Source organism: Eublepharis macularius, chromosome 1 (genome assembly GCF_028583425.1).
Source record: "Eublepharis macularius isolate TG4126 chromosome 1, MPM_Emac_v1.0, whole genome shotgun sequence".
Taxonomy (NCBI): domain Eukaryota; kingdom Metazoa; phylum Chordata; class Lepidosauria; order Squamata; family Eublepharidae; genus Eublepharis; species Eublepharis macularius.
Window position 1 is genome coordinate 182,029,332 of NC_072790.1, and position 71,848 is coordinate 182,101,179.

The 71,848-nt window shown below is 46.2% G+C and overlaps 2 protein-coding genes across 2 annotated transcripts; both read right to left on the reverse strand.

Annotated features, from left to right (window-relative positions):
- Positions 1 to 7,474: 7,474 nt before the first annotated feature.
- Positions 7,475 to 47,249, reverse strand: EPHX1 (epoxide hydrolase 1). The gene is given in 10 exon segments (XM_054972384.1): positions 7,475 to 7,687; positions 10,184 to 10,214; positions 18,425 to 18,526; positions 31,863 to 31,873; positions 39,309 to 39,341; positions 39,343 to 39,427; positions 39,429 to 39,521; positions 42,595 to 42,696; positions 42,698 to 42,941; positions 47,231 to 47,249. Coding segments are annotated over 10 exon segments (933 nt in total).
- Positions 47,250 to 49,456: 2,207 nt separating this feature from the next.
- SRP9 (signal recognition particle 9) lies at positions 49,457 to 57,558 on the reverse strand. Its single transcript, XM_054979658.1, has 3 exons — positions 57,398 to 57,558; positions 52,917 to 52,985; positions 49,457 to 50,692 (listed from the first exon to the last, which is right to left on the reverse strand). Exons 1-3 carry the CDS (start codon positions 57,467 to 57,469, stop codon positions 50,573 to 50,575), a joined length of 261 nt encoding a protein of 86 aa, XP_054835633.1. The 5' UTR covers positions 57,470 to 57,558; the 3' UTR covers positions 49,457 to 50,572.
- Between the last annotated feature and the right edge of the window lie 14,290 nt (positions 57,559 to 71,848).

Below are 71,848 nucleotides of genomic sequence, written 5' to 3' on the forward strand. Positions count from 1 at the left end.
TTGATGATTTTACGAACAGGAAAAGGTCCCAAGTATTTTAGTGCTAATTTACGGCTGGTTTGAGCGATTTTCAATTTTTTTGTAGATAAATAAACAAGGTCTCCTGGTTGTAATTCCCAGTCGGCCGCACGATGGCGATCAGCGTATTTCTTATAGTCCTGTTTAGCTTTGTTAAGATGTTGTTGAATGAGAGTCCATTGTTGAGCTGCCTCCCCCCACCATTCTGAAACGTCATTGGAGGCTGTTGCGGGGGGAAGAGCTTCAAAAGGAAACGGTTTAAAGTGATAGCCATAAACGACGTTGAATGGCGTTTCTCCGGTAGAGGCATGTACACTGTTGTTGTAAGAAAACTCTGCTAGAGGCAATAAATCAATCCAATTGTCCTGCTGAAAATTGATGTAGCAACGGAGAAACTGTTCTAATAATTGATTAGTTTTTTCCGACTGTCCGTCGGTTTGCGGATGGTGGGCGGAGCTTAAACCTTGTTCAATTCCCATGAGTTGCATAAGCTCCCGCCAGAAGTTGGCAACGAATTGTCCGCCTCGGTCGGATATCACCTTTGATGGAAAAGATTGAAGCTTTACAATATATTTCAGAAAAATATCTGCCAACTTTTTTGCCAAAGGCATAGTAGTGCAGGGGACGAAGTGGGCTTGTTTTGAAAATAGATCCACTACGACCAAAATACAGGTGTGATTTTTTGAAGGGGGAAGATCTGTGATGAAATCCATCGAAATAATTTCCTGCGGTCTACTTGGAGTCTCATGGGGCTGTAAAAGTCCCGGAGGCTTGCCTTTTCGCGTTTTGGCGCTGAGGCAAATGGGACATGAAGCTACATATTGCGAAATGTCTTTGCGCATGCCTGGCCACCAAAATTGTCTTTGGATTAAATGAAGGGTTTTTAAATATCCGTAATGGCCAGCTGTTGGGGCGTCATGACAGCGTTGTAGTACTTCTTTTCTTAAACTATTTGGTACATAAAATCGATCACTGCAAAGCCATTCCCCTTGTGCAGATTGGATTAGTTTCTCTTTGGGTACATTCTCCCCCTCCTTTTCGACTTCGCTTTTCAGTTTTTGTCTCCACCCCTGATCTGAGTGAGGAGGTTGTCTTGTGCGGCTGCGCGTAGTAACCACACACCCCAGTTGGGTAGGCGAAAATACTGTGTCTATTGTCTCCTCCCTCTTGCTTTTGAGTTGGGGCATGCGCGAAAGGGCATCCGCTAGGAAATTAGTTTTGCCGGGCAAGAATTTGAGGGTGAAGTTGAATTTTGAAAAGTATTCTGCCCATCTCAATTGTTTGGCGTTGAGTCTCTGAGGACTGCGTAACGCTTCTAAATTTTTGTGATCTGTCCAAACCTCAAAAGGATAGCGGGCACCTTGCAGCCAATGTCTCCAAGTGGAGAGCGCCGCTTTTACAGCAAAAGCTTCCTTTTCCCAAACATTCCAATTTCTTTCTGCTTCAGAAAATTTTCGGGAGAGGTATGCACAGGGTTTGAGAATATTGTCCGTCCCCCGCTGCAGGAGGACGCCCCCAATCGTGGTATCGCTGGCGTCCACCTGTACTATGAATGGGCAATTTTCATCTGGGTGTTGCAGCACTGGTTCAGATATGAATTGCTGCTTTGGTCAAAGGCTAATTGGCATTGTGGTGTCCATAATAATTTTGCCTTTGGTTTTTTTGCTTGCTCCCCTTTGTCTTTAGTTTTTAAGAGTTCTGTGAGGGGGAGAGTTATTTGGGCAAAGTTTTGTATAAATTCTCTATAGAAATTGGCAAACCCCAAAAAAGATTGCAGTTCTTTACGATTTGTGGGGGTTTGCCAGTTTTGAACTGCTTTCACTTTGCCTGGATCCATTTTTAACCCATCTTTTGAGATGCAATATCCCAAGTAATTAAGTTCAGTTTTGTGAAATTCACATTTAGACAATTTGATGGGTAATTTATTACACATGAGAGTGGTTAATACTTTTTGCACTAAGTTTACATGTTCTTCTTCCGTTTCTGAGTAAATTAACACATTGTCCAGGTAAACAACTACTCCTTTATATAAAAATTCGTGCAATACTTCATTGATCATGGACATGAAAACCGAAGGGGCCCCGGACAAGCCAAAAGGCATAACTAAGTATTCGTACTGCCCTAGGGGCGTATTGAGCGCGGTTTTCCACTCATCCCCCTCTCTTATACGAACGTGGAAATAAGCATCTTTTAAGTCCAATTTTGTGAAGATCTTACCTTGGGCCACGACGTTGAGTAGATCTCTGATGAGAGGTATGGGATAAGCGTTTGTGGAAGAGACTGCATTAAGTCCTCTGAAGTCAGTGCACAGTCTTAGCCCTCCATCCTTCTTTTTAACAAACAGTACTGGTGCAGCATGAGGGCTGTTTGCAGGTCGAATAAATCCCCTTTGGAGATTGGTGTCAATGAATTTTCTGAGTTCCTCTCTTTCATTTGGGCTCATTGGATAAAGTCTACCTTTGGGGAATGTGGCTCCAGGGATGATTTCTACTGCACAATCTGTCCTCCTATGGGGAGGTAAGGTGTTGGCCTCTTCTTCGGTAAAGGCTTGCAAATAGGCTCTATACTGTTTAGGTATTTGGTTAATTTCCTCCTGCGTCAGGAGTGCTTGTTCTATGAGGGTAGGGTTGTTGCCCCAATTTTGGTCCCAACGATGAGTTTTGCAGCTGTCTGTCTTGAAGGTGACGCTCCCAGCTGCCCAATTAATGTCTGGGTTGTAGTCCCACAACCATCTGCTTCCCAAAATTAACGGGTATTTTACAAAGGATCTTGTCTCCCAATGTTGACCCATGCCTGTAATGACAGGTACAGTTTCGGTAGTGACTGGATTCATATTAGTGCCATCCATCTGTTCAAAAATGACCGGATTTTCAAGTTCTTTTATTGGGAGCACTAATCCGTTCACTAGAGCTGGTGCAATTATATCTCTGGAGCACCCAGAGTCAATAAGCGCTTGCACCCGAATATGAGTCTTTCGTTCAGGATTAACTAATGTAACAGGTATGAATAGTATGGACCCTTGAGGTCTATCCACTATGGGAACTGACTGAGTTTTGATCTGCCGTTTGGGTCCGTTTACGACAGATCCATTTCGTTTCCCGAATTTGGACTTTTGGGTGCTTTTTCACTGATTAGAGCGGTTGGGTCAAAGTCCATAACTTCCTCTAGCTCTAATCCTCTTCTGGGAGGATTTCTTCTGAACGTACCTCTCCCTCGCGAAGTTCGCGGAGCGGGCGTTGGGTGGGATGGCTGAGGAAGGGTGGCAGGGGTTGGACGCCTTGGTGGGAACGGAGTTCTCTGCACAGGCCGGAGTGGGCATTGCGCTGCGAAGTGACCACTTTGGCCACAATGTAGACACAGTCCTTGTTGCCATCTAGCATCTCTCGCTCCTCTAGCTGCGTATCCTGCCCCTCTGCCCCCTCTGACAATTATGGCGGTTCGCCGGTGCCCGGCCGATTGCTGCTGCTCAACTAGACGCACTTCTTGCATCCGGTTCTCTACTTCACAAGCTAATTGAATCCAACCCAAGAGTGTGGGGGGATTATCTTGCATAAGGGCTAGATCCAACAGTCCGGGATTCATGCCTTGTTTGAACATAATTATTTTGGTGGTTTCCTCACACCTTGGGCATTTGGCAGGAAGCTGTCGGAATTTTGTAACATAGTCTCTAGCCGACATGCTACCTTGCCTGATCGATTGTAATTCCATTCGGGCTCTGTTTTCTTCTAGTGGGCCTTCGTATTGCGCTCGGAGCACATTTACCAAAGCCTGTAGGGAATCTAATTCTGGAGCCCCCAAATCGTACAAGGCTACATACCATTCTGCTGCTTTTCCTTGCAGACGTGATGCCAAATGCTCGATTTGACTAGCTTTGTCTCCGAACAAGTGTCCCCAACGATTGAAAAATTGTAGTGCTTGTACTAGAAAAAATCCCAACTTCGAGGGATCTCCATCGAAAGTAGCTTCCAATTTTACCCATCCCATTGGTAACTCTTGTGGTCTGGCAACCGGTGCTGGGAGTGGGTAATATTGTACAGGTACCAGTTCTTGCCTTGGCTGCCAGTCGGGTTGGCACGGGAGCGGTTGCATCGGAGGATACTGGGGCCTTGGTCGCAGGATCCCTTGGGGTCTCGGTATTGGAGGACCTTGCAGCCTCGGCTGTGGTCTCTGCGGTCACGGAGCTGGAGGGCCTTGTGGAGGTGGACCTCTCGGTCTTAGCAGTGGAGGAAGCCTAGGTGCTGGAAGCCGTGGGAGAATCGGCTGTCCCCGCAGTGGCGGTGGGAGTACCGGAGCCTCATCTTGCGGCTGTAACTGTAATCCTCCTGGGAGGATCGGAAGTTCCTACGGCTGCTCTTGTGGCTGCCCCGGCGGCTGCTCTTGGGGCTGCTCTTGCGGCTGATCCTGCAGCTGTTCTTGAGGCTGCTCTAACGGTGCCTCTTCCTCCCCTTCCAGAGGTCCTCCCGGTTCATCAGGGGGAAGTTCCTCCAGTCTCTCATCTGCTGGCCCCTGCGGTTGTTCCGGTGGTTGTACCGGTTGTTGCTGATCGCAGTTGCTCCCTCGGGATCATGGCCTGCAGGGCGGCTAGACTTTGCTCGACAACTCGACTGGAGGCACCCTCTCCTTGAGAAGGGCCTTCCTCTGATCCGCCTACAACCAGTATGGAGAGCAGGTGAACAGCATGTGCAAAGCTCTCCTCCATAGTACAAAGTCTCTCTTCTAATATTTGTACATGTTCTGGGGCCGCCGTGGCCCCCACTGATTCCGCATACTCTTGAGGAGTTTCTTTGGGAAGTTGTGTAGTTTCCATATATTCTGTATAGAACGCCGTCACCCGAGGCCAAGGCCGAATTTCTCCCATGCCCTGAGCCCCGTTACCTTGTTCTGTTTCCATTCTGCCCGCCAATATTCCTTTGGCCAATCCAGTCACTGCCGAAATCCCAGCATCGACCACCAAAGTTTGGCTCTGTAGTTGTATCCAACTCTGTTCGGTCGGCTCGCGTTGCCCCATCCATGGGGTACTTTCCACGTAGTCCCAACTCATCACGTCGCGATGGGAGGTTTCCCACATCTGGGTACTTTCCGAAGCTCTTCAGTTCCACTCAATTTGATCGGCCTCTCGATTCCAGTGGTACCATGGCTGGCTATTTGGATGCTCTGATATCGAGCCAATACTCCGTTTACCGTCCATTTGCGACTGAGTAAACATCGCACTCGCTCTCCTGTCCCTCGTCTCTTGCGGCCTCGAGCCCCACTGCCTCAGTGTAGGCAGGGATATCAAAGGTTCTGCCACCGCCCTGGGCCTAGTTTCGGCTCTATCAGGTGCGAGGGTAATCAGCGCAGTACGTCTAGACTCCATTCCTCCCTGAATGGGTCTTGGAGGTTCCAGTCCTTCCGAACCAGGGGAGGTGTAAGGATCAAACAAAGGGTCCCTGTTGGGAGCGGCCTTGGTATCCGTCTGCCCCGGTTTAGGCATTGGAACAGATGTGATTCGTAACAAAATGTCAGACTGTGGCTTATTAAAAGTTGCAATCCAGGCTATCTCTTGCAATTAGACATGAGTCCATTGATTTCAAAAGATTTTACTGAATATAAACAACCATTATAGTCCACTGACCAAGATGCAATATCTTGGCTGGTACACGGGTATTGTTACGAATGACAGGCAAAAGTTAAGGTACAGAATAGCAAAGCCCAGCGATTCCCATCCTCCCCCCATAGTTCTCAAAACAAGCGGCTTGAAGCTGAGAGAGTGAAACTTTCTCATGGCTGGAAAGGCTGTAGTCATAACATTCCTCTTCTTTGAGATAACTGTTACTGGGTTGCTTGTCACCTGCAAAAGAAGAGCTTATAACACTGACAGGATTAAAATGGAGTCTGTTTGGTTAGATTATATAAGGAACACAGTCAGACCTGACACATTTAACAAGAAAGAAAAAACAGACTGAAATGTTAAAATCCAAGTTGATAGCAAACTAAAATATCCTGTAAAATGTTATGACTGTAAAATGCATATATGTAATACCAGATTAGAGGCATGGTGGGGAGGGAATGGAGCTCACAGACTGGGCTCCCAGTTATTTACAGTTCTCCAAGTTGGTGGTAGTAGGCCAAATAGTCTATAGGGGGGTTACTCTCGGGATATAGAGAACTGTTACTAAGCAACTTAATTTATCCAATTTAAATAGCACTATTTAGTAAAGTAATAGGGGACAGAGGGACAGGGGAGGGGAAAGGGGGTTAATTTAGCAAGGTTTATAAGGGTTACAGTAATGAGTATATATTATCATTGTTGGTTCTTCTATTAATATCTGTAAACGATGGGTAAAAGGTTTGACTTCATAGTAATACTTATTTAATCATTATTATATATATTGAAAATATCTTCCTTAAACAGTATTTTATTAATAATCTAATCATTATCAAAGTAGTTCAATCGTCTATGTTTATGATATAAATCCTCTATAATAAGGTTAAGATTTGTTATCATTTAGTATATCAACCTTTAATGGAAATCCGAGTTGAATACTCATTTGTAAGAAAATTCATGGTTACAAGGGCATGTAAATTATTATTAATGTGTAACAGAAGATTTCTTAGTTATCAGTGTTTAATGACTTTCTCTCAATATTGTAACTATTAATGTGCATAATTAAATAAAAACTTTTTTTAAAAAAAAGCCTCCCGGCGCTGCTGGCAAGTGGTGCCAGGAGCACTTTAACCAGGGGTCATTTCGTAGAACTCATTAGCATAACTCATTAGCATAACTCATTAGCATATGCCACACCTCTTGCCATCCCTGGAAGTGTGTCATTAGTATAACTGATTTGCATATGCCACACCTCCTGACATCACCTATCCTGGCTGTTTTGGACCCAATCCTGGCCATTCAGGGCCAAAATTGGGCCCAAAATGGCAAAAAGGGGCCCAAAATGGTCAGGGTCAGGCCACTGATGAGCAGGAGAGTGATCCACCACCCGTCAGAGGCCCGATCCAGGCCATTTTGGACCCAATCTAGGATGAAACGGGCACAAAATGGCCACGAGTCAGGTGGGCGGGGCCACCTGACATGTGACCTCTTTGGGGAACTGCCGGAACTGCTTTCCTGTGCGTTCCCCCTCGAAATGAGCCCTGACTTTAACATTTAAATCCCCCCTTGCTCCAGCTGACCAGCAGCCCACCAATCAGCTGGAGCAAGGGGGGGAGGTTAGAGCGCTCCCTACAACATAACACCTACTCAAAGTGGTTTACAAAGTATGTTGTTATTATCCCCACAACAATCACCCTGTGAGGTGGGTGGGGCTGAGAGAGCTCTAGAAGAGCTGTGATTGACCCAAAATCACTGAGCTGGCTTCAAGTGGAGGAGTGGGGAATCAAACCCAGTTCTCCAGATTAGAGTCCTGCCACTCTTAACCACTACACAAAACTGGCTCTCCAAGCAAAACCAATTACTACTACTTCATTTGGTAACGCTACCTTTTTCTATTTTCTTCACAAACTGTCGAATGTCTGCTGCCAGAAGTTCTGGTTCTTCAAAAACAGCAAAATGGCTACTTTGCAGCATGTAGTTGTATGAGATAATATTGACATACTTGGCTTGTAGCCACGATCAAGGAAAACACATGCAATCATTGGGAAAAGAAGTCATTCCTCTGGGAATGTGTACAGGAGCCTTTCAGGAGAAAGTCAGTTATTAGGTTACCCTGATGGGGATGGGAGATTCCCCACTCCCAGCCTCTGCCCCCCACCCCTGCTTACCTGGCCAGCAGGGGGCAGAAAGGTGCAGGGAATGGGTCTGGGAGCTCTAAGCACTCCTGTGCAGTCCAGAGGACTTCCTTGTTATTTTCTCTCACACACACATCCAACATCATTCCCGGTGCAACAAGGAAGTGAAGGCCCCCATGCGGGGCAGATTTGATAAAAAATCAGCCAACACTAGGAAGATAAGTTCCCCCTGCATGCACCCCCCATGACCCTCCTATCCTCTGGTTTGGGCCCTGGGGGACCTGGCAACCGTAGTTGTTATAAGGCCATAACAGAACTGAGAACCACTGACAAAATAAGAAAAGAATGAGATACTAGCATAGCAATCCTAAGCAGGTCTACTCACAATCCAATAGTTTATTCAGTGGGGCTTACTCCCAAGATCGCAGCGTAAGAATGGATGCAAATGAACTATAGCTTCTATACGCTTCTAGAGGAAGCAGTAAGAATGTGTGTATACAGAAGAAGAAAAAACTGTTACTGCCTCAGATATTAGCTATTACAAATTAGTCATCCCCACCCAATAAATGAAATGGGTTACTGGGCTGTCCTGTATTAAGACTTGCTTATTGCAACATTTCCAGAAAGATGTGTACCATTTGCTGAAATTCCAGGGACTTTAGAATATTTGACCCTTTCACCAATCATTGGGCTGCTGCAGCTATCATGCGCTCCCCCCCCCCAACTGCCCCATACTAGATTCTAATCTTCACTTCTCTCGGTAAGTGAAGATTGTTTATATACAAATTTTTTAAGGCTGCTTTTAATTTTTTTTTATCTTCACAACAACACGGTGACTGAGACTGTGTGACCAGCCCAAAGTCACCCAGTGTTTCCTTGGCAGAGTGGGGATTTGAACTGGGCCTCCCAGATCCTATTCTGAAACTCTAACCACTATTAGCATACTTGGGCTATTAACAAAGGTGTTTTTAAAATCACCACAGTGATTGCCAGGGCTATTTAGATGAACTTGGACAGAGAGTATTATTCAAATAAATATCTGTCATAGAATGGGGCAAGTTATCACACACCCCTTCCACATCCCCCGTTTCTAAGCTGCTGCGTGAGCATGGCAAGAGGTGTCTCAATGCAGTTAACCAATTCCATTGTTACATAAAACGTTTACAAACATCATTTAATTCTCAGAAGATTGTATGTTCCCCTTCTTCAGCACTGAAGTACCAAATGTGAGGTTTTCCCCATGCAGTTTAAAAGGAAAATATTACTATAGCTACCCTCCCAGCAGGGTCCAATAAGGCTATCTCCTCCCTCCCGTTACGTGCAAATTAGTTGCTATGGAATTATTTTTGAAGGACTTGCCAAAAACCTTAATGCCCAAGCTAAGCTGTATCAGAGGCTCCCATTCCCCAAAAGTGAATAATCCCTGAAAAGGTTATGCCAAACTAGCCAGCAAGTGCAGGGACAGGTATACATTAACATCAAGATCACACAGCCCTACCATTCTGGCCAATAGATCATCACTGGTCAAGTAAAAAGTGCTAAGCAAACTTAGGTACCAACAAAGCATACTAGATGCTATGATAGGACTGAACTCTGTTCTGTGACATGTTGGCAAGCCCCAGCTGTATGTGCTCAACCATTCTGTGTACTGCAGCTGCCTGTCCTATTAATGTCAAAACAGTTTTATGACACCTCTCTCAACAGCCTCTGCATAAGAACCTAGTGTGGAGGGAATAAATGGAATTAATTTCTAGCTAAGATCTTCTTTTGAATATTATTATTCTTTAAGGTGGACTACAACAGACTTACACAGCTACCCTTCTGCAACTGTATTCTGCATTCCATCTTAGGGAATTTATTGTTGTGTTATTCAGATTTCTTGCTTGCCCTAGAAATCTTCAGTTGTCCACATTCTACAACAGAAAGTCAACAAGAATACCTTCATGTGTCCTTTCTGTATGACTGGTATTCATGCAATGTACAAGAGTGTTTCTCTTAAGTCCTGAAAAAGTGTGCTTGGACATGGAGGTCTGCCAGGTTATAAGGTATGAAATAGAACTGTAAAATAAGCAAAAGGAAATCTCTAACTTTTCATGCTTTTCTGTGCGAAAACTATTCTTTCTTTGTAAAACAAGCTGAAGAAACTATGCAGGCTGATATCCAGTAGGAGGGCCAGTTTGATGTAGTGGATAAGAGCGCGGGACTCTAATCTGGAGAACTGAGTTTGATTCCCCTCCACTTGAAGCCAGCTGGGTGACCTTGGGTCAGTCACAACTACTAGAAGCTCTCTCAGCCCCACCCACCTCACAGGGTGATTATTGTTGTGGGAATAATAATGATATACTTTGTAAACTGCTCTGAGTGAGTGTTAATTTGTCCTGAAGGGTGGTATATAAATCAAGTTGTTGTTGTTGTTGTTGTTGTTGTTATAGGAGATCGTGACATTTGTAAGCAAGTCATCCAGAGGGAACTTCCTGTAAAACACAGCTCACAAACAGCTTCATTAGAGCTCAGTGCAAATTTTATATATAACTGTTAAAGGACTCTTTTTTTCAGCAGTTGCCAATAGTGAGGGCAGCTTCCTCCACCAACCTTCATGTTCATAATCTTTTTCAGGTCCAGACCAACTTACACGGAGGAGGCCTGATATTGTTTGTCATATACAGCTCACTCCCATGGGGCAGCAAAGTTGCTGCTTTCCTCCACAAAGCCCACTTCCAAGAAAGCCTTGGCTTCTGTCAGTGCTAAATGAGTAGATGTTGTCTTTCTGTGACTGCCATTGACCCAAGTTGTTTGTTCAGCTTCAGCTGTGATTGGAAGAGGTAGGATATGCAGTGTATCTGGTGAAGATCTTGGCCCACAGTTGTCTACCTACAAGTACCAATGTTGGTCTAACTGCATATTCCAAGGTCAGAGATGCATGGTCTGATACAAGCACACTTCCACACCCTTGGGACTACCTACATCTGCCACATTTTTTTCATTCTGCACAGATTGTTGTAGAATGGGGGGAAATCCCCCTGCCTCAGTCAGACTTCAGGGAATCAGTGTGAAAAGTACACAGTTACTGTATTGTTTGCAAGGATCATAGCCCTAAGAAAGGAACCTGCATAGCTGCAGGTATATATCTTTTTGTTGAAAGAATTCAATATTCCCCCAAAAAGATTCCCATCCCCATTTCCTGCTCAATAGTGCTGCTAACTAACTCTTAAGCAAATACACAGCCTTCCTTTAAGGGATACTTCACAAGTCATGCAAAAAGAATCAAGCAGGAAAGTACAATAGGAAGAGGTTACTCTCACACATCTTAGTTTCAGTTTAGTTTTTCAACTGAAATGTTAAGTGCTTTACACAAAGAGAAAGGGGAAGAATGAGGGAAGGCCGTGGGCCATCCATAATGCCGCGGACCAGATAATCAGAGGATTCTATTTGACCTGACCTGCAACATTGTTTTCTAGAGTTGGTTTTTGTCTGTTTGCTGAAAGGGTCAAAGCAAAACAAGCAGTTTGTGACATTTATTATTCATAGTCAAATCCTGCCATGTGTTATCAATAATATATTATCTAGGAAGATGACAGAAATGTGACCAACTGCTGCCCATTAATATTGCATACATCATCCAGTCAGGACAATGCCATAGAGTCCAAAATTCCTCCCATCATCTATTGTTTATAAGAGCACTAGGAGACTATTCTGTTCCTAGCTAGAAATTAGTGGACATCTAGTTCTAGAGACTTTGCAGCAGCCATGTAGACAGCTCCATGATCTAGAATTAAAGTTCTTCCTTTCCCAAGGGTTCTGGTCAGACTAGTTCACTACCACATATGATTTCATCCCTCAGATGGCTCACTACCATCAAAATAGGATGCAGCATTAGCACAAAGTTGTTCAGAATTTATCATCTGGTATGTAAGTTTAGCTTGAGTCTTTCAGATATTGTTGAAATATATTGTTTTTTCTACTTATCATGATATTGGCTGTTCAAGTTTTTGAATAAATAGTAATAACTGACAGCCTAACTAACTATGGTAACAAAAACACAGCGCAGACAGCAAGACTTCCAAGTGGTCTACATTTTGCAGAATCACTATCTCATAAATTGGGTAGTAAGCATGGCTCAATTCTTTGGCTCAAGCCCTGCTTTAAAAGAGTGGGTGTCTACAAATTCCACTCTATTTCAGGGTGAGGCATAACCCCCACCCCCACCCCAGTATTTTCTGGTCATGGCTTAGCATTCCATCTTTGATTTGTATACTTCTGACTTGGCTTAAGGAGATCTATGGGCAAAGGAAGAACTTTAATCTGGACATGATGCCCTTATTGCATTTTGTAGGAAGGTTTGAATGAATTTACTCCATGTGGTTTTATATAACAACTTGTCTATTTTGTGCTGAGTCAGGTATTTTTTATTTATTAGCTATATTGATTGAGTGCTTTGTGTGAATATAAACCACTGAGAAAAGTTCTTGAGACGAAATGAGTCTGGTTCTGGACATATGGAAATAAAATATACTAATATATCTGTATATGTCTGAGTTTACTGTGTTTGTATCCAAGCGTACGGTATTTATATGTTGAACTACACTGTTAATTAGTTGTTATAGATTTTCCAGGCGGTATGGCCATGGTCTTGGCATTGTAGTTCCTGACGTTTCGCTAGCAGCAGTGACTGGCATCTTCAGAGGTGTAGCACCGAAAGACAGAGATCTCTCAGTGTCAATGTGTGGAGAAGATGTTAGCAGGTAATTTATATCTACTCAGAAAGGTGGGTTTGGGCTGAGTCATCCTGTAAGAGTTTCCCAGGTTGTGGCATGCTAATGGGGGGAAGCTTCACTGTATCCTGAGGAGGTTCTTTTGTATATGGATTGGTGGTTAATATGCTAATCTTATTTGCAGGGCTATTGTAAAATGTATTTTGTTAGTCTGGTGTTTTTCAGGACTGGAAACCATGCCCTATTCATTCTTACTCTTCTTTCCTGTCGAAATTGTGCTTATGCTTATGAATTTCAATGGCTTCCCTGTGCAATCTGACAAAGTAGTTGGATTACCTGCTAACATCTTCTCCACACATTGACACTGAGAGAACTCTGTCTTTCGGTGCTATACCTCTGAAGATGCCAGTCACAGCTGCTGGCGAAACGTCAGGAACTACAATGCCAAGACCACAGCCATACAGCCCAGAAAATCTACAACAGCTAATGTTCTCCGGCCGTGAAAGCCTTCAACAATATGATGTTTTATCTGTTTTTAAACTGTTATTTATGTAAATTGAAATGTTGTACTCCTCCCTGAGCGCGCCTGGTGGGGAGGGCGGACTAAAAATCTCTTTCACCTACTCCTCAGTAAGAGGTAGTAGTGTGATCGATTATTGCTTATGCTCTTTAGATCTTCAGCTGCTAGTTAGCTGCTTCTCTATCGGGATTCGTACCGAAAGTGATCACTCCCCTCTTCAGTTAACTCTTCATGGCAGTTCTATTTCAACCCCAATGTCAACTCCTTTAGACGATGACATTGTATCTGAAAGTTCTATGAAAAAAATTAAATGGACTGCCCAAACAGATAGGGAGTTACTCTGTCTACTTCGATCTGATAGGATGTTAGAACTCAGAACAACAATTGCCAAAACACGTTCTGCGAAAGAGGCTAATGTAACTTATGCACAGATAATAGCCTCTTGTAATTCAATAGCCAAACCATTTCGTAAAGTTAATCATACCCATACGCAATGGTTCGATTCAGAATGTAGAAATATGAAAAAGTCTCTTAGGGCTTTATTTAGAATCTATAAACAGGATAACAGTACTTATAATTTAAAATCCTATTCTGCATACAGAGAAGTTTATTACCCACTTGTCTCTATGAAAAAAAAGCAGTTCTACAAACATAAATGGGACTGCTAAGTTTAGTTAAAACCAAAGACTGTAAGCTCTTCTGGCAAATGGTTTCCAGCTATATGAAGAATAATTCAGCTCCTGCCATAACCACACCTACCCCTCAAAAATGGGTCGACTACTATTTCAGAACATTTAATGACCCAGGTAGCCCACTAGAGCAAGAAGAAGAACTCACCCTCTTAACCATTCCTGACTGGACTCCTGTAAACCCTGATGAGATAACTGATTTAATCTCTGAACTGAAGTCTGGTAAGGCACCCAGCTTAGATGGGATTCCAGCTGAACTTTTAAAAAAGCATAAGGACTGGTGGGCTGTTCCATTGGCCAATTTGTTTACCTTAATTGACCATAAGGGGGTTATCCCTGAGTCGTGGTTAAAATCATTGATATGTCCAATATATAAAAAAGGTAACCCAATTCTTCCAGAGAACTACCGTCCTATCAGCTTGCTCTATGTAAGCTGTACTCTAACCACCTGGAGCGTTCCCTTCTAAATTGGATAGCCGAAGGGAAAATAATTGGACCAGAACAAATTGGTTTCCTTAAAGGGAGATCCACAATCGATCATTGTACCACCCTTGCCTTTTTGGCAGATAAATATTTGAAGCCTAAAGGAAGGAAACTGTATGTAGCTTTTATTGATTTAAAGGGTGCATTTGATTCAATCCCTAGGGACCTGCTGTGGAAGAAACTCAGAACACTGGGGATGGAACCCCACTTACTTTATTTAATTAAGAAATTACACGAAGCTACTTCGGGTGTCGTTAAGATATCCCCCGATGGCCAACTTTCATCTAACTTCCCAATTATGAAGGGAGTTAAACAAGGCTGTGCCCTTGCCCCACACCTTTTTAATTTATTTTTGAACAATCTGAAGCAACATATGTCTGTTGTAAATGGCCATCCGCCCTTCCTGGAGCAATTAGCAATACCTATATTGCCGTAAGCTGATGACACAGTTATTATTTTCCGCACTAGAATTGGCCTTATAAGATATCTAGAAGCCTTCTATAAATATTGTAAATTGAATCGGCTGATAATCAACTATGAAAAATCCAAAATTCTAATTTTTTCTAAGAGCTGGCACCTATTCAGGTGGTGCATCGGTGCTAAGGAAATTGAACTAATGTTCTCCAGCCGTGAAAGTCTTCAACAATATACACTGTTAATATTTTTAATCGTACTTACGCACTTTTATTTATTGAGTTAAATTATATACCAGTATTTTAATTATTTGTATCATGTTTTTAGTTAAACTTAATTCATTTTTTTTGTTCCAACCTCTTTGGTTACCCTCTACAGGGTTGTTGTCGTCCCCCCCACCCTTTTTGTTGTTCTGAAAAGATTAAGACAAATGAGGTAATACTTGCAGCCTATTGCAAGGGTTCAAGGAGTGCAGCGGCGCGGCAAGAACCACCCCAGACACCGTACATATGGGGAAACCCGGCTCGGTCCGAAACGGGCCAGGGAGCCGCGCTGCGGAGGACGCAAGGGAGAGGCTCAGCTAAACCTCTCCCTCTTCGCGTTCCTCTGGTCTTCTGCGCCACGTGCTCCGCTCCTCCGACTTGCCGGCCGTCGATCCTCTCCTTGTCGCCGCCGAGCCCAAATGCGGGGGTGAGGGGGTGGCGCCGGTATTTATGCCCCACTGCCGGACCTGAGGGAAGCCTACCTCCCCCAGGTCCGGCAGAGGCCCCGCCCCCCCAGGCGGCCCCTGATTGGCCGCCTGGGTTTAAAACTATTGGCTGCCAGCCGGCCCATTGCATGCTGGGCAGGCCGGCCTCGCAGGCAGCCAGCCACGCCGGCCCTCCTTTCCCCCTCGGCAGCAAACTTCCCCGCCCGGTAAGTCGGGCGTTCGCGCTTCCTAGTGGTGGGGATAATTCAGAAATACAGTCTTGTCCTGGATCACCTTAGTATAGCCTCAAGAATACTTTGCTAAGCAACAGTGGTAGCAATACAGCATACACAACATCAGAAAGGACAAAGCAGAATCTGTTGTGAATATACTGCCATTGTGACTTGCTTGCATAATTAATACTACATATATATTAATTACAATTAAGAAACAGCCTTGTAATCTGATTAAAAACAAGTATCAGTAAATAAAAATCCAATGGGTTGCCGCTACCGAATAGCTATGGAAGTAATGAAATTTAGTACAATGACTGAAATCTAAATCCAAACCCTAACTGTCAGCATCATGAAACTCAAAAGAAAGCACAAAGCTGGCTACTGGCAGGCAAGGTGTCTTAAAAGGGGCTCACTTTCCTCCGTTCTCTTCAAATAAAAGGTTTATGGCATACGATTTTCTTCCTCCTCCCCTCTACATGGCAAGTAGATGAAGCAGCCTCACAATGCCCTCACATCTCCAAAGCTATTCTGGGCATGGAGCCACCGAGAATGCCCTTTCCTTCTCCATCCATTGTGTCCTGACTTCTCTCCTGGGAAGACTCCGATGACCCAACCATTCAAGCCAAGCACAGGGCAGGACAGCAGAAAGCTGCAGAGGGAGTCTCAGCTGGGACACCACCACCCCAACCAAGCTGCCTCCCCACCATTCACTCCTGCTGTCTGAATTAGAGATGGACATGAACCTAAATACGAACCAAAACCCCCCACGAACCAGCCCAGTTTGGGGTTCACGAACCAGGGTTCGTGTAAGTTCATTTTCATGAACTTCCACAAACTGGACTACTGGTTTGTTTGGCTTGTATTAAAGGGCCAGTTTAAATGGCCATTTCCCCGGGGGAAATGGCCATTTAAACTTTTCCTGCCACTTAAAAGCAGCAGGTCCCTTTAAACTATCAGGTGGCAGGGGGGGGATCCCCCCTTGCCAACTACCAGCTGATAGTTTAAAGGGACCTGCTGTTTGCAAGCAGTAGGTCCCTTTAAATGGCCCAATGGCAGGGCCCTTTAAACTATCAGCTAGCAGTCAGCGAGGGAGGGAATCCCCCCGCCGCCTGCCAGTTGATAGTTTAAAGGGTCCTGCCCCTTGCAAGCAGCAGGAAAGGGCCCTTTAAATGATGAAATGCCCCTTTCCCTGCCAGAAAGGGGCATTTAAACCCCACAAATCATGAACCACAAACTGGTTCATAACTGGGCCAGTTCCATGCCAGTTCATGGTTCGTGGAAACCCCACGAACCCCATGGTTCATTTTTTTCTGGTTCGTGCCCATGTCTAGTCCTAATCACTCATTGCTCCACATTCCCCCACCTCCCCTGTCCCTCCACCGGTTCCGAGGGCTTCCACCAGTGGTGCCATTCTCTCATGATACCGAGCGGTACCAGAGAGTAAGAGGGAAACTACACGAGATGCGGGGGAACATGTCGGGTCCTGCAATGTTCCCTAGATAGTGTAATCTTACAAAGAACAGCCGATCCATGTGATTCTCCACTGGAGGAAGAATGATGGGAGGGATGTTGCAAAAAGCCAACCTGGCCTGTTATGTCCACCCACCCCACCCCTGGGCTCCCGGAGGAAAACCTGAGCGAAGGCTTTTTGCAAGAGACAGAAAGAATCCCCCCTACCGCTCTTCTCCCAGCATAGAATCACATGAAGAACACGTTTCGGGCATCTCATGTAGTTTGGACCAGTGTGAGGTGTCTCTGTCTCCCAGAGTGGAGACACATCAACTACATTCCCTGCCAGCTCCCTCTCCTGTGAGCCAGTGCGCTGCCGCTTGCCTCTGTGCCCCATTCCTAATGCAGCTCCTCAGACACACACACACACACAGAGAGACTCTTCTCCATTTGGAGAATATGGAATGAAGGTTTGTGAAAAGCCTCTAGCCTCCTGCCCTTTTCCCCAGTTGCTGGCATGTTGGAAAAGACCCTCGGATGGGCTGGATGCAGCCCATGGGCCGTATGTTTGATGTCCTTGCCTTAGGGGATGACTTGAAAGCTAAGCCTCTAAAGTTGCAAGAGACAGAGAAAGAATCCCCCCTACCGCTCTTCTCCCAGCATAGAATCACATGAAGAACACGTTTCGGGCATCTCATGTAGTTTGGACCCTAGACTGGTCTAGGGACTAGACCTTATTTCCTTTCAAAATGTGATAAAATGAGAAGAGGAGCCTACACTTTTACAACCTACAGGAGTGCACACGAACTAAGTACCATATGAAAAGGAAGTTTTTTCTCTGTGCATTTTTTTAACAGTTTGTTCAGGAACACACTGATTATACTTTGCATTCGTCTAGGGACATGGGGGATAATAAAAAGAATTAGAAATACAGTCCTGTTCAGTCTCTCGGCACTTTTTTTTTTTTTGAAGGATAGGCAGGTTTTATGCCATGACTGCTACAACCTGAAGGAAAAGCAATAGCTAGAACTTTAGTAGCAGGGAGACTTGGGGACTCAGACAGCTTTATTTTGTGTTGCTATTGTATACTATTATTGTATTGGATTTTTAAAGAGTCTTGAAAATCAAATATAAGAATAAGTACAGTGAATATATTTCAAAATTAAAATAAATTGGTCCTTCAGAGCCAAGCCTTCCACTTCAGCCAATCAGTCTTCACTGTAGTCACAGCATTTCCATTTGTGGAAAAGGGGAAGATAATTTCTGCTGCTTTCCCCCTCTCACTGCAGAGCATCACCCTGCCCCCTTTGCTGATTCTGAGGGGACACTGACAGAAACAAAATTTCAGCAAACGCACTGGGCTGCAGCAGGATGAAAACATGGAAAAGTCCTGCTTTTTGAAATTCATGGATGGTTGAGATACACCTTACTGAACCCTGCCAGAAAAAGGTAAATTAGCTTCTGAATATCTGAGAAGGGAAGATGGCAGCCACTTTTCTAATCCTCCATCTTCTAAGTATTTGTGGTTAAAACTGGTCCATAAAGCAAACTTCTCCAATATGTATGCAGCCAGTCCCACAGGAGAGTCATTCAAGCTGCAGCCCAAAAGAAAGAAAACCATAAGTGAATTTTCATCCAGCTCACCCACACATACAATAAATATAGGCTTCTGCTGTTTGGTAACCGCCATTTTCATCTTCGTTCTTCTGTGCCTCCACACATGGGGACTGCGCAGGCGCAGGCCAGCCGCCGGAGAATTTTCTAGAGCTTCCATGGCTCCGAAGGGGCCGTTTGTCGCGCGCCTCAGCGACCGTTTTCCCGCCCAAACGGTCACGTGATCCTCCAGCGACCAACGGCCCCTTCCCTCAGTTCTCTTCTTGCCGCCGCTTGGAGAGAACGTGAGCTTCGTTGCTCTGTGCTTTTGTGCTTCGTACTTTACTCTAACTGATTGCTTGGCTTTTGACTTCGGACTTCGTGACCTCGACTATTCTTTGGGTCTCGCTTTGGACTTTGACGTGGACTCGGTAATTTGACTCGGACTGTTTTTGACCCTTCTTTCGCGTGCCCCTGAAGATGGCCTCTACGGCTCTCTTCAAGCATTGCCTAAAATGCCACACTAAAATGGCCAAATCCGATGGCCATGATTTGTGCCTTTTTTGCTTGGGGGAGACCCACAATGTCTCGGCCTGTAGGATCTGCCAGGGTTTCACCAGCAAGGCCCGGCAGGATCGCAAGGCCCGGCTTAATTCCTCGCTGTGGCAGAAGGTCATGTCGGAGGGAACCCCGTTACGTCCGTCCAAGGCCGGCCCTAGCCCCTCTGCCGAACGGCATTCCAGAGCTGGCTCAGTGGCCTCCGCGAGGTCGGGGTCGAAACCGCGTCCCCCGAGTACCTCGGCGTCGAGAGCGGCCTCTCCAGCGCAGGGACCGGTGCGGCCGCCCCGTAGCGCGTCTTCTACCAGGTCGGATCCGAGACCAGCTTCGGAACCGAGGGTCCTGGTACCGAGTCCCCGGTCGGAACCGACGACCGGTTCGATCCCGATCAAGGCGAAGAGGTCGAAGCCGAGGTCCCCTTCGAAGGTGAGGAGCGCGTCGGTTCCGAGGTCTTCTTCGGAACCAGCGAAGAAGAAGAAGAAGACCAAGCATCACCGGTCGCCGCGTCCCGCTCCTCAGGAGGAGGTCATCGTGCTTCCTCACACGCCTTCCCCTCATCTGGGCTCCCCGGAGCCAGAAGACATCTCCGTGCCAGTGCCGGATCCGATGGCCTTCGAGACGGTGCCCGCGGAATTCTCGTCGGGGCCGGAGCCGAGCCCGCGCCGTCGGAGCCGACCATCGCTTCCCCTTCGGTCGCCGAGGCTGGAACCGAGCCCGTCTCCTCGTCGGAGCCGTCCGTCGCCTGTCCGTCCGTCTCCACCTCCGGTCGGTCGTGAGCGGCATGGTTCCGGGGACAGTGTCCGATCAGTCCGGTCCACTGCGTCCCGGCATCGACAGGCTTCCTACCTCCCCTCGCCATACCGTTGCCAATGGGAGGGGGCACCTGCGGGCTTCTCCGTGTCGGAACCGAGGCCTTCGACATCGAGGTCGGCGTGGGCTCCCCCTCCGCTCCAGGTTCCGGAATCCCAGCTCGGTTCCGATGAGGAGGATGTGGAGAGCTTTGGCGGCTACCAGTCGGAGTCCTGGTCCGAACCATCGCCAGCTGAGGAGCTAGTGCCATCTGCGGACTCCCCATTCGAGGACCTCCGCATCTACGCCGACCAGATGGCAAGGATGGCCAAGGCTCTCGAGATGGACATCTCTTCAGCAGCCCCGAAGACCAAGGACAAGCTCCTCAAACGTATTTACGGGGATAATCCGGCTTACGTTGGGTTTCCAATGCTCGAGGGTATTGAGGAAATCGTGGAGAAGGTATGGCAGGTGCCCTGTGATCAGCCTCCAACATCCAAGAGGATTGAGCAGCTCTACAAGATCAAGCAGGGTACCTGGCCGGCACTGGTGAAACACCCTCCACCTTCCTCCTTGGTCACGGAGGAATTCAACCCCCGACGGTCGGGTCACTCCTCGGTGCCTGCCGATAAAGAGGGCAAGAAGCTGGATGCCATGGGCAGGCGCCAGTACATCGTCGCTTCGCTGGGTCTGAGGATCGCCAACTACCAGACCATCATGGCAGGGTACCAATTGTACCTCTGGGAGAAGTTGGCATCCTACACTCGAGACCTTCCACCTGAGCAGAAGGCTGTCGTCTCCCTGTTGCAGACAGAGGCTGTCCGGCTGTCTAAACAGCAAATGAATGCCGGGAGCCACGCTGCCGACACTGCTGCTCGGGGAATGGCTTCGGCGGTGGTCCTCAGGCGCCACTCCTGGTTGCGGTCTACGGCCCTGTCCCAGGAAGTGCGTTCCAGGGTGGAGAGCATGCCCTTTGAAGGGGACTCGCTGTTCTCCAAATCGACCGACGAGACCCTGAAAAAGAAAAAAGAGGACAGGCAGACGGCGCGGTCCTTGGGTCTGGCTCCAGCGGACAAGCCCTCCTCCAGGCCACGGTACGCTCCCCGGTCCGGCCCTTACCACTACCAGGGCAGATACCAACATCAGCGGCCGGGCTACCAACAGTATCCTGCCTACCAGCAGCGGCCTTACCCTCCCGCACAACAGCAGAGGAGGCGTCGGCCCTTCAAGCCTCGTCCGGCGCAGCTACCGGCCCAGCAGAAAGATCAGCAGGGCGCCGGGAGGCAGTACTGACGGGTCACGCCAGCCGTATCCACGGACTTTTCGGACAGACTGAGTCCACTCCTCTCTGAGTGGGAGTCAATAACATCTGACTCATGGGTCTTAACTATTGTTGAACTGGGATACGGGCTGGAATTCGTTGAGCTGCCTAGATGCAGTTCACCCCTGACAGCTGTCAATAACACTATGGCCGAGCTGGATGCGGAGATCGTGTCGCTCTTGGCCAACGGTGCTGTGGAAGAATTGCCCTATGAGGACTCTGTAAAGGGTTTCTTCTCTAGGTTCTTCCTGGTCCCTAAGAAGGATGGGGGCTTACGTCCCATTTTAGATCTGAGGGGCCTTAATGCCTTCCTCAAGGTGACCAAATTCAAAATGGTTACGTTGGCGGCTGTGATCGCCTTGCTGAAACAGGGAGATTGGTTTGCGGTTCTTGACTTAAAGGACGCATACTTTCACGTGGGCATACGGAAGGAGCACAGGAAATACCTGAGCTTTGTTTACCGGCAAAGGGTTTTCCGGTATAAGGTGCTCCCCTTTGGCCTGTCCACTGCCCCACGAGTGTTCACTAAATGTGTGGCCCCTGTGGTTTCCTTCCTACGGGAAGAAGGCTGTACCATCTTTCCGTACCTCGATGACTGGCTCATCGTGGCTGAATCGGAGTCTAGGCTGGTGCAGGACATTGCCTTGGTACTTAGCACTTGCCAACGCCTGGGGCTCCTGGTGAACTTGGAGAAATCCAAGCTGGTGCCCAACTGCAAGGTGTCCTACATTGGTGCACTGTTAGACTCTGTGGAGGGTAAGGCCCTGCTCCCCTTGGAGAGGGCTCGGTCCCTGAGGGGTCTAGTGTCCATGTTTAAAAGGAACCGATTCCAGTCTGTGCGCACTATCCAGTGCTTACTAGGGCATATGGCAGCGGCCACCTCTGTGGTGCCTTTCGCTAGGCTGCGTATGCGCCCTCTCCAGAACTGGTTTGTGCGGAGGTACGATGCTCTGCTGCACCCTCCGTCCCTCAAATTCTCTATCCCGAGGGTCATCCTCTCCTCCTTGGACTGGTGGCTGTCTGATGACAACTTGTTTAGAGGGACCCCTTTTGGGTATCAACACCATGACATCACGGTTACCACTGATGCCTCTCTGTTGGGATGGGGGGCTTACTGTGGTGATGTGTCTGTGCAAGATGTCTGGTCTGACAGGGAAAAGACCCTCCATATCAATGTGCTTGAACTAAGGGCCATTCGTTTCGCACTTGTGTCTCTTACAGCACTGCTGAGAAATCGTCAGGTCTTGGTGCAGACGGACAACACGACTGCCATGTACTACGTGAATCAGCAGGGGGGCACGGTGTCCATGGCCCTGTGCCGGGAAGCCACGCTCACTTGGCAGTGGGCTATCAGGAACGGCGTGTCACTCCGTGCTATACACGTGGCTGGGTCAGACAATGCCCGGGCAGATGCCCTCAGCAGGGTCCCTTTGCTGGACCACGAGTGGGAACTGAACGGAGAGTGCGTTGGGCCGATCTTCCAGATATGGGGTCATCCGGTGATAGACGTGTTCGCCACTGCGGCGACCACCAAGGCCCACACGTTCTGTTCCAGGGCAGGGAGCGACCCCCTCTCTATTGGGGATGCCTTCCAGTTTACGTGGACGCAGGGCTTGCACTACATGTTTCCTCCGTTCCCCTTGATTCCCAGGGTCCTGTGCAAGATAGAGGAGGACGGGACGGACTGCATCCTGGTGGCCCCCTTCTGGCCATGGCAGGTTTGGTTCCCGAAGCTCCTGCGGATGTCCCAACGGACATATGTGAGTCTGCCCCCTCGGCAAGACCTTCTCCTAAACGGGAGCCTAGTCCACCACGATCCCAGGAAGCTGCACATAACGGCTTGGCGGATCGTTCCTCCCCTGTAGGCTTTACTGACAAGGTACAGAGGGTCCTCCTGAATGCCCGTCGGCCATCCACTAGGCGCGCTTATGCGGCCAAGTGGCGCAGGTTTGAGCTCTGGGCACTTGCCAGAGGAGTGGTGCCCGAAAGCAGTCCCTTGGGGGTTGTGTTCGAGTATTTGTGCCACTTGCGTGGCCTGGGCTTGAAGGTGTCCTCCCTCAAGGTACACTTGGCAGCGATATCAGCTGCTCACGCCCGAGTAGAGGGTGCTACGGTGTTTTCTCACCCACAATCCCGCCAGTTCCTTAAGGGCATGTACAATCTTTACCCACCTGTGTCAGCGCCAGTGCCTCAGTGGTCGCTGTCCTTGGTGCTCTCACGTCTCATGTTGCCTCCATTTGAACCTATGGCTACCTGCCCCTTGGATATGCTATCCTACAAGGTAGCATTCTTGGTGGCTGTGACATCGGCCAGAAGGGTCAGTGAGCTGTCTGCACTGCGGTCTGACCCTCCCTTTCTTGTGTTTCATCCCAACAAGGTGGTCCTGCGTCCCTGCCTCGGGTTCCTGCCCAAGGTGGTGTCCGCCTTCCACCTCTCGCAGGATATCTCACTGCCTGCATTCTTTCCTCAACCCTCCTCTAAGGGGGAAAAGGCCCTCCATTCCCTAGACTTGAAGAGGGCCCTAGCCTATTACCTGGATAGGACGAAGGGATTCCGCTCCAGTCCTCACCTGTTTGTATGTTTTGGGGCCAAGGACAAGGGTAACAGGGCGTCCTCACAGACCCTGTCTAGGTGGATTGTGACGGCCATTAGCAAGGCCTATTCCCTGGCAGGGGTGGCTTGCCCGCTTCATGTCAGAGCCCACTCCACGCGGTCCCAAGCATCCTCTTCGGCACTCCTCAGGGGGGTGCCCCTGGTTAACATTTGTAAAGCAGCCACATGGTCCTCTGCAGACACCTTTGTCAGGCATTACGCCGTTGATGTCAATGCGGAGCAGGATGTATCTGTGGCCAAGGCTGTCTTACACTCCCTTTTTTCCTGAGGGAGTTTTGGAATGACTTTCTTGGCATACCTGTTGGGTACCCTTGAGTGAAAGTGTATATATGTACCTGGGGGTGTGTATATATGTAAATATTGAGTATTTATGTGTCCTTACACAGTATTTTTACATAGATGTGTATATGCATATCTATTTATTGTTGTTCTTGTTTGCTTAATAAAATTGTGTTGGACTTCACCCCCGCCTTCCTTATTGTGTGAAGCTTGGTACACTCCCATGTGTGGAGGCACAGAAGAACGAAGATGAAAACAGGGTTAACATACCTGTAACTTATGTTCATCGAGTTCTTCTGTGCTGACACACAACCCTCCCTCCTACCCCGCTGTGAACTCCAATGCACGATAATGTGATGCCTGTAACGGAAATTGGTGTTTTTAAGGTGTTATGGCTGAGGTGTGTTGGTCAAGCGGCGGCAAGGGAGAACTGAGGGAAGGGGCCGTTGGTCGCTGGAGGATCACGTGACCGTTTGGGCGGGAAAACGGTCGCTGAGGCGCGCGACAAACGGCCCCTTCGGAGCCATGGAAGCTCTAGAAAATTCTCCGGCGGCTGGCCTGCGCCTGCGCAGTCCCCATGTGTGTCAGCACAGAAGAACTCGATGAACATAAGTTACAGGTATGTTAACCCTGTTTAATAAGCCACTAAATAAGAAGAGGCTTGCCTTGCCTTGGAAAGTTACTTTGTGGAGGGAGGGGGGGAATACAAAGATCAAATGTTTCAACAGTGTTGAAATAGCAACTTCTGAATCATAAACAGATGCAGCTGGAGTGATTTTGAAAATTTTGTTTTGTTATGAAAATGTTTGAGATTGCCAGTGTAGGCTAAAGCCTTGAGGTTGACTGGGCCTAGCTAGTAGAGCTGCTGTAGCACAGTGGTTAAGTGGTTTGGTTGTGAATCAGCACTCTGCTGGTTCGAATCCCACTCCTGCCATGAGCTCAGTAGGTGGCCTTAGGTAAGCCAATCCTCTCAGCCCCAGCTCCCCAGCTGTATTGTGGGGATAATAATAATGCTAACTTGTTCACCGCTCTGGGTGTAGTTGTTGTTATCATCATCTCTATTCACCTTTCCAGCTTCCCTTAGCAGCTTGCCTTTATGCTGGGTAAACTGCAAAAAATGTTACTGATTTTAGGCTAATGCATATACAAACAAAAGATCATATTTATTTATTTCATTTATACCCTGCTTTTTTCCCAGTGGGGACCCAAAGCTGCTTGCACATTATTCTCCCCACCCTAGGGTTGCCAGGCCCCCTCGATCTCCCAGCAGGAGACTGGGGCCTGGCTCTTACCTTGGAGGAACTTGTGTGTGTGCACGCGCAGCATGCGCGCATGCTCCTGCAAGTGTGATGACGTCACTTCTGGGAGTGACGCCATCACGCAGCCCCCATTTGGGCGCTGATCGGGCCCGTTGTGGGCCCCTGCAGAGCGCAGGAATGCTCCCATGCCCCACAGGGCGTTTTGGCCTGGATCGGGTCCGTTTTGACGCGGATTTGGCCCATTTTGGACCCCTGTGGAGCGTGGGAGCCGTGCCAAAACGGGTGGGGATTGGGCCCATTTTGGCGCTGATTGGGCCCATTGTGGGCCCCTGCGAAGTGCAGGAACACTCCTGTGCTCCACAGGGGCCCCGATCCAGGCCAAAACAGGCCTGATCCCTGGGGCTGCTGTGCACGGGGGTGCGCAGCACCGCAGGGGGGCGCGCATGGAAGGTGCACGCGCCCCTGCTGGCCAGGTAAGTGGGGGCGGGGGTGGAAGGGTGGGGTGGGGCGGGGGCAGGGGCAGGGGCGGGGGATCCCCGCCCCCACCGGGGGTCCGGCAGCCCTACCCCACCCCCCTCCATTTTATCCTCACAACAACCCTGTGATTAAGGTTGGGCTGAGAATAGGCTTGCCATTCCCCTGCCCGAGGTGGGGGATCCCCTGCTCCCACTCCCCCCCGACCCCACTTATCAGGCCAGTGGGGGTTGCTCCCCCCTGTGGTGCAGTGCGGCGCACTCCCGGGTGGCGCAGCATACTCCCAGGCCCACAATAGTGCACTCCCATGCCCTGCAGCGGGCCTATTTCGGGTCGAATCAGGCCCCATGGTGGAGCAATTCAGCCCTTTGGTGAGCCTGGGAGCGCTCCCAGCTTCCTTTGACCCATGTAATGACATCACTTCCCAGAAGTGATGTCATCACACCAGCTGGGAGCGTGCGCACATTGCTATCTTTTTGCATGTGCACGAAAAGAACAGGAGGGGAGGTAAGAGCCAGCATCCCAATCTCCTGCTGGGAGAGTGAAGGGACCTGGCAACCCTAGCTGAGAATGTGAGAGTAGCCCAGGGTTACCCAGCAAGCTTCCATGGCATTCCGGGGATTCAAACCTAAAGTTTCTCATCTCCTAGTCTGACATTCTAACCACTACACCACAGCGGCTCTCAGGTGTTACCGCTGGCTGCTGAAGTGATATTAGCAACCTTATTAGAGAACATTTGCAAGAAATGCTTCCTGCATGATGGTGCCAGCATGACACATGTCTTTGGCTTGATGTACTTTCACTAACTTTCTTCCCTGCCCTCATCTGTTACTTTGCTGACATTACATATTTATTTATTTTAAACTATGCTGCCTTATTACATAATTTTCTTATTGACTATTTTTATTGTTTTCTTGTACTTTATTACTTAAGAACTGCTTCAAGACTCTCTCAGTCAAATTAATGATAGAAAGGAATGGCAGCCACAGCACAAGTTACCTATATTCAAAGAACTGAGAAAAATGTCGTGCACACCTGGCACTTATAGCTTAGGAGAGCAGGCAGCAGGCAAAGAGATGTAAGAAGTGCCACAGACAAGACAAGACACCATAAAAAGCCCTTATCTCCAAAAGCCACCCACCTCCCCTCAAAGAGTAGGGGAAGGGCACACAGAGATGAGCCTCCTGTCAAAGATATTAACAGTAGTCATGGTTAGACATGGGCACAAACAGGAAAAAATAACAAGCAGGCTGTTCGTTGTTCATTCCCAACAACGAACATGAACAGATGAATGGAACCGAACATGTCCCATTAATGAATGTGTTCGGTGTCTGGTGTTCATTGACGCCAGAGCAGCCCCCTTAGCACTTAGAGAGCCTATATTCACAGGGAATGTGCAGCAGGCTCTTCTCTAGCCATCACCCAAGTTTGGTCAAGATTGCAATATGGATCTCGAAGTTATACATTCCCAAATTTGACGCCCCCAGGAAACTCCCATTCAACACAAATGGAGCCACCCTCCCCAGTTCACTTTGGCCCCATGTGACCCTCTCAGGGGCAGGGAGTCTGGCTGCTCACTGGCAGCACTCCCCATGTGCCTGCCTGCCAGGCCTCCAGGTCGGAGGTGGACAGATTATCTTCTTAAGCAGCAAGGTGGGTGAGGACTGCAGCCACCGGGTCTGGGGGCGGGGGGTCTGGCCGCTCCCCGGTGGCACCTCCCATGTGCCCACCCGCCAGGCCTCTGGGTAGGAGGTGTACAGATTATCCGCTTTCGCAGGTTACAGTTTGTAACCGATTTTGCAGCTCCACGCTTGGAAGGAAGACCTGCCCATCAATCTAAGTTGGGCTTTGATTGGGGTGTCTGGGGCAACAGAGGGAGTGCAGACAGAATTCAGGCAGTCCCTCCCTCCGTTGCCGAGGCAATTGATTGAAGGCGCCTGAGTGTCTAGCTTCCCGAACGGCGGCCAAGTGTAATGAACAAGGCTTGCAACGGCCACCTGTTCGGCTGGAATGGCGCCTCATGAATGGCCCATTCACGAGCAGCCCAGCGGCCTATTCGTTGGTTTTTTCCGTTCGTAATGCTGTTCATGCCCATGTCTAGTCATGGTCCTATAGGAACAAGCAGTTCTTCATTATACTCACAGCTCACTTCCTAGATCACTCATGACAAAGAAAATGCTGGTATAATTCTACACATTTTTTCCTGCATAAAAGTTCCCTCTATGTAGGAAAAATGCAGTTTATGCAGTATCTCACTGTCTGCAGAACTTTAGACTGTCAGGGCTTGCCGCGACTGCCGCTGGGCGTGGCACTGGGCGGTCTGCACCTGACGTCACAGGGGGGCCAGGGATTCTGCAGGACCCTGCTCTGTGGAAGGAGGGGCGGTATACCTCACCCAGACTCCCTCTCAGTCCACTCGCTGGCCTGCTCAACCTGGCCTGCTTACCCCCTGCATCCTCCTTCATCTCCTCCTTCCAGCACTCTCCTCCAAGCCTCCACCCTTGCATCCTACTGCTCTCACTCCACATCATCACTCCTCACTCACACCCACCACCTCAGAGCTCTTCCTAGCCACCTTATATAGGGCTTCCTTTCCCCGCCCTGCCCTCCTTCTAGGCTCGTGCCATCTCCTGACTTGGCCCAGCTGGGCCTTCCCTCAGGTGTTTCCCTCCTACCACTAATCCCTTCTTGGCTTCCTTGCCTTGCTGGCAGGGTGGGATTGAATGCGAGCCATCCCCAGCTGAGGTCTCCTTGGCCTTGCTCATGAGGAGCTGCCCCAGCCGGCTTCGGTGCTGCTGAGCCTGCCTGGCCTTGCTCACGAGGAGCTGCCCCAGCCGGCTTCTGTGCTGCTGAGCCTGCCTGGCCTTGCTCACGAGGAGCTGCCCCAGCCGGCTTATGTGCTGCTGAGCCTGGCTGGCCTTGCTCGCGAGGAGCTGCCCTGGCCAGCTTCTGTGCTGCCTGTTCACTGATGCCGGGCGGGGCTACCCATCTCCTCCCCCAGAATGCCTGTGGCAGCTCCACCTGGAGGGGCTTGGCTCCTAGCACCTCCTGAGCCAGGCTGCTGTCCTCTAGCCAGGGGGTGGCTCTGGGCTGTAGTGGCTGCTTCTCCTCCTTGGAAGGTAAGGGCTCTGTTTGGGTTGTTGCTGTGTCCCTATTCCCCCTGCCTTGGCCCTTTTCCTCTAGCCTGCTTAGCCCCCTCTCTTCCCCCTGGGGGGTGGGACTAGCTGGCTTCTCCCTGCTCCCTCCAGCCTTCTGAGGCTTTGGCCTTTCGCCCCTTCCCCCTGGAGTAGGCAGGTTCTGGCTCTGTTTGCCAGACAGAGCGGTTGTACTGCTGTCTCCTGGCTGCCCCCTGCCGCTGCCTGTCAGCAAGTCCGGGGGCTGGGCTGCTGACCCCGGACACACACCCCCTCTTAGCCTGGACGTCGGCTCGGGGGGGTCTGGCTCGAAGAGCCGTGACATGAAGTCTGCGTCCATGTGGTTGGCCCCCCGACGGTAGGTGATGGCGAATCGGTACGGCAGCAGGGACAGGTACCACCTCAGGACGCGGGGGTTGTGCTCCTTCATGCGGTGCATCCACTGGAGCGGTGCATGATCCGTCACCAGCGTAAAGGGGTTATTGGCCAGATAATATCTCAAAGCCCCCACGGCCCACTTGATGGCAAGGGCTTCTCTCTCGAGGGTGGCATACTTCTGCTCTGCTGGCTGGAGCTTGCGGCTTAAGAACAAGATGGGCACCCTCTCCCCGTCTCGCTCCTGCATCAAGACCGCCCCGAGGCCCGAGGCCGACGCGTCAGTTGCCAGGATGAAGGGCCTCTCAAAGTCAGGGTTCCAGAGCTTTGTGGTGTCTGACAGGGCGGTGCGTAAGTCTTGGAAGGCGGCCGTCCGCTCTGGCGTCCAGCTGAGGCGACTAGAGCTGCCCTTCCTCAGGCAGTCTGTCAGGGGGGCTGCGCGGGATGCAAAATGGGGAATGAAGCGCCCGTAATAGCCGAGGAGCCCCAGGAACCGCCTGAGCTGACGCTTGGTCTGAGGCTGGGGGACATCCCCGATGGAGGCCACCTTCTCAGGGGGAGGGCGGACCTGCCCACCCCCTATGACAAACCCCAGGTACTTGAGTTCTTGGAACCCCAAGTGGCTCTTCTTGGGGTTGGCCTTCAGCCCTGCCTTCTGGAGCGCGGTGAGGACTCTTTCCAGATGTTGCGGGTGGGTGGGCCAGTCAGGACTGAAGATGACGATGTCATCAATGTAAGCCATTGCGAAGTCCCGACAGCCCCCCAGGACTTGGTCCACCAGTCGCTGAAAGGTAGCTGCTGCCCCATGGAGGCCGAAGGGCATGCGGCGGAACTGGAAGAGGCCCCGGGGGGTGGCAAAGGCTGTCTTTTCCTTGTCCTCGGGGCAAACTGGCACCTGCCAGTACCCTTTCGTTAGGTCGAGGGCGGATAGGTACCGTGCGGGCCCCAACTGCCCCACCAGAACATCTGCCCGGGGCATGGGGTACGCGTCGAACTTGGCCACCTTGTTCAGCTCGCGGTAGTCGACGCAGAATCGAGTCGACCCGTCTGGCTTCGGCACCAACACGATGGGGCTGCGCCATTCACTTTGGGACGGTTCAATCACCCCCAGGCGCAGCATTTCCTCCGTCTCCCGATCCACTGCCTCCCACTGCTTCCGGGGGATGGGTTGCCAGGTTGCCCGTGCAGATTGCCCCGGCTGGGTGGGGATGGCATGGTGCACCAGGTTCGTGACCCCAGGGCGTCTTGAAAAGACCCCGGGCACTTGCCTCCACAGGGCCTGTAGCTGGGCCTTCTGGGCAAGGTTGAGCTGTGGATCCACCTTCGGCTCCTCGAACTCTGGGGCGTCAGCAGTCCATGGCAGCTCGCTGTCTGGGAGGTCTAAGGGGTCTTCAGCCAAGACGCACCCGTCCTCTGGCCGCTCATGCCACCGCTTGAGCAGGTTCACGTGCAGGGTTCTGCGTCGGCGTTGGCCTGGCCCGCACTGCAGCTCATAGGTGGTGGGGCCCAGCACCCTCCGAATTTGGTAAGGGCCCCTCCATGGGTCCCCCTCCTCCCGTGGGAACACCGAGTGGTGTACCAGGACCTTCTCTCCGATTTGGAAGGTCCTCATCCTTGCGCCCCGGTCGTAGGCCGCCTTCTGCTTTGTCTGGGCGTGGGTCAGCTGGCGGTTGGCCTCGGCCTGGGACTGCTGCACCCGCTCGCGGAGCTGGCTCATGTACTCCAGTATGGGGGGAGCAGGGCTGCTGGTGCGGGGACCCCACCGTTCTGCCAACCGAGAGAGCATCCCCCGCGGCTTGCGCCCGTACAGCAGTTCGAAGGGGCTAAAGCCGGTGGACGCCTGCGGGGTCTCCCTAAGGGCGAACATGAGGGGGTCGATGTATAGGTCCCACTGTCGAGGCTTGTCCCGTGTCATCTTCCTCAAGGCTTCCTTGACGGTCTGGTTCAGACGCTCTGCCAAACCGTCGGTCTGAGGGTGGTACGCCGAGGTGAATACCTGCCGGATCCCCAAATTCTGGCAGAGTTGACGCATGGCTTTGGCTCGGAACGGCCCCCCCCGGTCTGTCAAGATTTCATCAGGCAGTCCCACCATGGCAAAAAGCTTGGACAGGGCTCGTATCATCCCCGGGGTCTGCATCGTCTTAAGCGGGATGACCTCAGGGAATCGTGTAGCATAGTCCACGATCACCAGGGCAAAACGGTGGCCCCGGGGCGTGCGTGGCAGTGGGCCGATAAAGTCCATCGCGATGCGTTGGAAGGGCATCTCCATGACAGGCAGCGGGGAGAGGGGGGCCTTTGGTGGGCGCCGGGCTGCCACCCGCTGACAGGTGGGGCACGAGCGGCAGTGTGCCTTCACGTCCGCGTTCACGGAGGGCCAGAAGAACCGCTCAAGGATCTTCTTCAGGGTCTTGTGGTGCCCCAGATGCCCGGCCCAAGCGTGCTCATGGGCTGTGCAGAGGACTTCTGCCCGGTAAGCTGCTGGCACCAGTAGCTGGCGGATCTCTCCCTGGCCATTTGGGGCACGGGCTAGGCGGACCCACACCCCTCCTTGCTTCTCAATGCGGGGAAGCCGTTGGGACCTCCGCTCATCCTGCACTCGGTCCTCCTCACGAGCTGCTGTCTCCCGCAAGCGCTGCAAGGACTCATCTGCCCCTTGGGCCTCGCAGAAGGGACGGTTGTCCGGGGGTCCCACTGGGTCCTTGGCCAGCGGGCCTGCCCCTGGTCTGGTAGAGGGACCCTCATCCGGGTCGGGGGCCTCCTCCACTTGCAGCGCTGGGGCGACCTGTGGGCTTGCCAGTCCCTCGGCTGCCTCCCTAAGTAGCCTGGAGAACCCCGGGGCATCTCTCCCCAGCAGCATAGGGAGCGGCAAGTGGGCCACCTTGGCAACTTCCAGGCAGCGGAGCGCTCCCAGGTATTCCACTGTGATCCAGACCATAGGGTACGGCTGGGTGCGGCCCATCACATCTGTCACCGGGACCCAGCGGTGCACTGGGGTGTCAGCTGGGATGAGTTGGGAACGAATTGCTGATACTGCACTCCCTGAGTCCAACAGGGCTTGTAGGGTCTGCCGTCCTATTCTCACGGTGGCGCACAGACCCTGCACCGCCTTGCCGGCTGGTGGGTTAATTTCCCACGCAAATGCGCATACCACTGGTGGGGTGGCTGCGGGGGTGCAGGCTTGCATCTGGTGCTCCACTGCCTGTGCTAGCTCCACCTGAGCTGCTTGGAAGGTTGCCTCCAGCTTCCTCCACATCTCATCCAGGTGTGCCTCTAGCCATGGTCTGAGCTCTGCCGTGGCGTTGGGATGTATCCCCTCACCTGGCGCCTGTGTGGGAACGACCTTCCCCGTACGGGCCACCAACTTGTCAGGGCTTGCCGCGACTGCCGCTGGGCGTGGCACTGGGCGGTCTGCACCTGACGTCACAGGGGGGCCAGGGATTCTGCAGGACCCTGCTCTGTGGAAGGAGGGGTGGTATACCTCACCCAGACTCCCTCTCAGTCCACTCGCTGGCCTGCTCAACCTGGCCTGCTTACCCCCTGCATCCTCCTTCATCTCCTCCTTCCAGCACTCTCCTCCAAGCCTCCACCCTTGCATCCTACTGCTCTCACTCCACATCATCACTCCTCACTCACACCCACCACCTCAGAGCTCTTCCTAGCCACCTTATATAGGGCTTCCTTTCCCCGCCCTGCCCTCCTTCTAGGCTCGTGCCATCTCCTGACTTGGCCCAGCTGGGCCTTCCCTCAGGTGTTTCCCTCCTACCACTAATCCCTTCTTGGCTTCCTTGCCTTGCTGGCAGGGTGGGATTGAATGCGAGCCATCCCCAGCTGAGGTCTCCTTGGCCTTGCTCATGAGGAGCTGCCCCAGCCGGCTTCGGTGCTGCTGAGCCTGCCTGGCCTTGCTCACGAGGAGCTGCCCCAGCCGGCTTCTGTGCTGCTGAGCCTGCCTGGCCTTGCTCACGAGGAGCTGCCCCAGCCGGCTTATGTGCTGCTGAGCCTGGCTGGCCTTGCTCGCGAGGAGCTGCCCTGGCCAGCTTCTGTGCTGCCTGTTCACTGATGCCGGGCGGGGCTACCCATCTCCTCCCCCAGAATGCCTGTGGCAGCTCCACCTGGAGGGGCTTGGCTCCTAGCACCTCCTGAGCCAGGCTGCTGTCCTCTAGCCAGGGGGTGGCTCTGGGCTGTAGTGGCTGCTTCTCCTCCTTGGAAGGTAAGGGCTCTGTTTGGGTTGTTGCTGTGTCCCTATTCCCCCTGCCTTGGCCCTTTTCCTCTAGCCTGCTTAGCCCCCTCTCTTCCCCCTGGGGGGTGGGACTAGCTGGCTTCTCCCTGCTCCCTCCAGCCTTCTGAGGCTTTGGCCTTTCGCCCCTTCCCCCTGGAGTAGGCAGGTTCTGGCTCTGTTTGCCAGACAGAGCGGTTGTACTGCTGTCTCCTGGCTGCCCCCTGCCGCTGCCTGTCAGCAAGTCCGGGGGCTGGGCTGCTGACCCCGGACATAGACAACAGTGAACTTCCACTTCAGCTTTTAGTCAGTGTTTGAAAACAGGTAGCATGTTGGGATAGTTAGCAGCTCAGGGGCCTAAATGTGACCCCAAGAGCCAATCAATCAAATCCTGTCAATGTTAATCAAGATGCAGCAAGATTTTTGCTTACCATATTATTTATGAGGAAAAAAACCCTTCATGAGGCTTGGTACATATATTTCACATAGATTTTATTGTGCTGTTATCTCATGTGTATTGAAGAAAGGCACCTGCTGCTTGAGAGGTAGCACAATCAATGATTTCATAAAGCTCCTTTCAGTTGTTACATTCCTGGCAGGCATTGTGACTGTGACTACAGGACAAATGTGGTACACACAATCCTCCTAGTACATGTGATCACCATTTCTTCTGCAAGAGGCAGTGCACGGTGTGCATGTTCCAAAGCTGGAAAATAGAGACATTGTGGCCCTTTCAAGTGCATCAGGAGGATTGTCCAGTACCTGCAATCAAATATAATGATTGAAAATGGCTGCAGTATTAAGCACACGCGCTCCATATCTGTGAATCCTTTACTGAATGTCAGTTTATAGAACCCAGCAATTTGAAAGGGGAGGGGAAGGTCTGTGTGGTTTGTTTTAGAGAATATTATGTAGTGGTTAAGAGTGGCAGGATTCTAATCTGGAGAACTGGGTTTGATTCCCCACTCCTCCACTTGAAGCCAGTTGGGTGACCTTGGGTCAGTCACAGCTCTTCCAGAACTCTCTCAGCCCCGCCCACCTCACGGAGTGATTGTTGTAGGGATAATAACAACACACTTTGTAAATTGCTCTGACTGGGCATTAAGTTGTCCTGAAGGGCAGTATATAAATCAAATGTTATTATCATTATCATTATCATTATCATTATCATTATCATTATCATTATCATTATCATTATCATTATCATTATCATTATCATTATCATTAAAGGAGTTGACCAGCCCTACCCTAGAGACCTACTTTAATTCAGATTTGGAGTTTTGAACAAAATTAAAATATGGCAGCAGAACCAAAAAAATGTGATACCTTGAAGACCAATAGAGTTAAAGAATCAGTTCTTGTGGGCTCTAGCTCACAAAAGCTTATGCTTCAACAAATTTGTTAATCTTGCAGTTAATCTTGCACAAGACTCCTATTTGGATTAAGATACACAGGTTTTTATAGTAACACTGAGAACAAATTTGTCAATCTGCAATTTTTTTTGTGAAGAAGTGCTATCTTTGTCACCTCCATAATAATGTAATTTTGATACAACTGAATGAATGATACAGTTTCTTATTCACTTTTTCAATTAATTATAAAAGATAGCTTTAAATGGAGGCATTTAAAAATTTGGAGACCTAATCATAACAATACAGCAAAGTTAATTTACTCGCATGTCTAGATAACAACCCATTAGTAAAATCTGACAGTTTCCCCATAGGCATAGAAGGTTCATCTGGTTTGTCAGTAATCAACAAAGAAAGGCAAAATTTAACTTTATTAAGTGTCCTGCTAATTTTGTCTTCTACTACAGAGTCCTCTGAAATTACCTAACACCTCACCTAGCAACTAGAAGAGGTAGGGTTGCTAACTCCAGGATGAAAAATTCCTGGAGATTGGAGGGGGTTGGAAGGGCAGGGTTTGGGAAAGGGGAGGGACTTGAACTGGATATAATGCCATACTGTCCATATTCTAAAGTAGCCATTTTCTCCAGGGGAACAGATCTTTGTTGCTTGGAGATCAATTGTAATTCTGGGAGATCACCAGCCACCACCTGGAGGTTGGCAATAGAACTGAACCTCCTGTTCAGTTGCTCTGCAGGCCAGGTGCAGCCAGCCGCCCTGGCCGCCAGCTGCGCCTGGCCCGCAGAGCAACTGAACGGGAGGCTGCCCGCTCAGCTGCCCCACGCTGCTGGCTCAGATGCTCCGTGTGCTGCCCCAGCTGCCTGCTGCACCTGGCCTGCAGCTGTGTGCTGCTGATGGTGGCGGCGGCAGCGGCAGCGGAAGCACAGAGCAACTGGGCCGGAGGACTGGGAGGCTGCCCGCTCAGTGTCCTCGTGCTGCTTCTGCCAGAACGCGCTCCTGGCCGGGCGCAGCAGCATGGGGCAATTGAGCTCTGTGGTGCATGCCCCTGCCCCCAGGCGGGCACCCCCTCCGGTGCCTTAGCACCCGAGGTGGCTGCCAGGCCAGCCTCAATGGGCGGGCCAGCCCTGCTTGTAGTTATGGGAGACTTCAACTTCCTTGATGTGTGCTGGGAGACCAACTCTGCTACATGCCCAGGGTCACACAATTCCTTTCTCAAATGGTGGAGGAAGCAACGAGGGCTGTATTAGACTTGATATTAACCAACAAGAAAGAGTTGATTGATGGGGTAAAGATGGTGGGAACCTTCGGGAGAAGTGATCATATCCTCCTAGAATTCCTTTCGCTGTAGTGTACCAAGGGAGTTTGTAGTCAACACGTTAGATTTTAGTAGGGCAAACTTTAATAAGCTTAGAGATGATGATGGAAATTATTCCACGGATAAGAATGCTGGAAGGGAAAGGAGTGAGTGAAGGGTGGGCCCTCCTTAAAAAAAGAGCTCTTGCAGGCTTAAGCTATCACCATTCCAGGAAGTTGGAAATGCGATTGAGGATCTAAGAAGTCAATGTGGATAGACAAAGAGCTCTATGATGAGCTAAGGAAGAAAAAGGAGATGTTCAAGAAAGGGAGGGAAGGATTTGCATCCAAAGAAGATTATCTAGGGGTAGCTAGGTACTATAGGGCAGCCATCAGAGAGACCAAAGCTCAGAATGAGCTGAGACTGGCCAGGGGGACTCATCACAACAAAAAGATGTTCTTCAGATATGTGAAGAGAAAATGCAAGGTAAAGGGGGACAATACCCCCTTTGCTGGGTGAAAATGGAGAAACTGACAGAGGACAGAGAGAAAGCAGAAAGGCTCAATGCCTATTTTGCCTCAGTTTTCTCCCTGAAGAAGAGAACATGCCCACTTAGAGATGGTAGCAGACAAACCATGAGTTCAGGGCTGCTGGCTGACATTGGGCAGAGAAGCTGTGAAGAAGCATCTAGCTGCACTGGATGTGTACAAATTTCCTGGGACAGATGGGGTGCATTCGAGAGTGCTTAAAGAACTTTCAAAAGAGCTTGAAGATCATCTTCCAGGACTCTTGGAGGACTGGTGATGTGCCAGAAGACAGGAGAAGGGCAAATGTCTTCAAGAAAGGGAAAAAGGGTGCTCCAAGCCATTCAGCCTGACCTTTGTCTCTGGGAAGCTAGTGGAGCAGATATTAAAGGCATCAATCTGCAAGCATCTGATGGACTACATGGTGAGGTCAGCATGGATTTGTCCCCATCAGATCCTGCCAGACCAACGTCATCTCCTTCTATGATCGACAGGCTTATTGGATCATGGGAATGCTGTTGATGTAGTTTATCTGAATTTAGTAAAACTTTTGACAAGGTTCCTCATGATGTTCTGATGGGTAAACTGGAGGACTATGGACTCTATGGAGAGCCAGTTTGGTGTAGTGGTTAGGAGCACAGGACTCTAACCTGGAGAACCAGGTTTGATTCCCAACTCCTCCACTTGAAGCCAGCTGGGTGACCTTGGTCAGTCACAGCTTCTAGGAGCTCTCTCAGCCCCACCCACCTCACAGGGTGTTTTGTTGTTGTGGGGATGATAATAACATACTTTGTAAAATGCTCTGAGTAGGCATTAAGTTGTCCTGAAGGGTGATATATAAATCGAATGTTGTTATTATTATAGTTATGAACTCTAGGATGGTTAGATGGATAGGGAACTGGATGAATAACCAGAGTAGTCAATGGCATCATGTGTGATTGGAAGAAGATGTCCAATGGAGTGCCACAGGGCTTGGTTCTGGGCCCAATGCTTTCCAACATTTTTATAAATGATCTGTATGATGATGTGAACAGATTACTCATTAAATTTGCAGATGATACCAAGCTAGGAGGAGTAGCAAACACCCTGAACATAAAGTTAGAATTCAACAAGGTCTGAACACACTGGAAAAGTGGGCAGATATGAATAAGATGCAATTTAACATGGATAAGTGCCAGGATCTCTGCCTGGATAACAAAAATGCAAAGCATGCACGCTGGATGAGAGATACACTTCTGCATAGCAGAGTGTGTGAACAAGATCTTGGGATATGGGTGGATGGGAAGCTAAATATGAGCAGTCAGTGTGATGCAGCCGCAAAAAAGGAGAATGCAATCTTGGGGTGTATCAACAAAGGCGTACCATCCAAACCATAGGATGTCATTGTCTCACTGTATACCACATTGGTCAGGCCATACTTGGAGTAGTTCTGAATGCCTCATTTCAAAAAGGATGTGGACAAATTGGAATGGGTGCAGAGGAGAGCAACCGGGATCATCAAGGGCCTGGAAAGCAAGTCAAATGAAGACTGAGGGTCTTGGGAGTGTTCAGTTTGTAAAAGAGGAGGCTGAGGGTGAGGGGACATGATTGCTTTCTCTAAGTATTTAAAAGTCTGTCACTTAGTGGAGGGAAGAGAGCTGTTCCTATTGGCAACAGAAGATAAGACTCAAAACAATGGGTTTAAACTACAGGAGGGAAGGTACCAGTTGGACATTAGGAAAAACTTCACATTAAGAATAATTCAGCAGTTGAATCAGCTGCCTGGGTATGCAGTGGGTTCCCTCTCATTGGCAGTCTTCAAGGAGCAGCTGGACAAATAATTGTCAGGAATTCTTAGGCTGTTCCTTCATTGGGCCGGGGGTTAAACTAGATGGTCTCTAAGACCCCTTCCAACTTTATGATTCTCTGATAAGGAGAGATGCACAAGGAAGCAGTGTATGCTGACATGGTTGCAGAAATCACTGGACAAAGGCAAAATATTTTGGCAAAATGATGTAGAAAGAAAATACCAAAACAGAGTTAAAAGTCTCATTAGTTAGTGCTACAGAAGCAGCTCATGTTCTCAAGAAATGTTTGAAAGAATATTCATGTGCATATTACACGATTGTTTAACACTTACACACATTCATCGTTTAATGAAATGTATGCACAACTTGCTGAAATGCATGCACAACTCGCACAAGTGAGAATTATCAAGAGATGAACATGCATGTATGAATTGTTTGAGATTAAAGCTGCCTGACAATCAAATGTGCTGTTTCATGCTGAGCAAAGGGATTACTTCAGCTTCTGCATAGGGTCAGCACCACAAACTGATTGTCAGCAATGAAGGACATGTTTATACAATTGCCTATTACATGCTCAAATGGACACCATTCTCAACACAAGCAGCTGAAATTTACAAGAAAGGGAGGAAAGCCGATTGTACCTGCACAAAACTGTACTAAAGCTAGCAGTTATTTGTGCAATATTTTACAAAATATTTATCAATATATGTATTGTCGAAGGCAATAAATCACAAATAATTGCTATTGGCAAGGACAAGTGAACTGTGAATGGTTAAGAATAGAGTCTTTTTACCAACAGTATCAGGCCTTGTAGCTTGTATGTGAGCATAACAAACCAAATTCTTTTAGCAACTTTATCACTGTTTTCTTCCAGAAAGGAAATAACTGCTGGATGTCCTCTTCTTGAAAACCAAAGCTTTGGAAAATACAGTCCCAGCAGCACAAACAGCAGCTGCTTAAACTCCAAGGCAGTATTCACTACCTTGCTCAAGTGAAGGCCTTTCACATGGCTAAATTTAATATATAAATCACAACCAAAAAGTTAAAAGCAATAGAAGTTAGGAATAAGTACCAACTTTCTCTGTAAAAAGATATGAAAATATTTATATCCTATCTCCAAATTTATCTTTACCATCAATAATAAACCTTAACTCCTAAGTGGCTACATCTCCTTTCCCTCTAAAACATATATCTTTGTCTTTAGTTTTCAAACATACAAACCATCAATTCATTTCTCGCTGTTTTCCACAAAAAGTCTATAAAGGGCTTCCAGGTAGCAGTATATTTATCCAGTAACTTTTCCCTATCAGAGATGTCATCTCATCATACTCCCTTATCTTCTCCAGCCATCCTTCTATTGCAAGTAATATTGTAGTTTTCCATTTTTGAGCATATATATCAACCCAGAGATTCTCAATCCCCCATCTCTGATGGCTTTCCTAGCCACTCAGGTCCCCTAGGAGCCTCTTAAGAGTTCTGGTTGTTTGTATGAAGCACCCTGGCTTCCTGGGTTCTTTTGAGTTTCTGTACCTCCTTGGCAAGCAACACTGGGTACAGGCTGGTAAAATATTGGAGTTTATTAAAGAAAGAATATAGGAGCCTGTGCAAGGCAGAAACTGCTCTTAAGTGTTTAGGCAAGGCAGAAAACAAATAACAGCTTGCTGATCTAAATGTGTTGTAACTGGCTAAAATACTACTGCCTATCTAAGCATTCTCTGAGCTGGTTCCAAAGCTGATTGATCTTGCCAAAGTCCATCCATGCCAGCTTATTCTAGGCATCCTGGAGGTGGCATGGAGCTCTGGGCAGCTCTCTTTCACATTGCAGGTAGCTGGCAATGGCTACAGGGTAGATAGACTGATAAACTGCCTAGAGACAAAGAGGCTTCTTGAAATCTGGAGGGGCATCAGCCCACTTGAAGAACCAATCAGGGCTTGGTTACTTAACTGGAGATTACAGCCCTGTGAAAGTTTAGGGAGTGACGGTATAGCTGAGACCAGCACCAGGCTCTCGCCTTCTCCAAGGCCACTCTCTCCTGAGAAGAAAGCAGCCCAGGTGCAGCTCATTAACAGAGCTTGGGACTTCCCCAGCAAACAGGCCTAGTAAGAAATTTGCAGGATATGAGGTCTGAACCAAAGTTTCAAACTTAGCATTCTGTATTAAGTGGTGCAAGGCCTGATTCTTACAGAAAATAACAGTCTTGCTGCTGTTGCCATATACAAAAAATGTGCACCATGAGTAACTTCCAACTGTTTGTCCACTAGTCCTAGGGTTGCCAGGTCCCCCTACCCTCCCAGCGGGAGGTGGGAGACCTGGTACTCACCATTCTGAAAGTACACCGTGCCACCCAGGAGGCGCATCCCCCCCCCCACTGGCCAGGTAAGCGAGGGCAGGGGTGGAGGGTGGGAGTGAGGAATCCCCCACCCCTGGTGGGGGACTGGCAACTTTAATTAGTCCCAACAGAAAGCCAATCTATTAATCTCCAAAATTCAGAAAATCTACTACCCTGGCCTAGTATAATCTTACTACTCCCATTCTTCCAAAAAATAAAATGCCAGGCTGATCTGAGGATTTGGATACAGCCTTTCTTTTCTGGAACCATAATCCTGGGGTCATAGATAAAGTGGCCAGATTCTGTGCAACGGCTAGAGCCCATCACTGATCTATATATTATGTCAATGGATGTTACCCACTCATTTTAATATGATCTATGTAACTTTTAATGTATTAATTGTATGTACTTTAGAATTGGTCTTTGAACCTAATAAATTATATTTCTATTAATAAAAGAAAAGAAAGTCTTCAGTTTCATTTGTATATTAGTCTTTAAAATCTTCTGAATAATTGCATATGCTTGTATCAAATTTTTTAGCTTTAGTGCATGTTCACCATAAATGATAGAATGTCCCCTCCTGCTACTCATATTTCCAACATTTATTCAAAACATTTTTATACATTTTTTGCTAATTTCTCAAGTGACATATACCATCTATACATCATTTTATAGAAGTTTTCTTTCACACCTGAGCTTAATGTAAATTTAAGGCCTTTTGTCACATATTCTTCCATTGTTCAAGTTGTATATTATATCCAAAGTTCTTGGCCCATTTTATCATACACACTTTCACCTGTTCTTCTCTTCTCTTCAAAAATGTATACATTTAGCAGTCATCATCATTCATACATAACTGTTTCAAATACTGTCATAGATTGATCAAATCCATACATCAACTTTAAATCTCTCTGTCAATTGTGCATAAAATAAACATTGACAAGTATGTCCTTGTATATTCAAATCTCTTGATTTCATTTTACATTTACCTTGTGAAAAATCCAATTTATCTCGATAACTTAACCATTTATGTTTGAATATCATTTTTCGTTTAAAAAAGCCTCTTGTGGTGTAAATCCAGAGCAGTGTTTTTGGGCATAGCCTAAATTTGTATATATTCCATACTCTCAGAATGGCATGCCTAATATAATGATTTTTAAAATCCATGTTAACTTTGACTTTGTTATACCACTAATAGGAATGCCATCTAAATCTTAGCTCATGTCTCTCCAGCTACAGTAGCCTTTTATTTCTCAGCATTAACCATTCCTTCAACCATACCAAACAAAAAGCATCAGAGTATATTTTCAAATCAGGCAGACCTAAACCCCCTCTTTCCTTTGCATCTTGTAATATTTTATATTTAACATATGGTTTCTTCCCTTGCCACACAAATTTAGATATATCTTTCTGCCATTGTTTAAATGGTATATGAGAGTTCAATATTGTTATTGTCTGAAATAAGAATAATATTTTAGGTAAAACATTCATCTTAATTACAGATATTCTTCCCAACAAGGGCAATTGTAGTTTTCCCCATCTTAATAAGTCTTTTTTTATTTCATTCCATGTCTTATCATAATTATTATGAAACAACATACATTTCACACTTGACAACTTAATACCCAAATATTTTACTTTCTTTTCTGTCTTAAAACCTGTTCTTTCCATCAAAGCAGTTTGTTCTTGTATTTTCATATTTCTGTTAAAATTGTTTATTAATTTTTAATTAACATTTAAAATTTAAAATGAAGTTTCAACTTTTAAAGGATGTACAGTTGTATCTTCTTCAAAATCAGGATTCTTTCCTTTGCCCCATCAACTATCACCCATAGGCATCATTTCCTCCTTTTTTGGTCATAAAGAGATAGATGACTGTTCCCAGGATAAGACCCAACAGTATTTCAAGCAATGTGTTGACTGCAAAAGAATACCACAATGTTAAAGTATCAAAGGCTGGGAGCTGGATCTCAGAGCCTGAGAGCCCACAGCCCAGGTGCAGGACCTCCGTTTTTGTAGGATTCAGCTTCAGTCGGCTCTGTTTCAACAACCCAGTCAAGGCCTCCAAAGCCCCAGCCAGATTATCTGCAGTCTGTCTGTCTGTCCATCAACAGAAAAAATTGGGTGTCATTAGTGTACTGATGACAACCCAATCTAAAACTTCACACTAGCTGGGCAAGGGGGCGCATGTACATGTTAAATAACATCAGGGAGAGGAGACTAGCAAAGGGCACAAACACATCTACATGCATAACTGTTCAAAAATTGAACAGGAGTGGAATGAAGACAAAGCCTTTCCTACTAGATTTGTATTGGAAAAATGAGGTAACAGAATGTGTGACTTAGTGTTAAAAAATATAAGTAAAGCCCTGCTGGATCAGAACAGTGGTCCATCAAGGCCAGCATCCTGTTTCACACCGCAACCAATTGGTTGCCCTGGAGGGCTAACAAGCAGGGCATAGAGGCCAAGTCCTCCCCCTGATGTTGCCTCCTAGCGTTGGTATTCAGAGGCAGTAAGCCTCTTAATAGAGGTTCCCTTTGGTCACCATGGGTAGTAACCACAGATGGACACTCTTCATGAATTCTGCTGAAACTATCTATGCTCATGGCTATCACTTCATCCACTGGCAGTGAATCTTACAAGTTAATTACTCCTTGAGTAAAGAAGTATTTCCTTTCATCAGAATTGAACATATTCAGCTTCTTCCTTGATCTATTTGCCGTGCTAGGTATTAAGGATGCCTCACTTCATCAGATGTCCCCAAGTTCTGGTACTATGGGAGAATGAGAAAAAGTCCTCTCCTTCCACTTTCACCACCCTATGAATAATTTTATAAACCTCAGTCATCTCCCCCCCACTAAACTCAAGTCCCACTCTTTACTTACTTCATTTATACCCTGCTTTTCTTCCTAGTGGGGACTTAAATCGGGTTACATTGCTTTCCTCTCCTCCACGTTATCCTCTTTGTGCATTCTCAGCAAAGCCTCCACCCTGCCCCCTCTGAAGAACTCACTGGGTTCAGGTCTGTTACATCTGATGCCTCAGACCTTCCACGACTGGCCATTGCTGTTCCCACAACAACTCGGCTTCTGCTGAGTGCTGTCTCCTCTCCTATCTCCAACAATGGGACTGGCTTGTCCCCTCTTGAGTGCCGATGCTGTTCTCTGGAGATGTTGAACAAGCCAGTCTGGTCCTCTCCTCCAATCCATCCAGGGAGCCCAGCGAGGCTGAGGATCCCGCCTCTCTCCTTCACCCGGACCAGCTGAGTCCACTTGCCCACTGACTTGTTTTCTTTTTGGCATCCCTGACTAGCAAAATAGCCAATCTAACAAAAAAGGCTTCTCTGCACACTTCTGTTCTGCTGTTCCCAAATCGAGAGTTTTCTACCTATTTCCAGACTCTGCAAAACTCTCTTCTCTAGGCTATGAACCTTTTTACCCTTTCCTCATAAGAACTCCCAAGTCCTAGACACTAACTCAATCTCTAGAAGTTTGGCTACTTCAAAAATGCTTATAACACATTCTTTGCCAATGTAGTTCAGTTGTTTAAACAGGAAAATATACTTTTTGTGTGGGCTGTGGGGTATAGGCAGAAGTTTTTCTCTGCAATAGTATGAATAAATATGCATTACTTGATGTCCATGGCTTGATTCTCACAAGACATCACCTTCATAGGGTTTAGAATAATAGCACATCATTCCTTTTACAATGGAATCCATGCCAATATAGTCTCTGAATATGCCAAAACACAATACTTAAATACAATCCAGATCTAGGCATATTCTGTCCATCACACAAAATTCAGTTTCAAGTACTTCATGGCAGCTCTGTGCAGCTATCTGAACAATGACTTGTCAAGTAGATTGAATCAATCTTTTCCCTATCCCTTTTATCCTTAAAATCTTCCAGGAATAGCACATTAAATGGGTGGCTCACAACAACTTGCCAAGTAGAAACATTGAAGGAGGCCTGCTGTATGCACCTACCCCATTTCCTCTATCAAAAACCACATATCCCTGCAGAATGAAACAACCTTGTTTGTGCTAGTGTTCTCCTCAAATGGTGGTAGTTTGTTCCTGTCTGTGTTGCATCCCTTCCCTTTTCTGCCTATACCGTTACTTCTTGTAAGGATGAAGTACAGCATAATGTACTATTATCACATGCAGCTTTTTCTATATATCAGACCTTCATTCTCAAGTCTATTCCTATGAAAACTTAGGCTTACATCAATAAATAAAACTATGACTTTTGAGAAAAGATGGCCATTAACATCATGTCCAGAGACACAGTTTTCTCTCCCCACTTCCATCCTTCCACACAGGAATACACGTTACAGGTGGTGGAACAATAATTTAATGAAATTTAAGGAGTCTATTTGAGGCTGTTGCAGAGTGCCCCTCTGACTCACAAGCACTGTTCGGGTCCTCCAAGAGGTCGACATTCAGCTGCTATCCAGGGTCTCTGCCAGGCAGTGCACCAGTCTCCTGGGCTCACTCAACTCCTGCAGGGGCTCCTCACTTCTCTCTGAAATTTCTACCACCAGCTGGTTGAGTAGAGTATTTCCTATTAAGAGGGCTAGCACTGTCAGCATTCCACTTGCATTGCCATTAACAGGCTCCACCTATTGCTCACATCTGCATTCATCCCAATTGGCCTTCACAGGGACAGCTTACCACACTTGTACACTCCTGGGAAACTAGCAGTCTATTGATCAACCCCTTCTCTCCCGCTAGTGCACTTTTAGTACTGTGTGAGTGGGGATTTTTATGGTTACAGAGAACAAACTTCCAGCATTCCCAATTAAGAAATTTATTAAAATGTCCACACATTCTGCACAGCAATGTATCAAGCAGTTACAAAGTAAAAGTGTGTTCTTCTGTCCTTCTCCAACATCCCGTTACTCTCCAGCACGCGCTTTATTCTTAAAGTTACAGCTTTCTACCAGTCATCCATTACTTTGCGTCTTCATCAGGGATGCCTGCTGTTTATTAGTTCCACATGGTAGTGGCGGCCATCAAGATGGGAGACCAGTTATGAGAACTCCTTTCTGCAAGTTGTCCCCAGATGGACTCACCCAAAATAGACCTTGTTCCTTTTGTGTCCATCGAATTGATTACCTCTCTGCCCAGTCCCACCCTCCAGTGGGCCATTGTTTATCATCCTGTCCTTTCCAGAAGAGATGCTATCAAGGGACTGCCTTGCAGTGGCCTGTCTCTTTTCTCCATGGTCAGGGACAGAGAGTGGCACTGGGGGAGTAGCACTGGGAGAGAGCACGTCAAATCTTGGTGTGTGGCATCCCCCAAGGGGGCATTACTCTCCCCATTGTTGTTTAATCTCTACATACACCCTCTCACCCAGCTGGCACAGAGTTTCAGACTGGGTTGCCATCAATATGTGGTTGACACCCAGTTGTATCTGTTGATGGACAGCTGGCCTGGCTCTGCTCCCGAGGCCCTAAGTAGAGCATTGGAGGCCGTGTCTGGATGGGTGAAGCAGAGCAGACTGAAGTTGAATCCTATGAAGATGGAGGTCCTGTACCTGGAACATGGGGGGATAGATATGGGGATTCAGCTCCCGGCTTTTGAGGGGGCTCCACTTGTGCCTGTTTCATTTGTCAGGAGCCTTGGTGTGACGCCGGACTCCTCGTCAATGGAGGCCCGAGTCAAGGCAGCTGCCAGAACTGCCTTTTTCCATCTTTGGCAGGCCAGGCAGCTTGCCCCCTCTCTCTCAACCCATGACCTAACAACAGTGATCCATGCAACGGTCACCTCCAAATTAGATTACTGTAACTCGCTCTACGCAGGGCTTCCCTTGGGCCTGACCCGGAAACTGCAGTGGGTCCAAAATGCTGCTGCGTCCTGACAGGAATTTCATTCAGGGCACGTGACTCCAACTCTGCAGCAGCTGCATTGGCTCCCTGTGGAATTCCGGATCCGGTTCAAGGTTCTGGCCTATAAAGCCCTAAACGGACTGAGACCAGCATATCTGAGGGACCGCCTCTCCCCATATGTACCTCAAAGAGCTCTTAGATCTCCAAGTAAACACCTACTGGTGGTCCCTGGCCCCAGGGAGGCTTGGCTGGCCTCGACCAAGGCCAGGGCATTTTCTGTCCTGGCTCCAACCTGGTGGAACTGTCAGAAGACACTCGGGCCCGCCAATATCTTGTATCTTTTCAGTGGACCTGTAAGACAGAGATGTTCTGCCAGGCATATTGAGGCCAGCACTGGATCCATCTAATTAGCCTCCCTACCGGTCTCCTGCCAGTGGGGGGGAGCATATGGTCCATCTGCCTCCCCATGCTTGAAGAGTTAGAGGTTCACCAACCCACACCTCCACCCTTTTCTTCCCTTGTGTATGGTGGGCAGGGAAGGGGGGAAGGGGTGCACTACCTTGGAAGTTGAAATCCATGTTGGTACTGAGTTGTATTTTACTGGTTTTATTTGTTATAATTTATCTACGATTGTAACCCGCCCTGAGCCTGCTAGTGGGGAGGGCGGGCTAGAAATCCAATCAATCAATCATTTTTCATCTCCAAGTGTCTGCGATCTCATCTGTGCCTCATTACAGCCAAGGTGGTAGATGGCCCTTCTGCTGGCTTGAACTATCAGCATAACCAAGCCTTAAGTACTAAGTGCTTGGGAGACCCATCAACTGGATGAATGCTTGAGAGCAGTTAACTTCTCTCCTGTTTTCTGTCCTTGTATCAACAGAGAAACTTCTTGGAATGAATGTGAAGGTTTTTAATCCCAAAGCTCTCAATAGCATGATGTAGCCCAAAGCAGAGTGCATTTTTCAGAGGCATATGCCCCAAGCCCCATCATTGCTCAAATGTCACTTTCACTCTCTTTTATTGGTATCTTACACCAACAAGACATAGAAGAATGTTTAAAATGAGTACCTTTAAATACTGGGAGAATTGTCATTTGTGCAGACTTTTTCCATTTCTGTTGGAATTGCCTGTACATACTGAAGTAACTTGCATCCAGTATGGTTGTTCATACTGTTAAAAGTAATATGATAGATTTCAATCCATTATCCATCTTACTAAAATGCATTTGGGTACACTGCTGATATTTTTCTTCGGCCTGTGACCAGGATTCTATGAAGTAGGGAGTGAGAAGGCTACACTCCCAACAACTCAGGGATCACTGCATAAAAATTCTGGGTTTGCAGAAGTAGAAAAGCAAACAGATAAAGTATTCCAGAATGAATAGGAACCCTTTGGTTCCCTGAGCACATAAGTAATGATGAAGTACCCATTTAGACTTTGTAAAAAACTGAAAGGATTGTTTGTTATCATACCAAACTGGAATACATTTTTTTATTAATATGGCTGCATACTTTTTCGTTTTAGATTGAAAATGGTTTACTAGAAAACTATTGCAACAATCAATTCTGGAAGACACTGCAGAGGGAGTTCTGTCTAAGTGTTTAGGTACTATGCTCACATCATGAACTGCGAAACAGTCTAAGTAACTTCTTCTTAGAAGTTGTCTCTTTCATGAACATTGGTAAGGTAAAGGTAGTCAGTCCCCTGTGCAAGCACCGAGTCATTACTGACCCATGGGGGGACGTCACATCACGACGTTTCCTTGGCACTTTTTACGGGGTGGTTTGCCATTGCCTTCCCCAGTCATCCACACTATACCCCCAGGAAACTGGGTACTCATTTTACCGACCTCAGAAGGATGGAAGGCTGAGTCAACCTTGAGCCCGCTACCTGAACCCAGCTTCTGCCGGGATGGAACTCAGGTCACGAGCAGAGCTTGGACTGCAGTACTGCAGCTTACCACTCTGTGCCATGGGGCTCTATCATGAACATTGAGGAAGGACCAAAAATGTTCTACCACAAAGATCCACAGAATTAGTTCTGTGTCTCACAGCATGCTTTGCATTTGCAATTCATCCAACAGCCCCAATGCTGATAGGAAAAAAAGACCTTCAAAACCAAGGCAACTTAAAAGACTGACATTACTAGTTCAAGTATTATATATCTGTATGGATTTTCAGATCCTAAACAGCTATTTCTGATATAAAGCCCAGCAGATATCCTTTATTCAGACTGGGTTATGATTGGGCAAGAATTAGGACTCTTGGCAACAAAAAGCCATTACATTACAAAGCAGATACGCAATATCTAAGAAGATAGCTAAAAACACCACTTATTCTCATCTACTTGCCTTTTTGTCGCTACTACACCCATTTCTTTTCTTGCTTGGGTCTCCTCAATCAGAAGAGAAGACCAGGTTTGAGGGCACTTAATTGCCTTTCTTCTCCAATGAACAGGCATATCAGAACAAGCTTCAAGGAATGGCTTGTACATGTGTAAGTTACTTTCTGGATTCCACCTGATTTTCCCCTTCATGCAAGATTACTATACAATTTGCAAAAAAAAGTTGGGAGCCAGAACACATTCACATTTTGATAGATATGCCAGTCTTTGAATTTTGATTCTGCCTCATTTTCAGTATTATTGTTAAGGCCACTTCAAAGTCTATAGCATGCCAACTGCAAAGATGGCTAAAAGTCAACTGCCAAAAAATGATGGCCCTATCATACCCACTGCAAATGATAATATATTCGAAGTTAAACATTAGTGACAGCAGACACCTTAGGAAAAGCAACAATGCCAAGTATTTTATTTCGCTGTTCTTTTAACCACTACCCAAAGTGACAGATAATACACCAGTATACCAACTTGTATTAGCACCCTCTAAAGGTTGGTTTCTCTATCACATTAGGGCAACATGCTTCCCTGGAATGCAAGTAGTTGAAAGACCATTTGTGATAGATCTCTTGATTTAGTACCAATAAGAACCTCTGAACAATAGAAATCTTAACTATCTATAGTGGGACCATTACATATAATACAGAATACTGCAGCATAGGCTTCAATTTAGTATTAAGCAATGACATTGTGATAAGAAATTTAAAGTTTACAAGATAAGAACCATACAGCTTTTGCCATGGGTAGCATAGGATATTGATCTTCATGACAGCTGCTCCAATATCTGTGCAGATGTCTTAGCTGCAAAATAAGAGGTAACCAGAATAAATTGACATTTATGGGCCTCAACTTCTGAGGTATGTATCTATTCACCACCACCCCACAACAAGCAGTGTACTGAATTTGTGTCTATAAATATTTATGGTTTTGCATATAGCTAATAAACAAACATGGAAAAATCAGCAATCAGGGAAAAAAGTTCTGATTGCAATAGGTCAGATGCATGAAATTATTAGTAAGTTGGCAATTTTAACTTATTTCAGAAGATGCTATTATTAACTAACATTTATATAAAATTTACATCAGAAACGAATAATTTTTTATGTTAGCAAACATAAGTATATTCAACGAGAACAAGTAATCAGAATTCCTTCTCTATTAATGGCATCTTGCAATGCAACTTGCTTCCTCATTTTTTTTAGACAGAGTACTCAATATTTACATATGAAGATGCCCAAATATGGCCTAACATGCTTTAACTAGGAGATTTTTCTGTAGAAGACATTTAACTTGCTCAAATTAAAAAAATAAACAGAGGCTTTCTTATGAAAGCATAATGTCTCCTAGCCACTTTGAAGCGGAGCCTGGGAATCCTTACAAAACCCGCTTTAGACTCTATTAATCCACTTGATGCCACACTTGTTCTGTTCCAAAATTTGCCCAAACCCAAGAGAGGTTTTCTTCCCGTGAAAGATGACTGAGCATTCATTGTATCTCTAGCTATTCAGTCTGTGTCCATGGTAACACTGCGGGATTCTCTGGCTACCATGAGTCGCATTAGTTGACTGTGGAATTTCTCAATCTTCTTTACATCTTGAGCCTGGTCTGTCCTATAGAGAAGACACTGTTTGAAAAGAGAGAGGATCTTAGGTGCAAGTAGACTGAAAGAAGTCTGATATTAGCTTATATAAGACATCACAAAAGCTTCCACTAGAAACAAAGACACTGCACTATGTTAGGTCCCATTTATTTTGTGCTCTCAGATTTTGGAGATAAAAAGACAGAATCAAGATCTAAATTGCTGTGACTCGTAGTTGCAAAGTTAAACATTTTCTCTAGGAAAAAAATTGTATGGACAGTTGAATTCAAATCATCGTGAAAAATAACTGAACTCAACACAGGCTTTCCCAATAGTTGCACTAAATTCACTGGGACTGACTCCATGGAAGTATCAAGACTGTGGCATTATTAATTCATTTAACACATTTTTATCCTTAACGGCTGCTCAAAGCAGTTTACAAAGCCTGACCAGCAAGCTTTAATAAGCTGAAGTGTTGTAAAAAGACTGCTACAGTTTCAACAGATTCTTAAAAAACCATGTTTTTACAGATAGCATTTCTAAAGTCTTGCCCATCAAAATGTGCTTTATCTATGATCATTAACTCATGCGGCTGATCATAAAAAGATTAATTATCATACTTGTTCTCCTATCCCACCTGCTATAAGAAGGGATCCCAGGACAAGCAGCTACTGGCCTCTCCTTTTCCATAGCATTAGCTGTTGCTATACAATTTTAATCAATGCATCAACATTAAACATGTCTGCTTACCAATCAGAAAGTGAAGCATATGGTCATTTTTCTCCCCATTAAAAATATCTTTAACATCTGTTCAATTAGCAGACTCCAAGAGACTAGTGACCATCTTCATAATAAGAAGACAGATTTATGAGCATGTTGTTAAAAATTCAGTTCACATTGGTAGAAGAAAGTATTACAACACTTTCTCCTTACAAGATGGCCATCACTTAACATGGCCTGTTGCTACAGCTGCGTTCCATTTTAACAGAGCACACTGCAAGCTTTAAAGCCAGTCAAGTTTGAATTCAAGTGCAGCAAATGAGCGACACCAACGTTTTCTATTTAAAAGTTGCTCAACTGGCAAACCCAACTTCTTAAGCATCATAAGATTTGGAAACAAACCAACTTTGTTTAAACCTGTCAAGTATGCCTAAAAGCTTAGCCATTCAGGTTGGCAAGAAATGAAGCATAACATTCTTGTTCTCTCCTTAGCTGTTCACTCAACGTCTCTATTTAGCACAGATCTGAGAAGAAAGGCTATTCAGAATACATTTTTTTCAACCAACCTCACGATTTCATTTTAGTTCTTCTCATTCTGTTCTATTCCATTTCTCTTCAAGCAACTTCTGCTGCATTGTAAGTATTTACAAAGCGGATAAAGTTTCTGAAGGAATAGGTCTAATAGCAGCTATTAGACATGGCACCTAGATGGAACCACCATGTTCAGAGGCAATATACCTCTGAGTATTGGATGTCTTTGCAAACAGACAACGATGTCCTCCATATCTTATACTTTAACTTCAAAAGACATGTGGCCAGTCACTGTTGGAAGCAGAGCTGGACTACTGATCCATCAGACACAAGTACTTACATTCTCAGTGAAGTAGCTGCAGTTACATAGAGTGCTGTAACTGGAGCTAGCCATTCTATAAAGCATAATCAAACATTGACCATTCATAGAGCTTACATAAAAGTACAGTTCCTGAATATTGCAGGGCCATGTTTCAACTATGTTAGAGTTTAAACAAAAGGTGGCACTAGGTGTCATTCTAGAGATTCAAACAGTTAATGGAGAAATTAAAAAGGGCATAATGTTTTCCTGGAAATTCCTCCCTACCTACCCACTGAATGTCAAAAAATGTTAAAAAGCCCACAAAAACACCATCTCCATGGAGTTTTAGGGCCAAAAAGAAAAAGAATACCCAGCAGATGTGTAAATAGTCACTTCAATCCACCACTCAAATGAAAACCAGTTTTCAAGACAGTAATGATAAGGATGGGGGAGAAAAGCTAGTTAACCATTTACACTCCCATTACCTTTTATCCTCAAAAACCTCAAGCTGCTTTGCTCCTGTGCAGGGGAAGAGTTGTGGGTATACTGCACCATTTTTCTCACAGATGGAAAAAGTAACTTGAGAAGCTTAAGCAACCAAACATGAGAAGGAAATAGGTTAAGGAGCCTCTCCCCCACTTTTCAGCTCCAGGGCAAGAAATTCACACATAAACGGTAAACTAAAAGTGATGAGCATGGTGCAAACATTTTACTTACAACTACATCATCTGTTACTTTGATGCAAAGATTTCCATCACAGTGCCGGTATTTGAGTACCACACGTACCTGAAATGACAGTCACCATTTTGTGTTATAAATAACATCTGTACAGCTATTGCTTTCACAAAGCAACTTTAAAACATGACAGCCAATTCCTTTAACCCAGTTTTGAAACCAAGTATGTATGAGTTATAAGCCTACTCTGTGATTTTTTTAAAACTAGCTCATCTGCCCATACATACCTCTTTACTGTTAATGAGCACTCTCTGTTGTTTTTTTAGAATACCAAAATAATGCTTTCCCATCCAATTTGCCTATATTTATTTATATACATTATTTAAACTCTGCCTTTCTTACTGAGACTCAAGGCAAATTACAAAGTGTGAGTCAGTACAGTCAATATCAAAGACATTTCAATAAGAGACAGTTTGGTGTAGCGTTTAAGAGCACGGGACTCTAATCTGAACCAGGTTTGACTCCCCACTCCTCCACTTGAAGCCAGTTGGGTGACCTTGGGTCAGTCACAGCTTCTAAGAGCTCTTTCAGCCCCACCCACCTCACAAGGTGATTGTTGTTGTGGGGATAATAATGGCATACTTTGTAAACCATTCTGAGTGGGTGTTAAGTCATCCTAAAGGGAGGTATATAAATCAAATGTTGTTGTTACTGTTATTATTAAAACACAAAATTAGCATATACATCCAAATTTGCTATGATTATAAAGACTTGCAGAAACCCAATACAGAGCTGAGGAAATGCCAAAATAGAGCATAAGCTAAACAACATAGAAACTACCTAGTAGGATCATTCTTATAGCAAAAGTAGTGGAGTCTATGGTTCTTCAATATTTACAGCAATAGTAGTAAAGTTCATTGTCCCTTCCTATCCCTTTACTGATAGATTTCAAACATCCAGGCAACTGTTTATGTACAAACTTACCTTAATCCAACACTATCCAAAAGTTTCAGAAATGTTTTTTATTTAAGGAAATAATTTGGCTCTCAGGCTTAACAATTATTGTAAAAAAAATCCAAACCTACATTTGGGTTTACCTTTAAAAAGCTGCACTGGAGAATAGTGTCTTAAACACCAAATTAAACACAAGAACACAGAATGTTTTAGGGCAGGTGCTTGCAGGACAGCAACAAAGCAAACCACTGTGATTCATAATAGTCTGCTTTGTTGTCTTGCAGGACAGCAAGGCATAGCCCTCAGCAATAGAGACAATTCCTCTATGGCATCTACTGCTGGCTTGTTCCTCCCCGTGGTACACCTCCTGGTACTTGGATTAAGTTTCCTGTCCCTGTCTCCCTTGGTTTGCAGCCCTCTGCCCTGGCCTCAATGCTGGCAAGATCATAATCCTGTTCCCCTTCTGTCATGTGACTGGAAGAATTCTGTTTTTTCTTCTTCCTACATGCTTGCAGCTTAGTGGGTCCACACCACTGCCTTGAAATTAAATGGCAGCCTGGGTCTGGAAGGGTTGAAGACTACTGTCTTACAGGATATGAAGCTATCCAAGAATTCAGTAGGAATTTGGAAAGACTTTCCAGGAGCAGTAAAATCCTAGAATAGCAGCACATCATGCAAGTCTGAAAATAACAGTCTTTGACTTTTTACACCCAACAAATTTGATAATTCATATTCAAGACAAACTTTTCTACCCTTTTTTGAAAAACAGTATTGAATATAACTATACCTGAAGAATCAATCATTACATAAGGCTGAAATACCCAACTATGTTACAGCCTTTAAGTAAATATAATTGCATTGGCAGCAGAAATTAAATCCTGCCCTCAAGTTATAATTGACTTGTAGCAACCCCTGGCTAAGTTTTCTCGGCAAGAGACTAACAAAGGTGGTTTGCCATGGTCTGCCTTTGCACCACTGGTCTTTGTTGGGAGTCTCCCACCCAATTATTAACCAAGGCCAACCCTGCTTAGCTTCTGAGATCTGATGAGATCAGGCTCCAGAACCATACTTCAAATCGTCCACCCCATACCAAGACAGCACATTTGAATAATAGCTAGCTAGAAATGAATTTAAGTTACACCAAGAAGAAAACCAAATAGCAATGACTCCTATTTCCATGCAGCTTCTTGTAATCACCTGGATTATGGTTTAAACTCATCTTAGAAGGATCACAATGATCCAAGGACATCCTCTGTATCAGTCTGTCCACGCAGGAACAGCCTTACAAGGGATGCACTCAAACACATCCCAACACCCTAAAGCAAGGTTAGTTTACACATAGTACTATCAATTCCTTGACCTAAACATACACATTTGAAAAAAAAATATGAGGCCCTCAGAATGCCTTCCATTAAAGCACGCAATACAGTCCTTTATTAATCCGAGGATAAACATTTTCCATTAAAAAAGGGCTTTCACACAACGTAAAAAGTTACAGAAAAATTGTGTTGCAAAGTTTTTGACTAATTTTACACTGAAAAGTCAAGTAAGAGATTCTACCAACTTCATGGGCATTCACACTTTACACGATCATGCCCATTTGGAAGCGTATGGCCAAATGAAGAATACAAATGCTTTTATTTAATCATGTAGCAAGATGGTTGTTGTGGGTTTTCCGGGCTGTATTGCCATGGTCTTGGCATTGTAGTTCCTGACGTTTCGCCAGCAGCTGTGGCTGGCATCTTCAGAGGTGTAGCACCAAAAGACAGAGATGTCAGAGATGTCTCTGTCTTTTGGTGCTACACCTCTGAAGATGCCAGCCACAGCTGCTGGCGAAACGTCAGGAACTACAATGCCAAGACCATGGCAATACAGCCCGGAAAACCCACAACAACCATCGTTCTCCGGCCGTGAAAGCCTTCGACAATACATGTAGCAAGATGACACAGGTTACAGGACCCTCAAACACCAACGAAAGCTTGGTCATCAATTTTCCCCTTCCCCCCTTTTTTTCTTTCTGTATCCCTTTTTTTACTTTGATAAAATAATATATTAAAAAAAAAAAAGCTTGGTCAACAATCCTTTAAGAAAACAAAAAGAGTCCTGCTGTATCAAACCAGTGGTCCAGCTAGTCCAGCATCCTCTCTCACACAGAGGCCAACCAGTTACTCTGGAGAGCCAACAACAGAGGCCAAAGACCTCCTCTGATGTTGCCTCCTTGAACTTGAATTCAGAGGCTTACTACCTCTGAATGTGGAGGTTCCCTTTATTTACCATGGCAAGTAGCCACCGATAGACCTATCCTCCCCTCTGTCTAATCCCCTTTTAAAGTGGTCTATGTCTGTGGCCATCAATACATGTGATGGCAGGAAAGTACACATTTTAGTCACTTCTTGAGCAAAAAATTGTTCCTTTTGTCCACACTGAATCTACTGCTCATCAGCTTTATTGAATGCCCTTGAGTTCTACCATTTTGGGTGATGAAGAAAAAGTTCTCTCTGTCCACTCCCTCTACTCCATGCATAAACCTCTCTTTTCACCCCTTTTCTAAATTTAAAAGTCCCAGACTCTTCCACCTTTCCTCATAAGAAAGGTGCTTCAACCCCCTAATCATCTTGGTTGGTCTCTTCTGTACTTTTTCATCTCTGTAGTGTCCTTTTTGAGATACAGTGACCAGAACCACACAGAGTATTTCAAATGTGGCTGCACCATATCTGAAGTTGGAATTTTTTGTTCCACTTTACACTTACCTACATCACTTTACACTGCTGTCCCCTCACTTAATTTGCAGAGACCCACCTGGAGGTCTTCACCCTTTTGCACATCCTGAACAATTCTGTGTTATCTGCAAAGTAGGACACTACAGTGCTCACCTCCAATTCCAGATAATTTATGAACAGTGGGATCCCACTGCTTACTTCCTTCCATTGAGAGAACTATCCATTTATTCCTACTCTGCTTCCTTTCATTTGGCCAATTTTTAATCCATAAAAGGAACTGTCTTTATCCCTGAACTGCTAAGCATATTTAGTAATCTTTAATGAGTTACCTTGTCAAAACCCTTTTGAAAGATCAAGTATATAATATTTACCCGGTCATCATTATCTACATGTTTGTTCACTTTCTCAAAGAACTCAAAGATACCACGCAGGCATCCTTTTGGACTTAGTCATACCTTTCCTAGCCTAGGGAACGTATTCTATGTTGGTTTCAGATGTTTCCCCCCACCCCTTTCCAGGTAGAAAGCAGTCCTAACAACAGAAAAATGTTAGAAACTGTTTTTCAGACTTAGAAGAGGAAAAGCTGACATACATACATCTCGACCCTTCAATTCATGGCAACTCCAGAACAACTGGATGTTTTATTCACAGATAGAACTTTAAGTGCAAAAGGAGAAACGCAATACAAGGCAAGCGCTCTCAGAACTCACACATACCGGAAGAGGATATTTTCATCCGCCCCATCTTTGCTCTCGCAGCTCTTCGAGCCAAGCCCTACTGACCCCACCCAGCTTCCAGATTAGCATCCGGTTCCACATACCACAAACAACCCTTCCCACTGTCGGGTACCTTCATAGGATCGGACAAGTACAGCTTCTCGGCAGCGCGAGTGAATTCCTCCCACGTCTGATAATGCGGCATGACTAGAGCCCTTTCACCAGGAAAAGTACAACTCTGCCACCTACCCAACAAGCAGCAAGATGGCGGGCTAAGGCGGGCTTAACTAAAGCAACCCCTCCACCATCCTAGTGGGCCAAATGGGAAGATTAACCAATAGCAGCGCGCACTGTTCAAAACGCACCTCCCCTCCCTTTCCGCCCCTTCAAGCGCCAATGGGGGAAGGGCAACCATAGAGAGCACTAAAAGGAAAACATAAACAGCTTCCGGAGGCAAGCTGTATGAAGCCGCTATCTCGCAGCGCCCCCTGATGGTACGTAAGGGAGAAAACTTATAGAGTAGGCGCAATCACCGTTCCAACGGCTCCGCCTTAGAATCAAAAGCTGTCATTGGTCGCTTCTTTCACCAATCAGAATGGAATATGACTGGCCAGTAGGAATTCACAAATCAAAGGGGCCCCTGAGGAATCTCGGCAGTTGATTGGAAAGCTCGTTTGCCCTCCTCCAGGATTCTCTGAGCCGATTTCGCTTCTCCAGTTTTTCTCCCTTCTGGTACACATTGCGTCTTCAGGAGGCTGCTTTAAGGTTTATCTTTTAGACAATGTACATATATATAATTTCCTAGAAGGTGTCTTCTCTATCCCAACCCGGATGTAGGTACCCCTGCCTTCTCTCTGAGTAGCCTTGTTATAACGTGGCTAGCCATTTGGTTTATTGCTTATCCTTTAAACTTGTACGCTCTTTTCGTCAACCGCGAGGCTCTTGGGTCAGCACAAAGCATAAGGCAATATTTTAAAAATATCAAACAAATTAAAAACCATCCCAGCAAACGAAAAATAACAATATTTATAAATAAAATACTTTTCGCGTGTGAGATAAAAAGCAGAACAAAAGCAAAATGAAAGCAAATAGAAGCAGCAATATAAAGAAATCAGTATCGTCCCAACTCCATAAAATAGCAGATTATCAGGAGGGGGGAATTTAATTATGACATCAGGAGCAACGAAACAAATGAAACTATTAAGCTACCATAATAACAAAGTGATGAATCAGCAGAAGGCCTGAACAAACAAACCTGGCGCAGACACCCAATAGATCCACGGCCAGCAGAGTGGCTAAGGGGAGGAAGGCAATTCACACCTATATGCTACTAGTTACAGTGACTGAGGGTGGGGAGTAATCTGGAAATTCCACTTTACCCTTTAAAAGAAGTATTCTAAGCTCTTTGGGTAGCCTGAGCAAGTTGATTTCTGTCGTCTTTATTATTCATTTAACTGATAGCTGTTCTTAACATTTGGTCCATTCTGGAGTCCTTACTTGGTCAATTTGGATGGGGGTGGTGGTGTCTTTTTTTAAAATTAATTTACAAAATGCTTGGGGAATCCCCACAGTAAGTTGAACCCTCCCTCAATTATCTGTGTGTGGCCTAGTTGTGCTGTTTTCATGATTGGCAGAAACCCCCTACCTTACTATTAGATACAGCAGGGGCCTCTGATGTGGTGCATAGGAGTGTCATGGTGCCTGTCAATTGTTTTTAAAATGTGGGTGGGGCTAGGTGGGGCTTTTGCCCATCAGCACTTCTGATTGGCCACTGAACATCTTACTGGTTGTGCAGATTTAAACAAATACTGCTTTTGCAGCAGTTGTTACCACAGCACAAGGATCTTCACTATGTGGCAGAAGATAAGCTGTGTGAAAACAAGAAAATTTTTTTAAACAATATGTTAAAAAGGGTGTTCTGTTAAGCAGAGCTTCTGCCTGACATGTTGAAGAGTTACTATCAGATACTGCATTCTCCCTGCCATTTTTTGGTTGACTCAGCATCCTGTAGCAGCCATTTTGTGGTTACACCCACCACCCTGGATCAGAATTCCAAAGGTGCCCACAGGCTCAAAAAGTTTGGGGACACCTGAGATAGTACAAGTAAAAATTACTATCTGTTCTTTATATATTTTGCATTTTTTTTCTTTTTATGTTACACTATGCCCCCTCTTTTTACTGTAAGTTAAATAGAATTTTTTAAAATTAAACATCATACGCTGTTCCCTGAAGCTGAAAACAATCTAACATCTCGGTGGAATTTTTAAATTGACTCCCACATATCAAAAGGAAATGTGTTATTATGCTGGTGAATATTCACTAATACACACTGTTTAAGTTGTTATGCTGGTGAATATTCACTAGTACACGCTGTTTAAATTGGTGCTTACCTGTTAGGAAAAGTTGTAAAAACATTTCCACTGTGACAACATGTTCTGTAACAAGCACAGTTTTTAGAACACCTGAAATGTTTGACTCTGCAATATGGATACCCTGTGTATCAAATTGCCTGTGTCCAAACAGATGTTGTATATGGTACTTTAACAATATTGTAGGTAGAGTTACATTCTCCTTCTAGGCCCACTGACTCCAGTGCTTTACCATGTCGTGTGTATTATGTACTCTAGTAACACTGTCAATACACTCTGTCAAATTGTTGTTTCCTACCATGAGGATAGTTTCAGCTGTGTTGGGCTGCAGTCAAAGAGCAAGATCCGAGTCCTATAGTTTTCTCTGTTGAAGTGTCTTACCTGCCTTGGATATCCTCTATTGTTTTTGGGTTTTGGCACTTTCCAGTTGTTATTTTTTGAAGTGCTGGATATGAGCCACCTGTACTCTTCTTACTTCATCCTGCAGTAGATTCTACATTTTCCCTATCTAACTACAGCCGGGAGTGTGTCACACCTATTCTGAGTGAAGTGATTACACTTTGTATTGGATCTTGTTTTAAACTGATCTCTCTTTGTAGCATTCTTCCCCCACCCCAGCCTGGTTTTCTGTTGTGCACGTAATCATCTTAATGGTTTCACAGTCTTGTATATCAGAAGAAGTGAGCTCTGACTCACAAAAGCTTATACTGGAATAAATGTTTTTCGTCTTTGAGGTACTACTAGATTCCTGTTTTATTCTGCACTACTTATGGTTTGCTTAAAGCTCTCCCCTCAGGTCTCTTTGTTGGGATTTAGCAAGTGTTTTCATTTCAGTCATGAAAGAGTTAAACGGTTTGTGTTAGTAAACTTTTGCATATAACCACTTAGGCCTCGAGTAAGGATTCCTGCCAGAGAAAGGGGAGTCACTATTCTTAATGAAGTAGAATTAGGATTCTCCATTGGACAACAGGTTTATTGGGAGGGAGCAATTAAGTGAAGATGTATACTGAAGTTTTATTGCTCTTTGTTCTGTCTAAGATCTGCCTAAGGATGTAACAGTTTTGTGCTCTAAGTCTTGAGTTTACCTTCTAGTAAAGATATAGTCCGTTAGCTATTTCTTATTTTCTACCAATGTAACCCTAATTTTATCCTTTATGTAGTAAACTATTTTCAGAGCTAAACTAGAGTGTGTGTTTGTTCTCGTTATATCCAATGTGCAATTTCTGCTGAACTCTGCTAACTTAAGTACTAAGAATTTATCTCTCTACACTCTTTAGGATATATATTCTACAATGCTTCCTTCTGATGCTGTATTGTATCCTGTATCAGTAGTGTTTTACTCTGAAAATATACTTCTAAATATCTTTTAAAACTATTTTGAATCTATTATATGATCTCCCTCTCCCTTCCATCAGTTTATTTTCAATCACTTTATGCCAGACTTTATTAACTTTGGGAACACACACTAAGATAGGAGTTACCCCCTTTCCCACAGTGACTGTGAAGGAAATTTCAGAGTCACCCAGAAAGCCAAGCGAAGTACATCAGTGAGCAACCAGCTGAAGCAGGACTCTGGACTAGTAGCAAGGATGGGCTCACAGCTAGACTACCACACCATCTGGACTGGAAGGAATCACTCACCCAAAGATGCTGTTTTTTGCAGTATTTGTTAAATAATCTTTGTTTCTCAAGGTTTTTCTCACTTTCTGGGTCCTCTTCTCCTTTCTGGTGCTGAGCCTTCTCCAGTTGCATCCAGTCCTGGGTTCTCTGACCCAAAGGGAAATCCGGTCATAACTTCATTCTGGGATTGTTAAAACTCTTCCCCACCCCACCCCAAATTCTTTGACACCTCATCGGTGGTTGCTTGGAGTGGAATGCAAGGAGTCTTTTCTCAGCCCCTACCTATAAGATACATATTTTAAGTATGAACTATGGTTACAACAGGACACATTCCCTACACTTCAATCTTTCAGAGATCACAATAGGGATACACTTGATTCAACACTGTTATTATCTGTACACATACATCTGTCTCAACCTGCAGATGATTTTACTCAATCTGCTGAATGGTCTATTAATATATTTTGCAGTAGCTTTTCCTCCTGTTATAAAAGCCAAGAGTGTGGTTAAAGTGAAGTAGAAAAGCATAATTGTCCTACACAATGTGTTTTCAACAGTTCAAAATATACAGTAAGGGGTGGGGCAGTATGGTGCCTTAATGTTCATAAGCCTAAATGTATATGCATGTATTCAACAGGCAAGATGCTGCTGCAACCATTATTACTTGTACCTTTCAGAGATTTACCTCTTAAGAGACCCTGCAAGTGAACTGAATCCTTTGGACGAAGTACAATTATAGCACCTGAGACATGACAATTTTTAAAAGGCATTCCCCAAAAGAAAAAACAGAGAGAAAATAGGAACTGTGATTTTAGCAGAGTCAAATATTAGTCAATAGGTAGTAGAAGCATATGAGATTTCCAGCAGCATTCAAGGACCCACCAGAGATAATGTTCAGCATTATGAGAGGATCTATTGCCAAATCTACCACCAGTACCTGGGGACTACAAAGATTGCTATTATTGTTCACCTTTTTCCTGGGTAACAAGAAATGGCTATTTACTGCAGGGTTCAGACATGTTAATTTATTTGTTTTTCAGGTCAACAGAATTCAGTATATTAGTAACTGAGTAGAAAAATACACTCTTGGGGGAAATTTGAAGAAACTGAGCTCTGGGGGAGAAGATTGGGAGGAGGAAACTAAAGATGCTTTTGAATACATTTGGGGAACATAATGAAGGCACACTCTGATGGGTTGATTTTTTCCTGTTTTGTTCCTAAGATTATTCAAACCAGCAAACACAGACAAACTGTACCCCTAAACAGAAATACTCCCATCTAAGCTCATTGACTTCAATGGGCTTAGACTGGAGTAACTCTTCCTAGGATTGCGCTGAAAATTACTATGTACGCTTCTGAAAAGAAAATGGAGTTGTTTTAAAGAAATTCTGCTTCAAGGTTTCCTGTTCTCATTGAACAGGAATATGATTATCAGAAACATTTTGTCTAAAAATAAAATTACTATTTTTTTCCTCTCCAACTGAGAGATGACCCTGACTCAGCCACTGCTCTTTCAAAAAGTCTGACATTCTGATTTAGGCTAAAGCTGAAACGAAAGTGACTGGTTTCAGCAAAAGGCTGGTTAGACAACTATTGAGATCCTATCAGCCCTTCAACCCCCAAATTCATTTAACACTGATTAAAATTCACTGGGAGAAACAACAGGAAAAAATTCCAGTTTTTCAGATAAAAAAATGGATGTATAGATATTGTGTTGTTTATACCATAATTATAATTATTTTTACCCATGTTTTTAAAACTTATGTAATTACCATCTCATAGCAAGCAAAAAATAGCTGCCTTCTATTATCTGCCTTAGAGGGAAGCACTTAAAACCCAGAAGTTTTTGATCTGAAACACAATGGAAGCTGCTGTTTTAGATTAGCTGAAAGGAACAAGCCTCAGTGATGGACGGCCAAGTAAACATGGAGCAAAGCAACCCACAGAAGAGTTTGGCAGACAAGAAGCTGAATTATACAGAGCAGCAGCTCTGGACTCCTGCAGCCAAATGAGAAAGTACAAGCCACAGGTTGACTGGCCACAATGGGATGGGGCTCAAGGCAAGGGGAAGTTGTAGGAGAAGCTGTGTGCTTTTTGTTTTTCAAACCAGTAAAACAAAATAGTATTGTTATTCTACGGGTCACCAGGGGGAAAATATAGTGCAATGTACTGTGCTATTTATGTTTACTAATATACTGCCAGTTTGTGTCAGTTTACTTAGTACTGGGTATCGTATTAGCAAAATAGCAAGTCTCTGTTATCATAAAGAGCTCTGCAGGATCAGAGCAGTTGTCCATCAGGTCCAGCAGCCTGTTTCACACAGTAGCCAACCAGTTGCCCTGTAGGGCCAGCAAACTGGGCATAGAGAGCAAAACCTTCCCCTTGATGCTTCCTCCTAGCTCCGGTATTCAGAGGGTTGCTTCCGCTGACCATGGAGGCTCCCTTAAGGTCCCATGGACCTCTTCTCCATGAATATGGGGATATCCCTTTTTAAGCCATCCATGCTTGTGTTGTGACCATCATTACATCAACTGGAAGTGAATTGTTCAATTTAATTTCTTAGCGAGTAAAGTATTTTCTTTTTTGTATCTGTACTACTATGTTCCTTACCATGGTTGACACAATTTTACCTAAGGTAGACAGATGCAGGCAATTACCCCACAGAGGTGTTCGATGTATTGTCGAAGGCTTTCACGGCCGGAGAACGATGGTTGTTGTGGGTTTTCCGGGCTGTATTGCCGTGGTCTTGGCATGCCAAGACCACGGCAATACAGCCCGGAAAACCCACAACAACCATCAATTACCCCACAATTAGTAACAGCAGGTATTCTGTGTGCTGTGAAGCCAGGACCCAAATACTAATACTAAGAACAACAACAGCATTTGATTGATAAACCACCCTTCAGGACAACTTAATGCCCACTCAGAACGGTTTACAAAGTATGTTATTATTATCCCCACAACAATCACCCTGAGAGCCCTCCGAAAGAGCTGTGACTGACCCAAGGTCACCCAGCTGGCTACAAGTGGAGGAGTGGGGACTCAAACTCAGTTCTCCAGATTAGAGTCCCACTGCTCTCAACCAGTACACCAAACTGGCTCACAAAACAGGCTGGGAGATGGTAGGATGGTCTACTTGGCTGCACTTAACCTGGGAGCATGGGGATGCAAAGAGGGAAGTTAGCCAGTGTTGTGGAGCCTGGTGGTGAAGGATACTGGAAAGCATGGAGCATCTACAACTGGGGCCTGTTCCGAGTATTGGAGGGGCTGATGCAGAGAGTTCTCAGGGCCCTTCTCCTTTCCTCTGCCCACTACTAAGCACTAATGCCCTCCTTCCCTCCAACCCACCTGCTTGCGTGCCCTTCTTTCATCTGCTCACAAGCACTGCCCATGTTCACAGTTGCCTGCAGACATTTCCTCAGTGGCACTGACCAGCATATGCAGCAGAGAGTATGGATAATGGAGCACTAGCAAGTGAATGGGCAGGGGGTACTGGCAGCAGTGGGCACTGCCAGAAACCTTGGGCCCCAGCAGCTACCCCACCTCAAGATGTGCTGATGCCGGCCCTGGCTGCAACAACAAAATAACATTAATGTGAGTGCTGGGCCAAGGAAGATTTACCCAGGGAAGTGCTGATGAAGTGGCCCAGGACTCATCTGAGGACCCTGGAACACTCAATGTGACATGCTGTGTCATGATCTGGCTGTGCTAGGAAGGCCTAGCTGTGGGAGTAGGCCTGCCTACAATTCCCAGAAGCCCCTGGGCCATTTTGGCACCCTTTTTGGCCAATCAGAATACAGGGGGCTGGTGCTATATAAGTCTGGGAGGAAAAAAGCCTGTGTTCTTTCTCCCAGGGCGCTGACCAGAGGAGGTCTCTGCTAGGGGGAGAGGCCCTAATCCAGGTAGGGTGAGAAGACAGGCCTGGTAGACAGAGGGACAGTGAGTTCAGTCATGCTAGGGCCTTTTGTTTATTTTACTTTCATCCATCTATTGTTGCTAAGGCACCTTGTTTGTTTGTTTGTTGTTTGATTAACTGACCTCCTTGTAAATAAATTATTTTGTTTGTTGTTACTCTGCTGGGTCCTCACACCTGTTTATTGGCCAACGGAGGTCAAAAGGGTTGGAGGGGTACTCTGGGCCTTCTCAAGGGGCCCTAAATCCCAGAGTGGTGGCAGCATAAGGTGGCCCACCCTACCTGAGGCATGACATGGTGGCTGTAGTGGTGGGATGGACTAATTGTGGACCCTGGTAAGGCAGAGTGACATTTGGTTTTGATGGGGAAAAAACTTTTTTTGCTTTGGTTTAAGGAAGCCACATTTGCTGAAGGTGCTTGCAAGTCTAAGTAAAGGTCTGGTAAAGGTGTGCTGAAAGGAGGTTTTGTTTATGTTTTAGCTGTCGGGTCAACCGGATAGTGAGGCTAGAATAGGTAGTGCATGCTCCTATGAAATGGGAAGACAAAATAAGAGGATGGAAGCAAGACCCAAGAAAGGGCTGCTGGGGCCATGTCTGAGAAGGATGAGACAGCCAGAACAATGGAGCCCCCGAGTGAAGAGGTCTTGCGTCTCCAGCTGCAACTTAAGCAGGCAGACCTTGAACTAGAGAAAATAGAGCTGGAAAAAGAGAGAATGAGGCATGAGCTTGAGATGGCTAAGCTCTCAAAGGGTCTGCCTCCTCCAGATGTCACGGTGAAAGAGGACCGTCGGAAGTACCCCTTGTCCAAGGAAGGAGAGGACATCAAGGCCTTCCTGCAGAATTTTGAACAAGTCTGCATTGACTACAAGGTCCCCCCAGAGCAGTATATGGAAAAGCTGAGACCACACTTGAGTGGTGTCCTGGCTTCAGTGTCCGGCCAGATGGAAGGCGAAGAGAGAACAGATTACAAGCTGTTCAAGCAAAGAGTAAGAGAGAGTGGGATTCACCAAGGAAGGGGCCCGAAAGCGCTTCAGAGAGATCAGGCTTAAAGGTAGAGTCCTACCCACAGTTAATGCACAGACTGGGAAAAGCCTATGGCGTGGATGGAAGTTGCAGAAGCCAAGACCCTGGCTGATGTCAAGGCCCTAATGTGCATTGACCAGTTCCTGAATCTTCTTCCTGAGCACATTCGGTGCCCACTTGTGGACAAGAGTCCTACCCTTCAAGAAGCAGGCCAGTGGGCGGAGCGATTGGCTGAAGCCTACAGAGGGCAGAGGTACAGCATTAATTGGGACTGGCATAAGAGGGAGTTTCCTAAGTCCCCACCCTGGTCCAGAAAGCAGCCAGAAGATAAAGGACAGCCATCCCAGCAACAGCAACCTGTTTTCCCAAGTGCTGGTGGGAAGCCGCCCACGGTGGAGAAGAAGGTGCTGATGCTTTACGTGCAACCAGTTGGGCCACTTTTGGAATAAGTGCCCCGAGGCCGGGACTGACATGCACCACATGATCGCAGAGAGGCCTCAGATTACTCCGCCTGCATTTGATCCAGAGTATATTCCCCAGCACCACCGGAAGAAGGTCATGGTGGATGGCTGTGAAGTTGCTGCTTGGCAAGATACTGCTTCTCTCCTGACTACAATGCATCGCTCTCTTATCGATCCCAAGTACCTCCTCCCGGGAGAAGAAAGGAGGGTAAGGCGCCTGCACAAAGCAGAAGGTATTGTGCTGCCTGTCGCCCAGGTACCGATTACCTATAAAGGTTGGAATGGACTTTGGAAAGCTGCTGTGCATGATTATACCCCAGTGGCCATGTTTGTGGGAGAAGATTTAGCAGAGCATGTGCTCCAGGAACCAAAAGAACATGAGCTACAGTCTGCAGAACCTGAGGCTGACCGAGAGGGAGTTCCTGAAAGACATGCAGTTCCTGAAAGACTTTGCAGACGTTCCAGAGGAACTTGGCAGATGTGCCGGAGACTACATAGGGATGTTAACCTGCAGCCAGACTAAGAAGCTGCAGCCAGCTGAATCTGCACCAGTGACTCCTTCAGAAGTTGTGGCAACACCTAAGGATGTAGTCTCCTCTAGTGACCTCGGCTGCTTTCCAGAAGGAGCAAGAGGAAGATACAAGTCTTGAGGAAGCCCATGAATAGGCAAGGAAGAATCTTCCCCTCAGCGCAGTCACCCAATCCCAGTTCGTGATGGACAGAGGCCTGCTGTATCGTGAGTCCCTTCGACCAGGTGACCAGAGTGGTTGGAAGCCGCGTCGTCAGTTGGTGGTACCGGTCCAACATCGCCTCCAACTCATGAGCCTCACCCATGATCACCCCGGCAGCCATTGGGGAGTAAAAACAACCAAAGACCAGCTGAGACAGCAGTTTTATTGGGAGGGGATGGGCAAAGACATTGCCAGGTTTGTCCAGTCCTGCGAGGTATGACAGACTGTGGGGAGGGCCCTGGATAAGGGTAACGCCCCACTTCAGCCTCTACCTGTGATTGGCACCCCTTTCAAGAGAGTGGCTGTTGATGTGGTGGGGCCCTTGCTGAATAAAACCCCGAGGGGGAAACAATATATATTGACTATTGTAGACTTTGCAACTCGCTGGCCAGAAACTGTGGCTCTTAGCCGTATTGATGCCAGTGCTATTTGGCAAGCCTTGGCAGATATATTTGCAAGGGTGGGTTGGCCCCTAGAGGTTCTCACAGACGCTGGGACCAATTTTCTTTCAGGGGTGATGGAGAATCTGTGGCACAGCCACAGGGTTCAGCACTTAGTGATTCTCCTATCATCACCAATCGAATGGGTTGGTGGAAAGGTTCAATGGGACCATCCGGGAGATGATTAAGAAGTTTGTAACCACCCATTCCAACAACTGGGACTTGGCTTTGCCTCAGCTTCTTTTTGCCTACCAGGCAGTTCCACACCCCAGCTTGGGATTCTTCCTGTTTGAACTGGTCTATGGAAGGGAAGTCCGTGGACCTTTGGAATTGATGAAACACCACTGGGAGGGTTTCCTACTTTCCCCAGAGACTAATGTTTTGTACTTTGTGAACAAGCTTCAGAACTGCCTAAAGGAAGATTTAACACTAGCCCATAATCAGCTGCACAAAACCCAAGGTAAACAGAAAACCTGGTATGATAAAAAAGGCCAGGGAGTGGGTTTACCAAGCTGGTGACTTAGTTATGGTGCTGAAGCCTCTAAAGAGCAATAAAATGGATGCTTCCTGGGAGGGGCCTTGCCAGATCAAGGACCGCATGAGGGAGGTAAAATAGTCCAGTCACCAGATACAGACCTTGCTCCCCGGGTTTATCATGCTAACTCCTTGAAGCCCTATCATTCTCAGGAAGTTATTATTTGCCATCTTATCCCAGAGCTGACAGAGGAGTTTGGAAGTTCTGAGGACATGTGCATGGGACTTCCCAGTGATGGCAGGGTTGAAGAACTCACCTACTCTCTCTTACTGTCTAAGGACCAGCGGGAAGAGGCTAGGCGACTGTGTGGTGAGTTTGCAGACCAATTCTCCTCTCAACCATGTCGCTCCGCAATTGCAAAACACTCCATCTTCAAAGGAGATGAGCCACCCGTGGCTGAAACAGCTTGCAGAGTTCACCAAACCCAGCGGCAAACCATTGAGAGGGAGCTAGAAGAGATGCTGGCAGCAGGAATCATCAAGCCTTCCAAAAGTGCCTGGGCATTGCCGGTGGTGCTAGTGGGTAAACTGAATGGAGAGATCTGGTTTTGTGTTGACTACCGTAAACTAAACAAGATAACAAAGCCTGATTGATATCCAATGCATCGACGACATGCTGGACTAGTTGCCTCCAGCAAGGTACATCTACCTTGGACCTCACCCGAGGTTACTGGCAGCTGGAGCTTGATGAGCAGGCCAAGGAACGGTCTTGCCTTTGTGACTCACAAAGGGCTGTATGAATTTTAATGTACTTCCATTTGGGCTCAGAAATGCCCCAGCAACCTTCCAGAGGACTATTAATAAACTCTTGAGAGGGCTGGAAGGGTTTGCTGTTTGGATGACGGCAAGAAGCCGGATAAACTGCAATGGATAGAGGCATGCCAACATGCCTTTTGCAGTCTGAAGAACTCACTGGTGACAGGACCAGTTTTGAGGGCTCCAGACTTTGACAAACCCTTTGTCTTCACCACTGATGCTTCTGACCTTGGAGTGGAGACTGTTTTGTCACAGGAGGGGCCAGATCAGGAGCAACATCCAGTTGCTTTCCTGAGTAAAAAGCTCACTGAGGAGGAAGATGGCTGGGGAATCCCTGAGAAAGAGGGTTATGCTATTGTTTATGCCTTGGGGAAATTCAGGTCATACTTAAGGGGCTGACATTTCCTACTTCAAACAGATCACTCTCCCCTACAGTGGCTTCAGACTGCCAAATTAACCAATCCAAAACTCCTGCGGTGGAGCCTGGCCATGCAGGACTTTGACTTCAGGGTGGAGCACATTGTAGGATCTGGGAACAAGGTTGCAGATGCCTTGTCCAGGAGGGCCTGCAAGGATGAGTAATCTGATGTGGTTCAATTGTTATCACCTGTTGATGTAAAATGTTAAAGGGGCTGGTGCTATATAAGTCTGGGAGGAAAAAAACCTGTGTTCTTTCTCCCAGGGAGCAGGCCAGAGGAGGTTTCTGCTGGGGGAGAGGCCCTCATTCAGGTAGGGTGAGAAGACAGGCTTGGCGGACAGAGGGACAGTGAGTTCAGTCACGCCAGGGCCTTTTGTTTATTTTACTTTCACCCATCTATTGTTGCTAAGACACCTTGTTTGTTGTTTGATTAACTGACCTTGTAAATAAACTTTTGTTTGTTTTTACTCTGCTGGGTACTCATGCCTGTTTATTGGCCAAGCTACGGAGGTCAAAAGGATTGGGAGGGTACTCTGGGCCTTCCCAAAGGACCTTAAATCCCAGAGTGGTGGCAGCATAAGGTGGCCTACCCCACATGAGGCATGACATGCTGTAAAGCCACTTAAGGTCACTAATGCTGGCCTTCTGCCATAACAGACACTGCTGACAAATGCAGCAAGAAACAATATGATTACCCAATGTTGGTAACAATATACACAGTCAGAGGGGATTCCTTCACATAATTTCAGTTGTTAAGCATTGCTGATAAAGTTTAGTTCAAAACCTAAATTTGATATATATAGCTAAAATAATTTGTTCTTTCAGTTTTAGGAAAAGATCTTCAAGATGTTGCATGAGGTTTGTTTGTTTCTTCCTCCAATAATGCACTCGGTCAGAAGTATATTTCCCTTGATATTTGTAAGATGTAATGTACTGGCTGATTCCATGTTTGGCGGTGGGTGTCCATGTGTTCTTCCAAAATGCCTTGAATTTAATGGCTTAATCTGTAAAAGAGAATTGCAAGGTCTCAGCTTTGTCTGGACATCATGTGGAAGCCATTTCTTGCTATATATAGCTGATATTTCTTGGAGGAGACAGTAAGGGAATCTGTGCTTATTTAAAGGCACTCCTTCTTTATATGTGTTGAACACGTCTTGGTAAGCAGAAGTGAGGAAGTTTTAATAACAGCAATCCTACCAATTCAAAAAGTCCTCAACTGCCACTGCCTGCAATTTGAGTGGCTTAGTTAAAACATTTCCATCAGCAGTGGGAGAGAAGTACATTTTGATCTGTGTTCACTTCAGGTTATTAACAAGCAAATAAAGACTGCATGAAGCTTCATTGCTTCCTTAAAACAATTTTGAGTTTTTTCACCTGTGATTTCTATCTGCAGGTTGTGTGACAGTATCCCTATTGTGGTATTGTAGCTCATAGCAGTTGAGAGACAGATTTGCTATGCAAATAACTGATTCACCAGTGACATTTAAACTCTGTTTTTCTGCATGCACTTGGCAGTAAAAAGTAGCTCTATAATGTGATATTTAAAATTAACCATCTTAAAAAATATGGCTTGATGACTGGAATGAAGATTAACTACCAGAAAAATATGGAATTAATTAGATTGACAGGATTTCAGCTAGAGAAGAAAGTAAAATATTTAGGGGTGTACTTAACATCAAAATGTAGTTCATTAATGAAAGATAACTATGGGAAGCTGCTTCAAGAGATCAAAAAAGACCTAGCAAGATGGAAAGGACTTCGCCTTTCGCTGCTGGGAAGAATTGCAACCATCAAAATGAATATATTACCATGAATTATATTTCTATACCAAACTATCCTGATATGTATTAACAAATCCTTTTTTGAAGAGATAAATAAAGCAGTGTCTAAATTTATTTGGCAAAAACCAAGAATTAAATTGAAAACACTTCAAGATTTGAAAGAAAATGCTGGCTTTGTTTTACCAAACTGGAAAATGTATCGTAAAGCGTGTTGCCTAAATGTATCATAAAGCGTGTGGGTGAGAGAGTGGATTCTTCTAGAAAATCAATGGCCTTTGGCACTAGAAGGACATGATTTGCAGCTAGGGTGGCATACCTTTCTGTGGTATGGGGAAATGAAGGAACATAAATATTTTAAGAACCATTGGATTAGAAAGTCCCTCATATCAGTATGGGAATGAACTATACCACTAATTTATTCTAAAACTCCACAATGGGTATCACCTTTAGAAGCGTTTTCGCAACCAAATGTATTTTCATTAGACAGGATGATTAGATATAAAGATCTATTAGATGATAAAGGAAGATTAAAAACAAAA

Coding starts and splice junctions, on each gene's coding strand:
- SRP9 (XM_054979658.1), bottom strand. CDS start 57,469: ATGCCGCATTATCAGACGTGGGAGGAATTCACTCGCGCTGCCGAGAAG. Junction 52,986..57,397: donor ACTTGTCCGATCCTATGAAG/GTACCCGACAGT, acceptor CTGTCATTTCAG/GTACGTGTGGTACTCAAATA. Junction 50,693..52,916: donor AAGTAACAGATGATGTAGTT/GTAAGTAAAATG, acceptor CTTTTCAAACAG/TGTCTTCTCTATAGGACAGA.